The sequence below is a fragment of the Rhinichthys klamathensis genome, unplaced genomic scaffold (genome assembly GCF_029890125.1).
Source record: "Rhinichthys klamathensis goyatoka isolate OS25496 unplaced genomic scaffold, OSU_Roscu_1.1 h1tg000102l_1, whole genome shotgun sequence".
NCBI classification, from domain to species: Eukaryota; Metazoa; Chordata; class Actinopteri; order Cypriniformes; family Leuciscidae; genus Rhinichthys; species Rhinichthys klamathensis.
This window is the reverse complement of record NW_026606641.1, coordinates 487,515-559,603: the sequence shown is the minus strand read 5'-3', so window position 1 is coordinate 559,603 and position 72,089 is coordinate 487,515. Positions and strand designations below refer to the sequence as shown.

The 72,089-nt window shown below is 39.5% G+C and overlaps 2 protein-coding genes across 4 annotated transcripts; both read left to right on the top strand.

Moving 5' to 3' along the window:
* The first annotated feature begins 12,428 nt into the window (after positions 1–12,428).
* On the top strand, positions 12,429–62,459 carry mvda (mevalonate (diphospho) decarboxylase a). Of its 2 annotated transcripts, XM_056253110.1 has the most exons (10): positions 12,429–12,443; positions 19,710–19,780; positions 19,897–20,011; positions 20,102–20,248; positions 20,324–20,523; positions 22,508–22,582; positions 48,099–48,317; positions 61,695–61,810; positions 61,933–62,041; positions 62,230–62,459. In XM_056253110.1, the coding sequence occupies exons 5-10, from the start codon at positions 20,434–20,436 to the stop codon at positions 62,320–62,322; spliced, it is 702 nt and encodes a 233-aa protein (XP_056109085.1). In that variant the 5' UTR covers positions 12,429–12,443; positions 19,710–19,780; positions 19,897–20,011; positions 20,102–20,248; positions 20,324–20,433; the 3' UTR covers positions 62,323–62,459. The 2 variants fall into 2 exon arrangements, with proteins under 2 accessions (XP_056109085.1, XP_056109086.1); XM_056253111.1 differs by lacking the exon at positions 48,099–48,317.
* Positions 62,460–64,683: 2,224 nt separating this feature from the next.
* On the top strand, positions 64,684–67,258 carry LOC130086886 (cytochrome b-245 light chain). 2 transcript variants are annotated; one of them, XM_056253109.1, is made up of 6 exons: positions 64,684–64,870; positions 65,291–65,360; positions 65,543–65,617; positions 65,821–65,904; positions 66,005–66,086; positions 66,662–67,258. In XM_056253109.1, the coding sequence occupies exons 1-6, from the start codon at positions 64,813–64,815 to the stop codon at positions 66,830–66,832; spliced, it is 540 nt and encodes a 179-aa protein (XP_056109084.1). In that variant the 5' UTR covers positions 64,684–64,812; the 3' UTR covers positions 66,833–67,258. The 2 variants fall into 2 exon arrangements, with proteins under 2 accessions (XP_056109084.1, XP_056109083.1); XM_056253108.1 differs by having other exon boundaries at positions 64,686–64,870; positions 66,693–67,258.
* The last annotated feature ends 4,831 nt before the right edge of the window (positions 67,259–72,089 follow it).

Below are 72,089 nucleotides of genomic sequence, written 5' to 3'. Positions count from 1 at the left end.
TTGGCAGTCAAGCTTGCGTTGGAGGAATGGCGTCATTGGTTGGAGGGCTCGGGGGTACCTTTTATCGTCTGGACCGATCACAAGAATCTAGAGTACATCAGAACCGCCAAAAGATTGAACTCCAGGCAGGCTCGGTGGGCACTTTTTTTCGGTCGTTTTGATTTTTCCCTCTCGTACCGCCCGGGTTCTAAGAACATCAAACCCGACTCTTTATCTCGCATTTTTGATCGTTCCGAACGCCCGTCTACTCCCGAGTGCATTTTACCGGAGACCCTATTTGTTTCCACACTCGTATGGGAGGTCGAATCGAAGGTCAAGACGGCCTTAGAAGGGGTAATGCCTCCGCCCGGTTGCCCACCGAATCGTTTATTTGTGCCGGAGGGATTACGGTCTGACGTGATCCAATGGGGTCATGGCTCCAACGTGGCTTGTCATCCAGGAGTTAATCGTACTAAGTTTTTAGTAAAGCAACGATTTTGGTGGCCTCTCATGGCTCGTGACATTCACAGTTTTGTTTTGGCTTGCTCGGTTTGTGCCACTGGTAAGACTTCCAATCGACCTCCAGATGGGCTCCTTCAACCGCTGCCTGTCCCTTCGAGACCCTGGTCCCATATCGCTCTAGATTTTATCACCGCCCTCCCACCCTCCCAGGGTAACACAGTCGTTTTGACCGTGGTGGACCGGTTCTCGAAGGCGGCTCACTTTATTCCCTTACCCAAATTACCCTCAGCTAAGGAGACAGCGTTGACAGTCGTTGACCACGTGTTTCGCTTACATGGCCTCCCGATGGACGTGGTCTCCGACAGAGGACCCCAATTTGTGTCCAAATTTTGGAGAGAATTTTGTAAGTTACTGGGGGGCGACGGTTAGTCTGTCTTCAGGGTTTCATCCCCAGAGCAATGGCCAAACCGAGAGAGCCAACCAAGATCTGGAGAGAGTGTTGCGATGTTTGGTGTCCAAGAATCCTTCCTGCTGGAGCCAACAGCTGTCTATGGTGGAGTACGCCCACAACACATTGCCAGTGTCGGCTACGGGCCTATCTCCGTTTGAGTGTAGCTTAGGTTACCAGCCACCTATTTTTCCCAGTTTGGAATCCGAGGTCGCGGTCCCCTCCGCCCACGCCTTAATTCAGAGGTGTCACCGCACTTGGACTAGAGCCCGTGAGACTCTACTCCAAGTGGGGGCGCGCACCAAGGCTAAGGCCGATCGCCACCGGTCAAAGCCTCCCGTATACGTCGTTGGTCAAAAAGTGTGGCTTTCTACAAGGAACATTCCTCTCCGATCCGTCTCCAATAAACTTGCTCCCAAATTCATTGGCCCGTTCACTGTCACCAAGATCATTAGTCCGGTGGCGGTCCGCCTTAGTTTACCTCCGGCGTACAGGAGGGTTCATCCCGTGTTTCATGTTTCCAAAATTAAACCCGTGTTTCATGCTCGCATTAATCCGCCAGTCCCGGTTCCCCCACCGCCGCGTCTCGTAGATGGGGATACCACCTATTCGGTAAATCGCATTCTGGATTCTAGGCGGAGGGGGCGTGGATTTCAGTACTTGGTGGACTGGGAAGGTTACGGTCCAGAGGAGAGAAGTTGGGTACCTGCTAGAGACATCCTGGATCATTCTCTGATCGATGATTACAATCGACAGGTAAAGGAGTCTGGGAACGCCAGGAGGCGTTCCTAGGAGAGGGGGTACTGTCACGGTATACAAGACCACTGGTTCCTTCTCGTCTCGTGTTTATGTTGTTGTATGAAAGCACGTGTGTAGTGGGTGTGACTGAGTGACATTCCTTGATCCGCTCCAGCTGTTCATCATCTCATCACCAGCTGCAGCCGATCTCATCTCTCTATATATACTCACTGTTTTCTCATTCCCTTTGTCAGATCGTTGGTTGATGTCTCGTGTGTTGTTCCTGTTCCGTTCTCCTGCCGTTTGCCTCGTCGTGTTCTTGTGGATTCGTTGTCTTGGTGTTGGATCGTGGTTTCGTGTCTTCACTGCATGGACTCCTCACCTCACGGATTGCACTTCACGGATTCTTCTCTTCACGGACTTCACTTCACGGATTCACCACTCTGGCCATCAAAGTCCCTGTGTCATCCGTCCACGCCCGTGTCATCCTTCTATGTTCGTGTAATCCTGACCAATAAATTGAGTAACCTGCTTTTGCTTCCAGTTTCGTTTATCGATCATGACAGGCAGACATCAGGTCGCTGGGCAGGTAAACAAGACAAGTCACGTACCGGTGACACCATTTGTCAAAATAAAAGTCCCGGTTTATAAAAGGGGTGTAGCCCTCACGATTGGCGCAAAGTTGACTGCCCAGGACCACTCACCGCTGCAGCAAATTAAGCATCACTTAGGGAGGTATGAGCCAGACAACTGCATCCTGCTACATATGCATACTCTTAGACTTCTTTTGATGTTACTTCAACCATAGATTAGACCATATTTTACCTTATGAACACATTTGTGGACAAGGAGTCCTTAATCTTGAACTTTCTATACATACTCATAGGGTGTATTCACACCTGCCTTGTTTGGTTCGATTGAATCGAACTCTAGTTCGTTTCCCCCCTTGGTGCGGACCTTTTGGGCAGGTGTGAATACAGCAATCGAACTCGGGTGCGGACCAAACAACCTAACCGAGACCCAGCTGAAGAGGTGGTCTCGGTACGGTTCCAAACGAACTCTGGTACGGTTCGTTTACGGTGTGAACATGAACCGACCCAATTGCAAGAAAGCACTGCGCCTTTGAGTTAACAGGCTTCCGTAGTCAGAGTTGCGTTATGGGAAAGTGATCTGTTGTAGCCTACTACATTACATCTGTTGCGCGTCTTTCTGCGCGTCGTGTGTGCATCATTGGAATGGAATGAATGAATGAGTGTGTGCATCAGGACATTCACATACAGAGCGTTCTCTTTAGTCTAATCGCGCATAGATGCAAAAAAAGCATTTGCAGTTCATATAATGTAACGATAGTTACAATACAAGGATGATGCTGCGTTAATTTACGTTAAGCCTTTTTTGCACTTCCTGATTTCCCTACTTGAGAATCCTTGTCCAATGAATGGACGACCTTAGCACACGTGTGGTTTTGTTTACAAATTTTGGTTCACTTGCAAAAAGAGCAGTGTGAAAGCGAACCGTACCAAAAAAAAAAAAAAAAAAAAAAAACATTATTTGGTCCGGACCAAAGCAAGTGAACTATCAGACTTTCCTGGTGTAAATACACCCATAGACTCCAACTGATGTTCCATCAGTAGTTCAAATATGACTTTTTGTACATATATCTTGCCAGAGAATCCTTGAACTTAATCTTTCTATACATAGTCATTGACTGATGCTCTGATGTTGCATCAGCCAGACAGTGGTCCATATTTGACCTACTTAACATATTTCTGGCCAAAGAGTCTTTGAACTTGATCTTGAACTTATAAATACTCATAGACTCCTTCTGATGTTTCATTAGCCAGACAGTGGTCCATATTCGACCTACTTAACATATTTCTGGCCAAAGAATCCTTGAACTCTATCTTTCTATACAAACTCATTGACTCCTTCTGATGTTTCATCAGCCAGAGAGTGGTCCATATTTGACCTACTTAACATGTTTCTGGCCAAAGTCTTATCAAAGGCTAACTTACTATGCATACTTATAGAATTCTTTTGATGTAACTTCAACCATATATTAGACCATATTTGAACCTTATGAACACATTTCTGGACAAAGAGTCCTTAATCTTGAACTTTCTATACATACTCATTGACTCCTTCTGATGTTTAATCAGTAGTTCAAATATGACTTTTTGTACATATATCTTGCCAGAGAATCCTTGAACGATCTTTCTATACATAATCATTGACTCCTTCTGTGTTTCATTAGCCAGACGGTGGTCCATATTTGACCTACTTAACATATTTCTAGCCAAGGTCTTATCAAAGGCTTACTTACTATGCATACTTAAAGAATTATTTTGATGTTACTTCAACCATATATTAGGCCATATTTGAACCTTATGAACACATTTCTGGACAAAGAGTCCTTAATCTTGAACTTTCTATACAAACTCATAGACTCCTTCTGATGTTTCATCAGTAGTTCAAATATGACTTTTTGTACATATATCTTGCCACAATTTATCTTTCATTAGCCAGAGAGTGACATGTGTCTTTCATCAGCCAAAGTTTAACTTACTTAGACCTCTTAGACCTCTTTAGATGTTACATCAACTATACAGTATTCCATATTTGACCTAGGGAACATATTTCTGGCCAAACATTCATCAAAGGGTAAGTTACTATGCGTTCTCCTAGATTACTTTTGATGTTACATCAACCATATGTTAGTCCAAATTTTACCCATTGAACATATGTCTGGCCAGAGAGTCCTTAATCTTGAACTTTCTATACATACCCTGGTGAAAAAAATGCTATGTATACTTGCAGCCAGATTAATTATCAGAATACTTCAAGTGTGTTAATGATTAGTTAACTTGAAGTGTGCTATTTTGAAACAACTAATTTTGTACTAAGTATTTAGTTGTAATTAAATTGTAGTAAAGCATAACTTCAAGTGTATTCAGTGTACTTTTGTTTACTAAATTGGACTAACTTCAAGTATACTTAGTATACTTTAAGTATATGCCTGTGTGGGACTAATTACATGCTTGATTAGTGATATTAAAGTGTACTTTATTTGTGTTACAAGTAAAAAATTAATTACGAGTGTCTTCGAAATATACAAGCAATAGGCCTATTCCATAAGTGTATCTATATATATATTTTATTTAAAAAATATATATTTTGGGCGTTTTCGCCTTTTACTAGGATAGGACAAGCTAGACAGGAAGTGAGGTGGGAAAGAGAGAGAGAGAGAGAGAGAGAGAGAGAGAGAGAGAGAGAAAGAGAGAGAGAAAGAGAGAGAGAGAGAGAGAGAGAGAGAGAGAGAGAGAGAGAGAGAGAGAGAGAGAGAGAGAGAGAGAGAGAGAGAGAGAGAGAGAGAGAGAGAGGAGGGACGGGATCAGGAAAGGTCCTCGAACTCGGGTCTCCCGAAGCACATCGGCGGACTTGCCCACGAGGCGAGGTGGTGTGATATACTTATATACTTGAGTAAAAAGTATAGGCTATTCCATATAAGTATATTCCAAATACTACAAATTGCATGGTTTGTTTTCAATAACAAATGTACATTATTAGACACATAAAACTTATCTATACTTTGTTCAAAATACTGTTGTAGCCAATACTATTTTTGAAAGTATACTTTCAATGCATTGTTACAATGATTATTTACAGCACACAGTTAAAATACCTAAAATATATTTTTAATAAAGTGCAAATAAATACACTTTTAAAAAATAAACTGAATTTTCACTTCAAAAATATTTTTCTAAAATAGATTTTTTCTAAAATATACTAAAGTAGCCTACAATTATTTTAAAGTGTGTTAAAAGTTGTATTGGTAAAACATGATGCTAATATACTTTTAATATATTTAAAGATAGTACAATTTTTGTTAGTATATTTGCAATGCACTATTGAAAAAAGGAATATATTTAAAATACAATAAAGTATACTTTTTTTCACTAGGGTAACACGAGGCATTTTCGTTGTTTTGTTTTTCAAGATAACTTAATACATTGTGCATTAAAGATTTACATATGTACGTGTTGCATAAAATAACTAATTTATTCCGTTGAGCACTGAAGAAATAACAGCTGTTAAATTATATACAGGATCTAACTTTTTCCATTGTGCATTGAAGAATAACACATGATATGTGCTGTTTCATTGCATACAAGAACTAACTTGTTGACTTGTGCACTTTAGAATAATACTTAATTTATGTTAATGTAGTGTAGGCCTACATTGCTTTGCATGCAAGATCTAATTAATGCTACATTGTGCATTTAATGATTTACATATACGTGTTGCATTAAAAAACTAACTTATTCCGTTGAGCACTGTGGGGATTATTGCTATGCATGTAAAATCTAACTTGATCCGTTTTGCTTTGAAGAATAGCATGTAGGCCTATGTGTTGCATACAAGAACTAACTTAATCCGTTGTACATTGAAGAGAATAACATAAGCTTCATTTCATTTTATACAATAACTAACTCATTCCATGATGAGATATCACATAACATACCTCATTGCGAGACCTATTCCGTCGTGCATTAAAGAGATAATACCTAACATAAGTGCTGTTGCATTATATTGCATAAACGATCCGATTTACTGACTTGTGCATTGGAGAATGACACATGAGATACGTTCACTTGCCTTGCATACAACAATGAACTCATTCCATAGTGCATTGAAGAGATATCACTATGTGCTATATGCATTGTATGCATTGCATGCAAGACCTAACTAACATGATCACTCAAACACAATCGTGTAGTATATATTATAAACACACTGTTGTAGCGATAGTACGCACGTATAAATATAATTAATTATTATTCATAACAGATTATGATCAATAATTAATAATTGAATTATCTTCAGAATTTACTGTAGCAAAATCAATAATATGATCAGTTTATCAGTTCATCCAATGAACGGAAAGCATAAACAATCATTAATTCTAGGAAATATAATATCTTCTTGGCCAAGAAAGACTGATTCCCAGCTAACAGCTAAATTAAGAAATAAATCAAGGGTCAAAGCATAGGTAACTTAGATCGAAGTTCAAGACAATAAATCGGTAAGCACATATCACAAGTAATGCTTCTCTTTTCAAATACAAACAATACTTTATTGATTATAAGCCTATGGCTAACACACAAAACAAATATCTAACACAAACACACGCACACGCATTCATACAAGTTGAAGAAAGACAGAGAGTGAGGAAGAATGAGTTTTAGGAGTTAGATGGTGAGATTCCCAAGATTCTATGCACTTATAAGACACAACCTGAACGAAGCATCAATAATTAATTTCACCCTTTTATCGTTTCTTAGGCGGGTGATTCAATTTTATATTAAACACCAGTTAAGAGTCTGGAGGCGTTACTTGCTTGTCCTTTGCGTTGCTTTGGGGATTCTCCTTTTTGTCGTAAAGGGGGTTTCCCGGTCCGTTGGTTGGCTGGCTGTCTCGTGCCTGGATAGATGTCTTGGGGCGGCCAATCACGTGGTGTGTTGGCGCGGATGAATGAAAGTCTTTGAAGTTGAAAGCTGGTTTTGCAGTTGAAACGTTAAAACGAAACTTTGCAGCAAAACTTAACTTAGAACCGAGACTTTTAACGGAAAAGAAACAAACTAAGAAAAGAAAGGAAAGTGAGACGAGATGGCTTCAATTAAATCTGTTTTAACCCATATCTTGATTTGGGTCATTTGTCTCTGCGTCTACATGGTTACAACCATCGTCGGCTCCACCCGGCGTCGGGCATCACAAGAGCTTAGAGAGCGAGTCCAGAGAGCTTTTCCCGAGAGCGTTCAGAGCGCATCACAAGAGCGCAAGAGCGCATCACAAGAGAGAGGATCACAAGAGAGCAAGACCAGAGAGCGATTCTAAGAGAGCGATTTTGTGTTCGGGTCTAAGATTTTAAACTCAAAATGTTTGTCCCGCCTCCAGGAGGAATTTGGAATTCGGACAATAAGATACTATATGATTATTTGAGAAGGGGGTCTTTTCTACCCCCCCCCCCCCCCCCCCCCCTTCCTCTCAACGGGAATCATGTGTCATCTGTGGTCTCATTGTTCTGCAGGCCTTAGCAGAGAGAACAAGAGGCGACAGTTTAGACATTATTACAATTATAAGAACATAAACATTTTTACACAGATTTCAATCAAGCCATCTTTTGAATTAAAAACATACGAGCATAATGATAGGAAACACGCACAATTTCACTCACACACCTAATATGTATAACAATTATGAATTGTATGGCATTTAAGCATATGAGAGACACACACATAACATGATCACTCAAACACAATCGTGTATATTATATACACACTGTATATGCAAGCCAAGTCAGAAAGTCAACTTTATTTCTAAAGAGCTTTGTGTGTGTGTGTGTGTGTGTGTGTGTGTGTGTGTGTGTGTGTGTGTGTGTGTGTGTGTGTGTGTGTGTGTGTGTGTGTAATGTACTGTGTATGTATGTATGTATATATGTACATGTATATATATGCACGTAAATATACATACATAGACATACATACGTAAATATGTATACACATAAATATAGTCATGGTCAGAATTAATGGCACCCCTGGTAAATATGATCAAAACTGGCTGTAAAAAATAAATCTGCATTGTTTATTGAATTTGAATTTGCAAAATTCTAACCTTTCATTGAAGTAAAATAATTGAAAGTGGGGGGGAAATCACATTATGAAATAAATGTTTTCTCCAAAACACGTTGGCCACAATTATTGGCACCCCTAGAATATTTTACGAGTAAAATATCTCTGAAAGATATTCCCATTAATATTTACCTTTTTTAGCACACCAGGGTGACTAGGAATATGAAATTGTCCAGCCATGACTTCTTGTTTCACAGGAGTTTAAATATGAGGAAACACAAAGGCCAAATCCCCTTAATCATCCATCACAATGAGTAAAACCAAAGAATATAGATCTGATGTGCATTAAAAGATTGTTGACCATCACAAAATAGAAAGTGGCTGTAAGAAAATAGCTAAAGAATTGAAAATCCCCATTTTGACCATCAGGGCAATAATTAAGAAATTCCAATCAACTAAAGATGTTAGGAATCTGCCAGGAAGAGGACGTGTGTCTATATTGCCTTAAAGGTTGGGTAGGTCGTTTTTGGTCTAAAAAACTTTTTCCCAAATTTGTTTAAACTTTCTATATATATCAATGCATAATTAAAATGTAAGTACTCTGATAAAAAGAGTATAAAAATCGAGTGACTCTAGACCGTTTAATCTGCACTAAACACAGCTCATTATTTCCTTCCGGGACGAAACAAAGGATTGGCTTAGGCGACTGTCACTCTCTCGCAACCATGGCAACACCCCCGCTGCTACATGCGCTGCCCACATGCGCGCACTCGTTTGACTCGAGGAGGGTAAGAGACTAGTAAGAGACACAATTACATGCAAAACACGGCGTATATGTTATGAATCTTACACAAAATTCACCTTCATCACAGTGTAACTGATTGTAATGGGAAAACGTGTATCAATGCAACCTGTTTTTAGCTTTGCTTTATGTTACTAGCTCGTTAACGAATCAAACTCAATATATTTTAAACTTTAACAGTATCGATATGCTAGCTTGATAGTGAGTATTAACAGCCATGTTAGTTGTTTATATTCATAATGATAAAGTTAGGTATTTTATTACATGTGAGTCTGACATGATGTCACTACATGCACTGCTCCTCTCCGCTCGGCGCTAGTAAGCGCGTCCTCCAGCTGTGAGCTGTCGGCATCGCACGTTCATGTGTTTTGGGGGCGTGGTTTTGGAAGGAGCCCAGAATGGAGGGGGTGGAAGTGAATGGAGATAAGTAGCTGTGTTTATTACAGCCCTGAGAGGACTACAGACACTCGATTTTTATACTCTCTTTTCCAGAGTACTTACATTTTAATTATGCATTGATATATATAGAAAGTTTAAACAAATTTGGCAAAAAGTTTTTAAAAAAAATTCTACCTACAATACCTTTAATGGATGGTGAGGATGAAAGTTTGAGTGGCCAAAGACTCTTCAAGGATCACAGATGGAGAATTGCAGAGATTATTGAGTCTTGGGGGTCAGAAAGCCAAAAAAAAAAAAAAAAAAAACTACATCACCACATGTTGTTTAGGAGGGTTTCAAGCAAAATCCTCCTCGCTCATCCACGAACAAACTCCAGCAAATTCAGTTGTCAGACATAACTGGATCTTCAAATGGCACAGGCTTCTGTGGTCAGATGAAACTAAAAAAAGGGCTTTTTGGCAGCAAATACGCTAGATGGGTTTGGTGCACACAAGGATAAAAAGTAGGCTACCCCATGTGTACAATTTAATAAACCGTTGGATCTTTAATGTTGTGGGCATATTTTTCTGCTGGAGGTCCTGGACTTCTTGTTCAGATACATGGCATTGTGGATTCTATCAAATATCAACAGATAAAAAATCAATACCTGACGCCTTCTGCTAGAAATCTTATAATGCGCCGTGGTTGCATCTTCCACCAGGACAACAATCCAAAACAAACATCAAAATCAACACAAAAATTAGTTACGGAGCACAAAATGAAGCTTCTGCCATGATCGTCCCAGTCCCCTGACCTGATGAGTGGGCTGAACTGAAGAGAAGAAGCACCAACATGGATCTGGGAATCTGCAGGATCTGGAGAGATTCTGAATGGAGGAATGGTCTCTGATCTCTTGTCAGGTGTTCTCCAAACTCATCAGGCATTATAGGAGAAGACTCCGAGCTGGTATCTTGGCAAAAGGAGATTGCAAAAAGTATTTAATAAAAGGGTGCCAATAATTGTGGCCAACGTGTTTTGGAGAAAAACATTTATTTCATAATGTGATTTCCCCCCCACTTTCAATTCTTTTACTTCAATAAAAGGTTAGAATTTTGCCAATTTTTTGAATGAAAGATCAAAAGGATAAACAATGCAGATTTATTTTTTAGAGCCAGTTTTGATCATATTTACCCGGGGTGCCATCAATTCTGACCATGACTGTATATACTATATAAATACGTACATATATGTAAATGTATATACATATATATTTACTCTATAAAAAGAAATTCAAGGGGGTAAAACATTTTTCTTTCTTTCTCAAAACACTGAGTATTGATTTCTAAGTGATCAATTTATGTATAAGTTTCACACATGGTCATTGGGTGTAGGTCATCAGTAAAGGAATGTGGCATTTAAATAGCAGTGTTTTCTGAAACAAAAGAGCTGTTAGTTTTGAATGATGTGTGCAATGTAGAGAACTGTGAAACTTAGAGTTAACCATTCACAACCAAAATGAATGGATCTCTATGGGCCTCTGCTGGATAAATATCACATTTAAAAACACATTTACAATTCAGAACAAACATTTTGAAGTTAGGACACCAGTGGGGTTGTCCTAAAGTTAAAAAGAGTTCAAGAGTTAGGATCAGTATACTGATAAATCCTTATAATTTCCTTTCTCATATATGGTGATATGAAATAATCAATATGTCATAAATCATTTAGCCTAATTCATAATTCATTCCTCTACCTGAAGACCTGACCCTCCTGCTGTGGATCAACCAAATCATTTTTTGAAATGTTGTGGGGTCATTCATGCGTTAGCCTAAAGATAGCTTATCAAAACATAGGTGTATTTTTTTTTTCCAGAATGTCAGGGACATTGCGAGGTACAGGCTAATGTTTTTTTTTTCCTTCTGTGCATTAAAATGAAGGCTTTGTGAAACTGCACAGCTTTTCCAGTTTTTTAAATGACATTCTCCTTCCTACACCAACTACAAACACATTGGCTGCGTTCCAGTCCAAAATTGTCATGCCCTTCACTCGCTAACTTCCCTCCGTCTCGTTCACTCGGATGTACGTCATTGCTTACGTTGCATGAGTGCCCACTACTGGCGGAAACCACAATGAGCTGAACTGGAACGTCCTAAGCCCTTGATCAATTTGAATCAGCTATGAGTTGATTTATTATTTACTTTTTTTCCCTTTAAGAATTTGTTTAATGCAGCATCCACATGTGTATAGGTGTGTTTGGGTTATTTTAAAATAAATAAATAAATCATAATTAATATATCATAGAGTGTTTGTTGTGGTGGTGATTAGACGATCTGTGGTTACGTCACAATCTGCATTGTGGGACATTTAAATGCCTGAAGTGTTCATATGAAGTAGACTCGCTCCCTCGGTCTAAATCGAGGAAACGAGTGTCTGTCCATATAAACTTCCCTCGTTCACTTCACGAAGTGGAACGCACTTCAAAATGGCGGCAGGGATTCCCCCGAGGGGAAGTGCTTAGGGAAGTTCGCAAGTGCGTGTCTAAAAGTGGACTGGAACGCAGCCATTTTCTATCATGTATGCCTATGAAAGACCATGGAACCAATCAGGGTGACATCCCCGCCCCAGGTGCAGCCCCTCCCCGATATGCAGGCTGCAGCAAAGGTCCTTCTCGTATGTTTTGGCTGAATTTGGCTGAATTTTCGTTGTATTCACAGTTTTGACCAGCAGGCGGCACGGCACCAGCGTGTAACGCTTCGAGAACTTCGAACCAGTGAATCAATTGATTCAAAGTTTCGAAAAGCTTCGTTTCTCCCGGTTTCTCCCATAGATATCCATAATAAAGGCTACATGTCTTACGGCGGAGTCATCGTCATCACCGTCGGCCATCTTGTCACAGGCAAGCTGATGTAAGATGAGTGATTAGCACGAACACAAATACTCTTATCTCGTTGAAATCTTGACGGATTTACAAACGGTTTGGTTTGGTTTGGTTTGGTCGTCAAATACTGTAAGTGTGCATGTCTTTCAAACGTAATGTTAACCTTAATGGATTCATTTGTGATTATTATAAAATGTTCTAAAGTTTTTTCTATCCTTACTATGTTCTTCTTATTTTCATATTTGTTATACACAGTGGATGCAAAGAGCTCACAATAATAATTCAAAGCAGTTTCACAATAATATAACAGAAGATAACAGAATTAATCATGCAAACATCAAATATAAGACAAGTTCCAGTTTTTGCTGTAAAGCTAAAGCAAGATAATAGGGTCGTTATTAAGCTCAATTCAGTTTAAGTTTAGTTCTCATCCGATAGTGTCAATGCAGTCTAATTAGTAATATTGCTGGATATTAAGACCACAGACAGGGTTTAGATTAAGCCAGGATTAGGCTTTAGTTCAATCAGGATTAGGCTTTAGTTCAATCAGGTAATTTAAGTATCTTTAATAAATGTTCTTTAGAAAAATACATTACTGGTGTGCATCTTGAGACAAAACATTGGCACTGACATATTTTAAGAAATGGCAGTGCAAGTTGCTTTAATTTAAAATAGCTTAAACATGCATTTCAGTCTGGGATTAGTTTTAAGCCTTGTCTGTGAAACGTACTCGGTTACTAACGTAACCTCGGTTCTCTCTAGAGAGGGAACGAGTACTGCGTAATATCTTACGCTATGGGGAAAACCTCTTTTCCACGAGATATTGAAGCCAAAAATTATCCTTAATTTTGAATTAATGTAAAACGCTGTGCAGCAGCATGCAGACATAGGCAGGACGGCTCGCGCGCCTATTGGCTGCCCTGCTGCAACAGCAGCAGCCTATCGAGAGAGGCGCTGCGTGACACCATATCCAATGGGGGCATTTCGCGCCCATTTCGTCACGTCCCGCCAGAAAGGGCGTGGTCTCGCCCTATAAATATAGCTCGATAAGGCTGGTACACTGGTTTTCATCGCCGAAGCGAACCAGAGCTGTGTATGCACGGCAAGATACGCAGTACTCGTTCCCTCTCTAGAGAGAACCGAGGTTACGTTAGTAACCGAGTACGTTCTCTTACGAGAGTATCTCTCGTACTGCGTAATATCTTACGCTATGGGGAACACAATGCAAGACGCCGTGCGTACTGGGATCCGACACCAAAGTCCCAAGGGCAGTAGCCCGGGGCTCATGTAGTGCATAATCACCATAGACTCACAGAGAGTTGGAGAAGAGAGGCTGCAAGCATCATTCCCCATGAAATAGCATCCTACAGGAGCTAGTTATGTTAACAGTGTTTCACACAGACAGGGTGAACGCGTTCAGCCTGAACTGGGTAACAGTACGGGTTATTCAACACCCATGGAGCTGTTTTATCGCTCAGTGAGCGATGCACAAGCAAAACTCAGCATCTGGGCCGGTACAGCGGGGCAGATAGCACTGAATTCTATACCGACAGAAGCTTGGCTTGTAAGGCGGGAACCTCTAGGTTATAAAACCTTATAAATGTAGACGGCGAGGCCCAGCCCGCGGCCGTACAGATATCTTGCAAGGTAACCCCACTTTACCACGCCCACGACGAGGCCACGCCTCTCGTGGAGTGCGCTCTGACACCCAAAGGACACTGCAGGCCCTTAGAAGTGTAAGCCAGTGCTATGGCGTCGACTATCCATCTGGATAGGCTCTGTTTTGATGCGGCCAGTCCCTTGGAGCGTCCGCCAAACAAAATGAAGAGCTGCTCGGTCTGTCTGAAGACAGACGAGCGGGACACATAAGCTCTCAGTGCCCTGACAGGGCAAAGGAGACTCGCATCCTCCTCCTCATCATGAACCGAGAGAGCGCACAGGGAAATAACCTGGGCCCTGAACGGTGTGTTGAGGGATTTGGGCACGTACCCGTGCCTTGGTTTGAGTATGACTTTTGAGTCATTAGGCCCAAACTCCATACATGACGCGCTTACTGAAAGCGCTTGCAAGTCCCCTATGCGCTTCACTGAAGCGAGAGCCAAAAGAAACACCGTTTTGAAAGACAGATGCTTCATGTCTGACAAATGGATTGGCTCGTACGGGGCACCTTTCATGGCTTCCAAAACCGTAGAAAGGTCCCACACCGGGACTGAAGGAGGTCTGGGAGGGTTCAGCCTCCGAGCTCCCTTAAGGAATCGCACGACTAGGTCGTTTTTCCCCAGTGACTGGCCAGACACAGGTTTTGTAAACGTTGCTATGGCCGCCACGTGCACTTTGAGCGTGGATGGGGCCCTGCCCTTATCCAGCAGCTCTTGAAGGAAGGAGAGTACTTCCGTGACCCCGCAGTCTACGGGTGAAAAGCCCTGAGCTTGACACCAGGCAGAGAACACAGACCACTTCGAGGAGTAGAGCCGTCTAGTAGACGGGGCTCTCGCCTGCGTGATCTTGTTTAACACTCCCTCCAGGAGGTTAGCGGGTACCCGTTGATGGCCCATGCATGTAGGGACCATAGTTGCGGGCGAGGATGCCAAATCGAGCCCTTGGCCTGAGAGAGGTCTTTCCTCAACGGTATTGGCCACGGGGCAGTGCTGGTCATCCGCATCAGGACTGGGAACCAGGTCTGGTTTGTCCAGAGCGGAGCCACAAGCAGCACTGGGCATCCGTTTTCCCTGATTCGTTCCAGCACTTGAGGCAGGAGCGAGACGGGGGGGAAAGCATAGAGGGGACAGCGGGGACAGACGTGGGCCAGCGCGTCCTTGCTCTTGGAGAATATTTTCAGTGAGGACAGTGAGCGTTTTCGTGGGACGCGAACAGGTCCACCTGCGCTCTGCCGAACGTTTTCCACAGCAGTTGGATCGTCTTGCGGGTGCAGCGACCATTCCCCTGCTGGGACATTGTTTCTGGACAGTCTGTCTGGTCCCACATTCAGGTGACCAGGCACATGCGCTGCTCTCAGCGAGAGCAGGTTGTGCTGAGCCCAGACCAGAAGGCGTTCCGTCAACCTGTAAAGGTTTCGGGACCTGACGCCGCCCTGGCGATTTATGTGTGCCACCACTGACATGTTGTCCGACCGGACCAGGACGTGGTGACCTTTTATCTGGGGACAGAAGCACCGTAGCGCTTTGTCGACTGCTATCATTTCCAAGCAGTTTATGTGAAGGAGCTTTTCCCGTTCTGACCACAGGCCAGCGAACGGTCTGCCCTTGAGCAGCGCTCCCCATCCCGAGGTGGAGGCGTCCGTAGACACCACCTGCACACTCGAGGCGGTCCCCAGACTCACACCTGACTGACACCAGTCGGTTACTTTCCAAGGTTTCAGAGCTGAAAACGCACTTTAGATCGACCCTGAGACGAAACAGACCAGCGGTCCGTGCCCAGGGCGGAACTCGCGCTTTCAGCCACATCTGCAGTGGGCGCATGTGAAGCAGGCCCAGCTGTAGCACAGAGGCTGCTGAGGCCATCAGGCCCAGCATTTTCTGAAACCTTTTGAGCGGGACTATAGAGCCGTGGCGGAAGGATTTCGCGACGCGCTGAATGTCTAGTCCGCGCTCCGATGACAGGCGTGCTGTCATGGATCGCGAGTCCAGCACTGTACCCAGAAACAAATTTTCTGACTGGGGGACAGTGAGCTCTTCGCCCGACTGACTGTGAGGCCCAGATTCTCGAGGTGCTTGAGTAATGTGGCCCTGTGTTCTATGAGCTCTGAGTGAGATCGAGCTAGAATCAGCCAATCGTCCAAGTAGTTCAAAACTCGCATGCCCCGGAGTCTCAGGGGTGCGAGAACCGAGTCCATGCACTTCGTGAATGTACGGGGTGCTAGGGACAGGCCGAACGGCAGGACTGTGTATTGATATGCCTGGCCCTCAAAGGCGAATCTCAAGAATCACCTGTGATGGGACGCTATTTGTATCTGGAAATAGGCGTCTTTCAGATCTATTGACATAAACCAGTCCTCTTGGCAAACTTGGGCGAGGATTTTCCTGGTTGTAAGCATTCTGAACTGGTGCTTCACAAGCGCTCTGTTCAGCTGTCACAGATCTAAAATGGGTCTGAGACCTCCATCTTTTTTCGGTACCAGAAAATATCTGCTGTGTAGGCCCCCTTTGCTCTGAGCTTGAGATAAAGGTTCTATAGCACCTTTGCTCAGTAGTTTCGCTATCTCGGCTCGAAGTAGTTGAGATACTTCGTTTTTCACCGTCGTCTCGACGCGCGCCGTATGACGGCGGGGACGTCGAGCGAACTGTGAACTTTTTTATAGTGTTCAGCACCCATTCTGATACCCCAGGAAGCTGTGCCCACACTTTCGCGTGAATAGCTAGGGGTAGAATGAGATCTGGGCTCTGGCCGTGACATAGTGACGGCAAGGGAGCTCTGGCGTGCTGTAACGCAGACACTGTGTTTACAGTGTGTGAGGCGGGGGGCGCGCCGATCGCGGCGGGCAGCCTGGCCGCGCTCAAAACCCTTATAGCAGTTTGCTGAGGGAGAGAGAGCGGGGCGACCCCCATGGGGCTTAACATGTCTGTGAGTGAATGTGGGCGCAGGACAGCGGGCACATTTACTGCACTGAAAAACACCGTCGGCCTGAGCTGACTGAATGCGTGTTGGTTTCGTTTTTACAGAACCCGTGGGACATGTGGTGTGTAGTGTTTGTGGGCACTGAGACGTAGGCACATTCACTACATTTAGTGCACAATCGACATGAGGCGATTTTGTTTGTGCGAGCCCTCCATTTTTGCGGGCTGTGTTTGTGTGTAGAAATGAGCACTGGGTTGTGGGCATTTTTATTACACTCATAACACCATCGGCTGTGGCCGGAATACCAGAAAATACACTGTTTATGTGATTTATCTGGGTCGCCGTGGGAACAGCATTTGTGTGCATGCAAGCGGGCGTGGTACTGGCTTGCTTACTGCAAAATACACTGGAACAGTCACATTTTCTGTAACTGAACGAGCGAAAATTTCAGTGGAAGTCTGGCCGCGGCGAGACTGAAACACCGTCGATTTCCTAGGAGGCTAGGAAGACTTGTGTTGGTTTCGTTTTACAGAAACCGTGGTAGTGTTTGTGGGCACTGGATTGTGGGCACATTCACTACATTTAATGCACAATTGACATGCGTCGATTTCATTTGTGCGAGCCCTGTACCGTGGCGGGCTGTGTTTGTGTGTAGAAATTAACACTGGCCTGTGAGCATTTTATTACACTTATAACACCATCGGCTGTGGCCGGAAAACCAGAAATACAATGATTACATGATTTTTCTGGGTCGCCGTGGAAACGGCCTTTATGTGCAGGCAAGCAGGCCGTGGTACCGGCTTGTTTACTACAAAATACACTGGAACAGTCGCATTTTCTGGAACTGAACGAGCGAAAAGTTTCGGTGGAAGTCTGGCCGCGACGAGACTGAACCACCAGCATTTTCCTAGGAGGCTAGGAAGACTTGTGTTGGTTTCGTTTTACAGAAACCAGAAAATACAATGATTACATGATTTTTCTGGGTCGCCGTGGAAACGGCCTTTATGTGCAGGCAAGCGGGCCGTGGTACCGGCTTGTTTACTGCAAAATACACTGGAACAGTCGCATTTTCTGGAACTGAACGAGCGAAAAGTTTCAGTGGAAGTCTGGCCGCGGCGAGACTAAATTTTTATCTGCTGCGAGAGCCGGGATCGAACACGGGTCTCTCGCGCGAAGGCTTCGGGTTCCGCCACTGAGCCACAGGGAGAACTACAGTAGCACAAGCAGATAAGAGAGCGTCATCACAGTTTTGTGTGTGTCGGCGTTTGTATGCAGGTGTGCGTGTTATACAACAGGCTCATTGCTGCAATAATGACATTTTCAGCCGCTCAAACTAGGAGCTGAGAAATGTTTGAGAAATGGAGATTAGTCCGGCCTCGGCGGGACTAAAACACACTCTTTTCTCATTTTGCCAGTGACGCACGCCCATGGGGGGCGGGGTAGATTTCTTATAACGTAAAGAAAGCTAGCCGCGGTTTTAGGGCTCGCGGTCTTGATGCTGGCCCGTTTCCCTGACGACTCGCGGACAGAAGGGAGAGGTCCACAGAGCTCGCCCAGTCCTCACTGTCCGACGCCAGGATAGAGCAGCAGGTCTCCTCTACAGATGCAGCTATCTCGTCGTCATTAATGGCGGAAGCGGCGGCGCGCGGCGGCCGTTATCCGTCAGTGAGCGACTCGAGCGAAGCTGGTGAAGCTGGCAGGCGAACCGGCGGGCTTTCACAGGCTGGAGAAGGCTCGGGGACCCGCTGAGTACGGCGCTTTTTTTACGGCGCGGCACTGCAGCGGGTGGAAGTGCAGTCTCGCTGAAGGATGCCAGGCGAGTCCTCAGAGTCACCGTAGGCAATCGCTCGCAGTGAGGGCAGCCGCCGTCGGCGAGCGCGAGAGCTGCATGATCCTCTCACAGGCAGGAAACGCATCACATGGCGGTCCCCGTCGCTGAGTTTGGCTCGGCACGAGCCACAGGAGGATGGCATCTTTAAAAAGACGCGGCTCTTTTAGATGATAGACGTGTGAGTCGCGGGGCGAGCACACACACACACATACACACAGAGCAGAGTAAAGGATATATAGTACGCCGGAAAGCGCAGCAGGTACGGCAGTTGAAGGCGGCGAGGCCAGCGACTCCAGAAGCTCGTCCCGCTGAAAGACTTGCGTCGACGGCGCGGCTTCTCACTCCGGATCCAGCGATGCGTGCGCTTCGCTGAAGAGATGAAAATCAGTGTACCAGCCTTATCGAGCTATATTTATAGGGCGAGACCACGCCCTTTCTGGCGGGACGTGACGAAATGGGCGCGAAATGCCCCCATTGGATATGGTGTCACGCAGCGCCTCTCTCGATAGGCTGCTGCTGTTGCAGCAGGGCAGCCAATAGGCGCGCGAGCCGTCCTGCCTATGTCTGCATGCTGCTGCACAGTGTTTTACATTAATTCAAAATTAAGGATAATTTTTGGCTTTAATATCTCGTGGAAAAGAGGTTTTCCCCATAGCGTAAGATATTACGCAGTACGAGAGATACTCTCGTAAGAGAACCGGGGGTAAGTGTCCCCAACTAAGCATGCCAAAGGCGACAGTGGTGAGGAAACCATAAATCTCAAGCTCCAGCTGATTAGAAGGCATTGAGCAAAAATTAAGAAAAAAAATTTTAGTGAAGAGAAAAAATGATACATAATACTATGCAGTGACAGCCGCACATTTGTAAGTGTGAATTAAGTGACCAAATACTTTTTGGGGAAACTGTATACATCTTCTGTAAATATTTATAATATTGGACATGTTCTACTCAGAGTTTTGTTGAGTTATTACTTATTGGCATTGAATCAGGGGGGAAACGCAATGAAGATCTCATTCTGCCAATCAATTCATCCCTCAGTGTGACACTGCATCAGGAACAGGTGACTGATAGTCCCCATATTATTAGCCCTGTCAGCATTGGTCGCTTTACCACAATGCATTTTAAGAGCTCCAGATTTTTAGCTGTTGCCAATTATATACTATAATTCTTTCTCAGCTCAAAACTACTACAACAATTGCATGCAGCAGAAGTTTCCAGCAAGACCGCATCTGGCTGAATGGCAAGGAGAAGGATATCAGCTGCCCCAGGTTGCAGTCATGTCTGCAGGAAAGTACGTCCCTGACTTTCAGAACATTAACATTACTAAGCACTGTATGACAGGAGCTGTCATTGTGATATTAAACTCATTTTAATTCACCAGTTCGAAGGTTAGCTCGCAAGAGACGGAATACTGGTGATCCAACTTCTGATATCAGCGTTGTGTCCCATAAGGTCCATATCTGCTCTGTGAATAATTTCCCCACTGCTGCTGGCTTGGCATCCTCTGCAGCAGGCTACGCCTGTCTGGGTAAGTAAAAAAAGAAATTACATAAAATGAGATTCTGTGCTCCTGATGATGATGTGAAAACTCGGGTTGTTTTAGTGTACACACTGTCACAGTTGTTCAATGTGGAGGGTGAGCTGTCTACAGTGGCACGACAGGGCTCTGGCAGTGCATGCAGGAGTTAGTACGGTGGCTTTGTCCAGTGGAAGATGGGGGAACGGTCAGATGGGGAAGACAGTATCGCTGAACAAGTGGAATCTGAGTCGTACTGGCCGGAGCTCAGAGTATTGATCCTAGTGGTGAGTGTGTGGATTTAACCCTTAGAATGGCAGCAGCATACATATAATGTGGATAAAAGGTTGTTTTGTTTAAAAATTAATTGTATCTACCAGGATGCATATCAATTGGGGTTAAAAGTAAAAAAGAAAAAAAAAGAAAAAAAGATTAATATTTTATTAAAGATTTGAACCCTCTGCTCTTTAAAACATTAGTGTGTTGTCAGCAATTTTTATAATATTTAAAATGGTACCATGGTATCAATATATTTTTTATATGCTATCATCATGGTAATACTATGAATGGGCATGTGTACTTGAAAGTGGCACCAATGATCGATTCAGAAAGCAAAACACAGGATGCATTCCTTTCCAACAGTTAGACAACGCATAACCGAATGGAACAGAGCACATGGTTTTGAGAGAGATTATTTATATTATATTAAAAACCCACTAGCCGCAGTAACAGTCAAGGCAACTGGGATGAATATGGCGATGTGCTTAAGATAATTACAATAATTTGCAGAAAGAGCAGAAATATCTCTTCTGAGTTGGTCAGCAAGTCCACTGTCCTTTTGTACTTTGTAATAGGTTATCTGTCACATGTACATAGACCAAAAATTTAAACATTGCTGAGCATTAGTGTATCCTGGAAGTTTTTATACCAAGTGTCTGTGTCCTTCAGGATGCAAAAACGGGTTTAGTGACTGGAAAATCACACACTTTATGAGGAATATTAGTCTAAAATTAACATCTGTCTTAAGTAATCAGGCACAAGTAGTCAACACAAGTGGTGTGTATTTATCATCTCATGACTTCACATTCACTACATCAGTGTATCACTCCATGTTGACAAAGCACAAAAAAGTTGCCGCAGTTACTCCCAAATACTTTTCAATTTTATTCTCAACACGCACAATGTTGTGAACAAAATGTTCATGGTTATTTTAGTAGTTGTATTAAAACATCAGATGTGCTTCGCTGGATCTACTTTTCATTTAACAGAAACTTTTTTCCTGTGTACCGCTGAATTTACATGCCATGCATGTTCAAGATGTTAAACATGTATATGTTTGAACTTTTTCCATTTTTTCCCCTGACTGTACAACTTTTACTGTTAAAGTTTAAACCTTTGTATTTGTGCAATGATTTTTTTCTTTTACTTTATTTTTATATAACTTTTCAGAACAAAGACAAACAGTAACAACCAAGTCAACACAGCTTCATTGGTATTTTTATGGAAATTATTTCAAAATGTAACATAAAGAAATAAATTAAAAAAACTCTTTCCATAATCAGCTATTACAAGAGATCCTTGAGTAAACATAAGTCAACAGGTTATCATCTAAACATATATACTTATACACGCTTAATATAGACACATACATTCGTAGACATGCATACAAACACAAATACTCTCATGTCCATAGCCGTACTTTCATGCAGCTTGAAGTAATATTCTCTCACGGTGGTTACATCTTTGATAGGAATATTTATATACATACATTTATCTCCCATCTCTCTGTTTTGATATATGTGTAGTCCATTTTCCCCAGTGTTTTTCAAAAGTCTCTTCTTGTAGTCTTAACTTGAATGTCAGTCTTTCCATTTTAAACAATTCTGTGACAATTTGTTCCCATTGAGTTTGTATTTGTGCAATTCACAGTTAAGCAGGCAGTTGTGCTGTCTGGGACAAATAAAAAAAATCATTAGCATTTACACTATAAATGTGATGGAATCCCATGCATTTCTAAGTGTATTTACACTTGCTCAACTCACTTGTTTTTACTGGTCAGATCATGAAAAGACATAAATGCTCTGCAAGATACATTCGAGAGGACTCACACCAAACTCCGAATGTAGTGAAAAGCTCACCGGTGACCGGTTAAAGCTTTTTAAAACACACACTTTCCCTCAACAGATGTAAACAATTTACTCTGAGATCTTGGAAAATGTCTATTTGTCAGCTACTCATTTCTGTATCTGATATGAATATGTTTTCTCTCAGGTGAGTGCTGAGCAGAAGTCTGTTGGGAGCACGTCTGGAATGCACACTAGTGTGGAAACAAGTCAACTTCTGAAGGTACAAAATGATTCATCATTTCTGTTTGTCCTTACTGGGGGGTGTATTTTAGCAATATAACACAAGCAAGAGTGTTGTTGTTCTGAATATCTGCACAGGTAATCAGCCGTCCTGATTTTCTGACTGCAAGTTAATGTTGATTACCTTACCTTTTAGACACAAGTTGCCAGTTACATTGTGTATTTTTACTCCGTCAATGAAAAATTCCAAACAAACTCCAAAAATTACAAATAACGTTTTGTTACTGAATGAATCAGTGGGTCTGTCCCAATACCCTCACGTATTTCGTAAAACTGCTTTTTATCATTTAATTAGAAGCACCACAATTAAATTGTGCTGTCTGTTACATAAGCCCCTTTCACACAGCGCTTTGAACCCGGCAAATTGCCGGCAAATTGCCAGAGTGCCTTCTGTGTGAACGCAAACACGACCCGGGACTGATGCCGGGATCGATGCCGGGTTGGGGACCTAGTAACATTGCCGTGTTCAGACCCGGAACGCGCGCTGTGTGAACAAAAGCCGTAACCAATGCCGTGTCGTAATGATGACGCTGAAGTGAAGTGAAAGCAGGCTAGTGAAACGGTACGTAATGCGCTAGTTTATGATCGAATCAGAGAAAAAAATGCACAATCGTGGTTTCTCCAGAGAGAAATCGCAGCTCATAAGCAAACTATACACGTTGCTGAGACATTACATGTCACATCGATGTCACGTGTCTTTCCGGAACATGCACGGGTTGTGTGTGAACGCGCTCTCTGATTCCGGCAAATCACTGGCAGTGTGAATGAAGCAAAATCAAACGAACCCGGGTCAAATCCCGGGTCGCTTTACCCGTGTATTTTCCGGAATCTCTGTGTGAAAGGGGCTATACACTGTCACATTTAAACAAATTTATTTTAAAGTGCAAAGCATTGAAAAGCAAAATATGTTATATTTTATTTATTTATATAGCGCCTTTCAAGAACCCAAGGACACTTTACATAATTTTGAAAAATAACTCATATAGTAAGTAAGTAAGTAAAATTTATTTATATAGCATTTTTCACAGATAAACATCACAAAGTGCTTCACAGTAAAATGTAATACAAGAACAATTTAAATACATTCCCCAAAAATACAAACAACAAACACTACAAACAACCATAAAAAAACCCTCGACTAACCAAAAGCCTGCTTGAAGAGCAAAGTCTTCAGTTGTTTTTTAAAAGAATCAACTGAGTTCGCACAACGTAAAACAAGAGGCAAAGCATTCCACAGCCTGGGAGTGACTGCCTGGAATGACTGGTATAATACAGATATAATCAGGGAACAACAAATTTAACAGGTAGTCAGACAGAGATCATATAACATAACAATAGATAGTAGCCGAAATAAGTAAGGATCTGACAGTGAAAGAAAACAATGAGTTAACAAAACATAAATAAATGAGTTTTGAGTTCAGTCTTAAAGGTTTAGAGCAGGGTTCCTCAAATCCGGTCCTGGAGGGCCACTGTCCTGCAGAGTTTAGTTCTGATCCTGATTAAACTCACCTATCTGCAATCAGGGTTAGAACTAAACTTTGCAGGACAGTGGCCCTCCAGGACCAGATTTGAGGAACCCATGGGCCTATACCATGAAGCCGGTTTAGGTGGCTAGCCAGCTATGTTTCAGCTTAGTTTCCGCCAACTCTGGGTTTTAGGTACTATGAAAGCAGCTCGGCTTTAATCGGTGTTCGTAATCGGTGTTTAATCGGTAACCTTACGCTGCACGGCTAACCTGCTCCGGGGCAGGTTAAGTTCTGGATTCGAGATCTCAGACTGAAGTTTGACCAATCAGCTGTGAGCAAAGAAACATATAGGTGACGTAACTAATTCCCAGTGTTTGTTGCAATGGCTTTACATTTTCTTTCAAATCCTGTGGACATCTCAGCGCAAATTGTTAGACGAGCACATCGTAGAGAAAGAGTTTTTTAGCCGGACAAAATCCCCTTGCCTTTTCTGATAGTGTATGAAAGATACAGATTTTCTGCGGAAGGAATATCTTATCTTTGCGAACTTCTTGAGCCGCACATAAATAATTTAACACATCGAATTCATGCACTTACTGTACGCTAAATGGTATTGCGTTGCGTTTTTTTGCAAGTGGTAGCCTACATACTTGCACGATCGGTGATGCACAGAATCTAGGGGAAAACACGGTTTGTCGAACCATTCGCAAGGTGGTCCTCGCTCTGCAGGAGTACATTAATAGTTTAATAGTGTTCCCCAGACATTTATTGACCATGTCCATAAGAGAGGGTTTTTATAAAATTGCCGGTAAAATATATTGATAGGGTGACATCACGTTTTTTTTTCTTTCAAAAAGCAAATTTCACAAATGTACTATATAATACAGTACATGTTAAGCATTATTTTAATCTTATGATAGGATTCCCTATAGAGTCATTGGAGCAATAGCCTGCACACATGTTGCAATCTCCACTTCTCTTGGAGAACATGAGGCAGATTATGTTAATAGAAAGTCTTTTCATAGCCTTAATGTTCAGGTAGAGATTATGTGAACATGTGAAATTATTATTTTCTGTGAGATGAATCTTTAAATTAATAGTAAAATTAACAGATAACAATCTACTTTCCGTGAGTATGTTGTGTCAGCGCTTTGAGGAAAGCTAGTTAAATTTGGTACAGTACAAAACACTGTTTATTTGAATTGGGACAGCAAAACCTACACAATAACCCCCTATCATGACCCTCATGTGTCAGTAAAACCATAGTAAAAGTTAGAGATGATCTTTGGCATCCTAAAGGCACGTTTCAACTGTCTTCGGCGCTTAAGAGTCACCAGAGTGGGCATCACAGATAGTGTCTGCATGTGCCATTCTGCACAATATAGCCACCATAGAAAGGAGCCAGAACCACCACAGAAAGCTTCTCCCCGATGAAACTGACCCAAACACACTTGACCACCCAGCTGGTGCAAATGTAGTTGCAATCACCAAACAATATTACACTTAATAAAAGCACCTTGAAACTGCAGATAGGTCTCAAACTGTTTTATTGGTTTTGTGGGATGGGGGATGGGGGATGGGGGATGGGGGGGGGGGGGGGGGGGGGGATGGGGGATGGGGGGGGGGGTGTTACTTGGTTAAATAAGTTCACATGCTGAGATCAGGCTCCTTTAGTGTGCAGTCTAGCTCCATAGGCTACTTTAGTGTGCAGTCTAGCTCCATAGGCTCCTTTTGTAAAGGGCCCTGACTGAGTCTGTTTCCACCTGAAACATAATTCCACCACAAACATGATCATTACAAGTTTTTGGGAGGCTAATCAACTCACAAAAAGTTCCTTGACAAACACCTGTTATATATGTCAAGGGTTTTAAATCCTTACCTTGTTCACATTTCTTTTGAAGCCTGTTGAGGTAGAGGCTTCAGTTTCTGGGACAGGTTGTGAAAAATCCTACAATAAAAGAGATGTGTAACTTGGGCCAGTCCCTGTTTTATGCCACACATTCAAATGTTTGCCTTAATAAAAAGCCCAGTGCATTCACCTCAGCAACTGTCCCAGAACACAGACAGAGTGTCTTCATCATTTCCTCCTCCCTGATAAATAAAAGTAGGCCAATATGTTTCTGGTGTTCTGTCTGCTGCATACTGACCTCTGTGTGGGAGACTGTGTGTGTGTGTGCTGGCTTCAACAGGGACACTGCATTTCCCTCTACTGCAGAACATACAGTCAGCCATATTTAAAACTTAAAATTGTAATGTATCGCACACGTACCCAGTGTTACTTGCTTCGAGGAGCCGGCACCAGGGTCAGATTGTACAGCACCTGTCATCCCATCCATAATCGGCCGTCCCTTACTATCAGAGCCAACTCAGTGTATTCTGGAGGAGTGGCCCTCCACTGGTTTTCTGAATTTCACTCTTTTTTCGGTTTGCCTCAAACGTGTTAATAAAAAAAATAATAAAAGGTTGTGTGTAAATACTTACTTGGCTACTTTGAATTATATTTTTATATTTTGTCTTTATCAGCTGCCAAGAACGTTTGAAGTTGCATCTAAAAATCAATGAATATTAATCTTTATTAGTAAATACATGCACATTTTTTATATATATTATAAAAATATAGGCTATATTTCCCACACACATACATTCATACCCTATATATACATCATTTTACATGAATAAAGAACGTATTTATTTAGCTTACACATTAACACAATCAGCAATCTTTCTCCAACAGTTTTCTCTTGCTTTGGCAGCAGAGACCGTATTGTTTCGAGCTTGTAATACATATTTAAATTAATCGTAATTCTGAATGATTATCTCTTGCTCCTCCGCGGAAAGAAAATATCGCTCTCGCTCTATCCATATCGAACGCGATTGGTTGTTCGGTGCCAACGTCACTTTGGTATGTGCACGCGCTCGTGGAGTAATCATAGCTTAAGATCAAAGCCTGAGTTGACAGAGAAAGTTGATGAGCTGCGTCATGGTACCAATAAAGCCTGATTGCATCGGTTTGGTTTTGTCAACTCAAAACTAATCCTGTAACTCCGAGTTTGTTCAGCTACCTTCATGGTACAGGCCCCTGGTCTAGAGTAAGGAGGTACACAGAGGTTCTGCTCAGAACTTGATCTAAGAGTATGGGTAGGAACATAAGGGTGTATTAACCATGTGCTAAACCATGGCAAGCCTTAGAAACTAGGACAAGTATTTTTTTTACTTTTTGTTCAATATAAGGGCATGAGCAGCTGTTTTGAACTAGTTAAAGGCACACTATGTATTTTTTCGCCACTAGAGGTTGTTTATTCAAAACAAAGGCGTATTGATGGCCCCTTGATTTCGCGGAATCATGGAAGTTGTTGTCTTCACCTCTACAGCCGGTGAAGAATACGACGGGACTCGGGCAGAAATCATATTCATGGATGACCGGTAATGTGTTAAAGATTTATTAACGTTACGAAAGCTGTTGGAGCGGAACGAGGCCACGGGAGCGATTGCATAATGAGAGACAAGCACGACACACAGCTCGAGAACAGAGAATCTTTTATACGTATGCCTATTTTATCATATTAGATACATTTGAGTCTGATGAAAGTTGTTATACTGCTACTCAGTGCTTTTGCTCGGCGGCTACTTGTTGCACACTGCAGTGAGCTAGATCGATATTAGGCATGGTAAATATGGTACTCGCGGTAAATCAAGAAAACGAGATTTAAACAAAAAGACTACATGCATACCTAGGGCTGGGTATCGTAACAAAATGTTCGATACCGATACCGATACCTTGACTTCGATACCGGTTCCTGAATGATACTTTTTTCGATACCAATTTTATGTAACCAGTTTTAACAATATAACATTACCTAATTTTTATTTTTTCAGTTGGTTGACTTTTTTACACTCATATTTTTGAGTATGTAAAAAAGCACCAATGCTAAAGCTTTCTATGTTTCCTAATCATTTAACAACATGTATTCTTTACTTCAATGAGCTCATTGTTTCTGCCTTAACTTAATGCATTGTTTAACAATGAAACTGAATGAAAATAAATTGAAATGCATTACACTGTCACCTCTGATAACAGATCACTCTAAATTGTAATTTAGACACATGCATTTTTTTGTAAAGCTGCTTTGAAACGATATGTATTGTGAAAAATGCTAAACAAATAAATGTGAATTAAATTAAATCTATGCTACTGGGGGGCGGGATATATGCCTTGCGCTCAGCACACATGAAGCTTGCCGCAAAGCACTGGCAAAAGTAGCCTAATGATTATGGATGTGTCGGGAAACAATAGCAAGGAGATATTTTAATTGTTTATTAATGAACAAGTGTTTACTAATAGTGTGTTCACTGTTCACACCGAACGCGAATTTAATTATTTGCGCGAGTAGATTACATACAAAGTCAATGCAAAGACGCGAATGATGCGCCGGGCGTCGCGAATTACGTGAATTGGGCGACGCGTTTGCCGCGAACGTCTTCCTCGCAAGTTGAAAAATTTGAACTCGAGCGGAAGATTCCGAACTAGACGCCTATTTGACGCTCTATTCGCGTTCGGTGTGAACACACCATTACTCTCAAGTGTATTCTGTGCGCTTCTAAGTAGGGCTGTCGCGGTGAAGGAATTTACCTTGCGGTAATTTTGAGTGGCTCAATAGCGCGATATGCGGTTGTACCGCCATTTATTTATTTATTTATATTTTTATTTTTATTTATTTGTTGCAATATAAATACGTGTTATGATGTGGTCAGCATACACAAAAACAATGTAACCAATGTAACCGAAACTAAACAGCATCTCTGCGCATTGAAAGACTGTCACTCACTCAGCGCGCAGTTGTTACGCCAACGGACTGTCTTTGAGTGAGTCATTAAACCGTTCATTCAACGAAAACGTTCAAAAAAGCTGATTCCTTAAATGATAGATGTAATGAAACAAGGTGTTAATTATTTTTTAACTTTGAGCTCCACTTTTCAAGGCTCAGCTGGCTAGCAATGCTTCACTTTTGGGCAAAGCTGAAGCAATGCTTCACTTAATAGAGACCAATGGCATTGATTTAATGCGTGACTCGCTGCTTTCCCCCCATGGCTTCCTCGCGCTGTGTAATGCTGACCAGCGCTGACGCCATCCATGGTAAATACCCTTACACGTTAAAAGGATGATAGCCTACGACAAATATTTTGCTTTTCTTGGAAACGGCAACCTTTTCACGAATATACAGGACTTGACTTCAAAGACAGACGCAGGTAATCGCACGCGCTCAGTCGATCACATTCACTGTCTGTTTAGGCTTAAGTCCAAATCCACAAATCCTCTGTACAAATCACCATGATAAACAGTCTTGTTATCATTATTAACTTATTTAACATTCAATACACATGGTACGAACTACGAAGGGTGGCCTTATGAAAAAAGAAAACGCGGTTCGCGGTTGCTGCGGTTACTTGCATTCCTCTGCGGTTGGCCTGTCAGTAGCGCGGTACTGCAATATTGCGGTTATCGCGACAGCCCTACTTCTAAGTGCCTTATCAGATTTACCATGTTACCGGTCTTGGCAGCAATTATCTTGTCGAAAATATTGCATTGCGTGCTTCTGGCATCGAGTCTGGCACATAGGTACACTTTGGATCATTTCCACATATTTTCTATCTATCTGGGTTGGGACGCTTACACACAGGCCCGCCCACAGAAATGACTGGGCCCCTGAAAAGGTCCAGTGAATGGGCCCTCCCCAAATCTACAATAGGCTACTCATATCATGCGTGTGCTCTCTCTCTCTCCTACATTAACACATACATTTAACTGAGAGAGACTTACTCGGTGATGGGGTGTGTGTGTATAATTACACACACATACACACACACACACACACACACACACAGGGCTCTCAAGTGTCACGCATTGAGCATATGACAGTCACTCATTTCGGTCTTTTGTCACGCACTCCCGCCACACATTGTATTTCTCACGCGGAAAAACGATTTATATTTAATATGCCGCAGCGCCCAAAATGTCTCTGGCCGCGCCGCTCTCACTTTGGACCGGCAGGAATCAAGCGTTGTTAGTCGAGCTACACAAAAGCCAATCAGAAAATTGCAATATTATATCTGGGTATGATTTAACGCAACAACCAATGGAAAAAAAAAAGAAAATTGTCATGAAACAACCCAATTCCCGCGACCTGTCCAATAATGGTGTTCACACCGAACGCGAATTTAATTATTTGCGCGAGTAGATTACATACAAAGTCAATGCAAAGATGCGAATAGATGCATCATTCGCGCCGGGTGGCGCGAATGACGCGAATTGGGCGACGCGTTTGCCGCGAACGTCTTCCGCGCAAGTTGAAAAATTTGAACTTGAGCGAAAGATTCAAGTGTCTAACTAGACACGATAGATGCGTATTTGACGCTCTATTCGCGTTCGGTGTGAACACACCATAAGGCTGCCACTCTGCAGAAGCAAATTCCATCCTATCTTCGATATGTTGTAGTAGTTTTAGCCGGACAGTGCACATGATGACAACTGCTGTAAATGACATGAAATATTCTCTCAGTCCTCGCGCATCTGATAAGGCCTCATTGGATAATTTACAGGACGATTTTAGGCAATCGATTGCTTCAATCACACTGGGGAGATGGTGAGCAATAGGTCTTACTTTTTCTTTTACTGTCTATAGTCTTACCGCGTCAATTCGCGCACTCCATGTGTCACTCACTTGCGCTGCTGACCGTGAACTGGCGCGAAGCACTGCCATGGTGTTTTGACTTTGCGTTACGTGCAACAAAAAATAGCCTACTCAGACCATTTTCAGGAGAGGGGTGTTTTATTATGATACAGGCTACATTTTACTCAAGCAACATTAAATAAAATGCATTTTTTTCTCACTTTCAACAATAAATGGTGCTATTTTGGTTAAAAATAAAATATGGCAACCTTTGCTTATATTTAGGATGAACATAATTATTGCTGGACTGCATGGGCCCCCCCTAGCGGCTGGGCCCCAGAAAACGTTCCCCTTTATCCCCCCTTATGGACGGCCCTGCTTACACACACACACACACTACAGCCTCACGTGCGACGAGCTACGTCTCTGGGCAGCCGGGTAAACTAGTGTTTTTTCCGCCACAGCCAATCATGCTGCATGCTTATTGTTTCACTGACGTTGACGAGATTAACCACTTAGGTACCGAAATTTGGTACCGAAAAACAAGACATGTTTTGATACTCGGTAGTATCGAGGCAATTCGGTCGGTACCTAAAAAGTACCGAACTCGGTACCCAGCCCTATGCATACCGCGCCCAAGCCCAACTGAACCGAACCGTGCTCTGGCCCACCTCTTCCAAGGGGGCCAGGGACTGTTCAGCGAACCACTCCCGGGAGCGGTACGGAGCGATCACACTAGTCAAACAAACCAGACTTTGTGGGTCAAATGTGCTTGGGCACGGTTCAGATCGCCTAGTGTGAGTACACCCTAAGGGCTTTAGTGGGTGGCCACAAAACAAAGAGTTACAAAAGTCCAGATGTGAGGTTATAAAAGCATGGATAACAGTTATATTTCTCAAATAGTGTAATAAATGTCTTCATTTTAGTTTGAATGGGTCTTAAATTAAGGAAGGACAAGGTGTTCACCCTGCTTAGGGGGATGTGGTCAAAGCCTGGAGTGGAGCGAACGCTCGTTCCTCTCTGCACTCTAAGCGTTCTGTCATCACTCCCCTCCTGATCCACTCCGTGTTTTCTAGTCCCACTCATGGGAAAAACTGCTCCGTGTTCACTCAATTTTAAAAGTTATTCTAATATGTTTATTTTTTTTATATCATGAACATCTGAATTTATAACACTATATGTAACGGTTAGGAAAGTATTCTACACGTTTAATAAATGTTCCAGCTGCCCTTGCTTGCACAAGTAAACAGCAGGCCTGGCAAAGCGCACCCAGGTAAAAAGAAAAAAGGGAAAGAAAGTTACAGAAAACAACTTCTACAAACAATTTTAATTTGCCAACAGTTAATAATAATAAATAAAAGTGCATAACGTGCAAATCAGATACCAATCAAGTGCAATATAAACATGTTTTGTTAGGGCATCACTCCCGAACCGGCATCAACACACTATTTCAACATCTGCTTCCTCCTTCAGACACGTCTTTTTGCCGTCTGTGTCTGGCGTGATTGAACTTCACCCCAGTTGTTCCATGAAAACCCGCAAAACACGGAAAGATGTGAAGTGATAAATATTATTGTTTCTTCTTTGAGTTGAAACATAAAAAGGTACGCAACAGGACTGGACGCTTTTAGTCTCCGCATTTGTCCTCCGACTGCAACTGCTAGCGCTTTCACCGGAAAAGAGACAAACAGCACTCACAAATTGCAGTAAAAAAGCCAACACCACTTTAGCCAGGCCCAAGGAGGTATGCCCAGAGAGGCAAAACCACACAAAGCTCAATTTTACTCAATGAGAAAGAAGCCGTGTTTCCCTTCAAATTGCGCAAATTGAAATTGTGAATAGAAAATTATCCCAATGGAAACACGTAAATTTCGCAAAAAATCCCATTTATTGCAAAAAAGTTTCTACGCTTGCATGAGGTGGTTTTTCAGGCAATTCGAAAAAGGAATATTTTGCAAAACTGCAATGGATAACATGTCGTTTCCTTCTGTTTACTTTTGACTGTTGCTACCATCCTAAGAACCTAATTCACATTGGGACAAACCAACATAAATCAATGCCAACCATGCCTGGTTTTCTACTTTCCAATGTGCGCTCCTTATGCTACCAAGCCTATCAAGTAAATTTTTTGTAGAAAACGTACCCCTGAAACAAATAGGCATTTGGGCCTTCTCATGAATACTACTGATTTTTCTCACATTCATGAGGCTAAGGTTAGTGCCTTCACTTCCACGATCAGGTCTATCTTGGATAAAAACAATTCCATGTAAGAAAGTTTCAATCACAAATAATGATAAACCTTGGATGACCATACAAATTAAGGTTCTGGACCCGTATGTATAAAACTTCTAAGAAATGCTCTTAAGAATGGTCTTAAGCTTTGACTTAAGTGTCAAAAAATTCTTAGTAAAAAGTAGGACTTCTCTAAAAGTAGGAGACTTTTATAAAGAAGCTAAAAGCAACTTTCAGTAAAGTCTAAGACTGATTCTTAAGTGCTGACTGAAGTGGCACTTAAGTGCTGTAAACTAAGGACTACAGTGATGTCAACCCAAAATGTTTGCTAGGGCTGCACGATATTGAAGAAAAATGGGTAACACTTTATTTTAAGGTGCTTGTAATAAGCAGTAATTAACAGTTAATAAGACACTTATAAGACCTTATAAGATGCATGTAAGATGCATATAAGCATTAACTACTTCATATAACTTCTGAGGACGCTTTGTTTCACTTTTCCCGCTCTACTCAATCGTGCCGCCGACGAGCCTCACGACAGTTACAGCCAGGGTGAGTGTAGACTCCATCCCCTGGGGTCCAGCTGGGTCATGACCACTCCGGGGCCGCTCAGTTGCCTCTCCGGGTTCGTCTTGTGCTTTAATTAACCCTTATATGAAGTAGTTAATGCTTATATGCATCTTATATGCATCTTATGAGGTCTTATAAGTGTCTTATTAACTGTTAATTACTGCTTATTACAAGCACCTTAAAATAAAGTGTTACCCTTAAATGATCTATTATGTAACCTAAATACTAGCCTGGGTTTCCCCATACTGCCTTGCCGCAGCGCGATTTTATTCACGCTGCTAGGTAGTCTGGATACCATGGACCAGATTTTCGCCTCATCTAGGGAACCAATCACAGAACGGGGAGGGAGCAGCAAGACGATGGCGACGTCTATGCGACACACCGAAGCAGTTTGTTTATACCTATGGATCCAACATGGCAGCAGACACGAAGTTACCTTTCGATGCAGCCTTACGGCCGTTTCACACCGCAAGCGTGAGCGGCACTTGAGCAGCGCGTCAGTGTAACTACATCGTCACTGCAGCTGCAGATGCGCGAGAGTATTCACACTGGAAGCGTTTGTACAGTGTCACAGCAGCGGCTCCAAAGCTACATAATATAAGCGAGCAATTCTTTACAAAGACAACTATACATTTGTTTTTAGAAGTTAGTCATTTATAACATTGATAGTCTTGAAAGTTTGTAATGGGGAGGTGTACAACATTCGCATATAAATGTTAAACAACAAAACAACCCAGAAAATGGCTCCAATCTATAGGTTTCAGTCATACTTTCGATATGTTTACAAGACTGCAACTCCGTGGATAAAAAACAAAACACAAATAAACCACACACTCGAGTTTGATTTGGGTTGTGCTAGCCTATGTAGCTGTCTGTGTTACATAAACTAAAATAACGTTTATATATAATATTTTCTGGCTAGTTTAATTTAGTTTTTTTAAATATAATACACAACTTTCACCCAAACTGAATAATTAAAAACAAGTTTTTACCGGGTAGCCTAAATCTTCTATAAATATTTTTGAGTCTTTATTTTCTTTTATTTGCCTACTCAAGTTCTTGTTAAAACTCACTAGACATGCTTATTCTGTGCATTTTGGGCACTTTTTGTGTGAAATCATATTTATTTTTGTCCATCAAAAGTGTGCTTTCACTTTAATTGAGCGTGAGCAGTGCAGCAAAAACAGATTCGACGCCGAAACCCGCGCTTCACTGCTGCTCACGCGCCGCTCCTGCTCGACGCTAACGCGCTGCTCCTGCTCCCGGTGTGAATGCACTCATTGATTAACATGCACGCCGAAAAAAATACGCAGCGCTCACGCATGCGGTGTGAAACGGCCGTTAGATACACGCCATCGTGTACACAAATCTCTGACCCACCGTCTTCTTCCTCGTCTAATTTCTGTCGCTCTACATACGTCATCTGGTATAATTGAAACGATTGGCTATGAGCTTCGTACCATTTACCATTTACCATCATCGAACTTACTTAAGCTTGACAATAACACTATTTTCTTCTAGAGCTGCTGTACAGCCAAAACTAACTTTGTTGCATTTTTTTCCTGTTATCACTGTAAAGCTGCTTTGAAACAATCTGTATTGTAAAAAGCGACTTGACTTGAAATAATTTTGTCAGAAAAATATCTTCACTAAATGTATTTTTATATTTATATATTTTAAATGTTTTAAAATATGAGGGAAGAACAAAACACTATTTTCCTCATATTTTGATGGTTTAAGAAAACTTGTGGGTCATTAAAAAAATTAAAAAATAACTCCGCACATCACTTTTAGCCACTACTGTATTTGGTGTGGACAGTGCCACAATAGTGCTATTAAGACCCTGCTTTGTGGACTGATGAGCTCAAGTCGACAACAATGTAATTATTACTTTCCTTTCATTTAATTGCTATAAAATTTCTTAAAGGTCAGTTACAAAAGAATACCTTGATGATCAAAATTTTATTGTTTCATCAACTCCGTCATCATTTAACCCCAATACATCATATTTTTGTTGAAAAGTGCGCGTCCTCCTCCTCTCTGCTGCCACCTTGTTACTCCTAACTAGGTTAGGAGACCTCTTCAGCTCTCTTAAATAATTTAGGAGCTGAGACCAAGTCTTAACACTTAGGAACCTTTATGAATCACACTTATTCTTAAGTCTAGGAATAAGAGTAAAATGACATCATTCTTAGAATTTTGACAGACTTAAGACTAAAATTTTACTCTGAGTGGCTTTATACAGCCCCTGATAAAAGACAGACAGCGTGCTTTTTGTTCTGGCAATAAAACATCTTACAGTAAACTAAAAAAACAATTGCTGCCAAAAAAATTAAGAATGCAAAGAAACAATATTATAAACATGAGGTCGAGGAACTGCAAAGCACTAAGCCTAAACAATGGTTTAAGTCTGTGAAGGTATTAATGGGGATGTAAGGAGATAAGTGATGTGGTGTCTCAGGATCATAAGATCAAGCAATATGAGTGTGACAACTTGGCAAAGCACTTTGCTTCTGTGTGGGATTATGCGAGTCACATTTCACCGTCTGAGGAAGAGGTTACCTGCAAGTTATCCAGTTGTAGTATACCTCTTTTGAGTATTGGACAAGTTAAGGTTAGACTCCGCAAAGTGAAGGCTGCTGGTCCTGACGGCATTCCTCCTTGGATGTTAAAGACCTTTCACGAGGACCTGGCACCGGTGCTATGTGATATCTTTAACACGTGCATGCAAAATAATATTTTTCCAAAACAATGGAAGGAAGCTATGGTCAAGGCTGTTCCCAAAAAAACAAAGCCCAGTTTTCCAGCAGATTATTATTCATTAGCTGTGTTGGAAAAGTGTATGAAGGAATCCTCAGAGATGCCATTCTGGAGGATACAGTTGCTAAAATTCAACCATCCCTTCATGGCGAACAGATCAACTGTCACTGCACTGATTCAAATCTTGCAATACTGGCATGAAGCACTCAACAGCAATCCTAAATTTGACATCCATGCTGTTTTTGTTGATTTTACTCGAGCTTTTGACACAATTGATCATTGTCAACTGCTTTATGCTTTAGCTGACATGAATGTCAGACGACCGCTTTGGCTCAGTGTAAGGAGTTATCTGAGTAACAGAGAGCAAAAGGTGAAGTGGGCTCCTGTGTGTCTAACTCCTATCCAATTTCAGCTGGTGTTCCTCAGGGGAGACTTCTATGCCCTCTGCTTTTTGTCATCTCCATAAACAGCTTGGATTCTCGTCTGCCTCCTTCAGTAATTTCGGTGAAATATGCCGATGATTTAACAATCACTGAACTTTTGATGGGATCCTTACCAGGGTTAACTCAGAAGGCCTTGGATTCAGTGGTGGAATGGGGACAGGATTTTTCTTTGGCAATGAACGCAGGAAAGACGAAAACATTCCCTGCCCTTCCTCTCCTGTAATATCAGGACATGTAATTAGCAGAGTTTCGACCTTTAAACTGCTTGGAATTAAAATTTCTTCTGATCTGTCGTGGGACGCCCACATTAAGTACATGATTTCGAAGGTGCGTCCTAGAATCACTATCTCTGTGTTGCTAAAACGCGGGTCTCCCCTGTGATGTTTTAATGAAAGTATATTTGACATTTATACGGCCAGTTCTTGAGTACGCTAGCCCAGTATGGGGTGGACTACCTAAAGGTCTCTGATGAGTTAGAGAGGGTCCAAAAACGTTGCTGTCGGATAATAGGTGTTCCGACTTCTACTCTCCTGTTGTGGCAAAAACAATAATCAAACAAACAGCATCACAGCATAAGAGACATCAGGATTCAAATTGGACTTTAAAAGATGTTTATTCTTTTAAAGGAGGGTTGTTCACAAAAAAAAAATACCATGGCAGCTTCCCCCCCGGTAGGAACACAGACCTGAATCACACAGCAAGCATACAGCCTTTATACCCCCTTCTTCAGAGTCCCTTCTCCTGTAAATTTCCGCTCACCCCAATAAAACCAGATCTAGCCGGTTGGTTAGAAATACAATGGTATAATGGTCCCTCTAAACCCCCCTTCTCTTTGGGCTTTACTGTCCTCACACCTTGTGAGGTCAAAAGGCTGAATAACCCCTTTGTCTCACCTGATTACCCATGCTAACGAGTTCAGAGGCTCTTCCTGACCATTTGCTATGTGTGTGTGTGTCTTTGTTCCTGCCAGGTATATGCAAATATTCCAGGAGAGAAATACATGATTGAATCGAAAGAAAAACCCCAATGTCTAATGAAAACTAAAATATAAATTTTTCCACAACACTCCCATCACTGAGTAAGAGGAGCGACAAGGCCACTATACACACTTTTTCTAAACTACTCAAGGACAGTTCATCACCACTGCATTGTTTCCTGTCTGTGACTTCAACACCTACTTACCTACTACGGCAGCGTAGGGAATTTGTTGTGCCCATGAGTAAATCAAAAAGACATTAAAAGCCCTATCTTGCACCCAGCGAAAATGACTTTGTACACTGTATCATTCCTATTTTGCACCCGCGCAAAGCGGGCTTTTCCCTCCACAGACGCACGTCGGTAAACTAGGAAATGAACTTGCGCTCCCTGGGCGGGTCGGCGCAAAAAGGAGACGTGTTTCGGCGCAAACATTCCCTAGTGCTATTTTGCAGTTCCAGAAAACAATTCCGCCACTGACCAGAAAAAACCTAGTCCAAAGTGGCGCGTTGCGCGTTGTTCATAATGCTATTTTAGGCGCGCATGCTTGGCCATAATGTAGCGGGTGCACAACGCGCATACACTTTGATTCTCTCATCAACACAGATGCAGCAGTTTTTATTTTTGCAAATCATACATTATAACAAGGAAAAATATTAACACATGAGGGAAATCATTGTGGTGTTCATGAAGATGTAAAAAAAATTAGTTTTTTTCCTCCTACGGCTGTTTAACCGACGCTGATTTGGGTGGGTTTCTCCCATCCCCATACAACATCACTTCTGTCTTTCACGGTCCTGACAAGAACGTCGGTCTCCTCGGCTGTGAACCGCTCCTGGCGCGCGCCTGGTAAATCCGCCGTTATAATAGCAATCCGCCATGCAACATGCGCACCTGCTCTTAAAGGGTATGTTGGATGATGCTCTGATTGGTTTATTTCACATTACGCCCAAACCACACCTATGAATAATAAAGCTATTTCAGACCAACCCCTTTTCAGAGGTGGAAAGAGTACTAAAAATTTCTACTCAAGTAAAAGTACTATTACTTCAATAAAATTGTACTTAATTACAAGTAAAAGTACCGGTCTAAAAATGTACTCAAGTAAAAGTAAAAAGTAGCTCATTTAAAATTTACTCAGAGTAAAAGTTGCTGAGTAACTTGTTTAACAGCAGGGGTGTGGTGGGGGACTCTCTTGTGCAGGGCTGTAACGGTATGAGAGTTTCACAGTATGATAACCGTCTCAGAAAATATCACGGTTTATATAAACCGTGTATTGTTAAATTGTGTACTGTATTGTTAAATTATGGTTATTATTATCATCATCAGTTAAAATAACTGTTCAATAAAAAATGTGTTCAATAAAACATATCTAATCAACTAATTTCAATAATTGATTAGGAATTAGATGAACAACTTATTTATATCATTAATAACTTATTAATGTTTAAAAATAATTGAGTTCTATGAAATGTTTTTTATTCAGAATTTTTTTCTTTTTATGATTTAATACAAATATAGCTATTATCAAAAACGGTGGTAATCAAATAAAAGTTTAGCAAACGTTTTATCATTTTAGTTTTTGGCAAAGTGCCGCAAAACAGATTTACTCAATTAAACCATGCACAAACAATATATTCCTTAAATAATGTTTAAATAAATTGTAGTATTATTATTGTTGTTGGTAATATTATTATGAGAAGTAGCCTACATTCTATTGTAGGCCTGAAATAGTAATATATCTGTCATAATTTCTGCTAGTAAAACCGAACTTTTATTTTGACGGGTTAAGTCCTGTTTCAGAGTGTATTTGACAATGGTTTTTCTCAAATAAAATTATGAAAATGCTCATTAGGCGTTCTCTCAGAGCAGATCTGGAAATGTTCATGTATTCATGTAGGCCTACTCCTATTGTTTGTGAGATGCTGAAAACAGCATGAGCGCGTCGCGTACTTGAGTATGTAGTAAGTAGACGAAACAGCACAGCTCATTCACACAGAGACACGGAGAACAAGCAAATTATATATTTACATAGCAGTCTTTTGTGCTTTAATATTCACAGATCATGTCGCGATTTGATTTATTGTACAGCTTTACTTTCGATTTATTCATCCATACATCTACCAGTTTGCGTGTTTTGCATGACATCTGCATTATACTGTAAATTCCATTTTTTCTATATCCAAAGTATTCCTATACTGACCAGGGCTTCACGCATGTGTGCGTGTGAAGATTTCGACAGCATTTCGCGTTCAGCTGGGTCTGCATCACTGTCTGTCTTGTCCGTCACCTTCTCCATATTGTTTTGTGATTTTAGTGCGTCTGTTCTCCCGCCCTTCAATCAATCAATGCTGTAGTTTCCGGAGCGCGATGTTTTCACCCAAAGCATTTAATTTTTTTAGTATTATTTTTTTTACTCAGTAATGGATATGTTTTCAAATGTAGCGAATTACAATACTTCAAACAAAACATACTTAAGTAAAAGTAAAATGACAGATTTTAAAAACTACTTGAGTAGAAGTACACAAAAAAACTACTCAATTACAGTAACGCGAGTAAATGTAATTCGTTACTTTCCACCTCTGCCCCTTTTAAACTTGCGTCGGGCGCAAGGAGAAGGGTCTGGCTGCAGACTTGCACTCTCAGACTTGCACGCTCAGACTTGCACGCTCAGACACGAGCGCTTCCGCTGCAAGTGACGTCACTTGCAGTCGACACCTGCTCTCCGCTACCGGCTGTGGCGTCACTTGCAATCCCTTGTTCTCCGTGTTATTTCACAGAGTCGATTGATGCCAGATTTGAAGATAGCCAGCAAGTGGTGTTTGGATCAATCTAGTGCACTGTATGGTTCTGTTCATTTGCCCAAAGTAGAGTGTATGGAGGAACAAGACGTTGCGGAAGCCATTGAGAGATTAGAGAAGGCTGAGTTTCCACAGGACAGAATCGATGCTCTGGAACCCTTTTGCTTCATCTTTACTGTAATGAATGACATGCAAATGTTTCTTGAACATGTAGTCGATGTCATGAAATTAAAGGTAAACTGTCGAACTACACTAGAGCAAAGTGAATAATGTGCTAATGTGTTTTTATATATGTTGTATATTGTCTATTTCTACCTTGTATTTGTCTGTTTTGCACATTAACTGTGTGTAATAACTGTAAATTGACATTTACAATAAAAAGAAAAAAAAATGCATCATCTTGATGTTTTACATCTACAAACTGTTCCCACAAAGTTAGGAGCATGAAATTGTCCAAAATGTCTTGAAAATAATTAAATATATAATAATAGTAAAAATAATTTCTTTCTTTCTCAAAACTGAGTTTTGATTTCTAAGTGATCAATTTATGTACAAGTGTTTTCCCACATGATTGGCTGTAGGTCATCAGTAAATTAATGTGGCATTTAAATGCCAGTGTTTCCCAAATGAAACACAAGAGCTGTTAGTTTTGAATGATGTGTGTAATGTAGAGAAATGTGTTTAGAGTTTTGCAAATAGTTTGTTTTTCAAATGCAAACTGAGTGCAAAGCATATAATGTCCTTGTATTTTTGCAGGCTTGGTCTAAAGATTGGGTACATGAGTGAATGGTTTCACTGAGTGAGCCTCAAATTCCACTTGTAGTGTTTTAGCAATTTGAAAAAAACTGTCAACAAAATGACAAATGACACCTTAACACGACCAAAATGAGCGTGTCTACGCGTTCAAAAGAAACACGTAAAAAATTGCCGCGGACAAACACTTCGTGTTGACGCGGTCAAATTTCACGCGTTTCGTTTAAAGACTATTACGATCGCGTTCCGTAGAGATCAGGCGTCGATTGCAAGTGACGTCACTTGCAGAGGAAGCGCTCGTGTCTGAGAGTGCAAGTGACGTCACTTGCAGAGGAAGCGCTCGTGTATGGCAAGCCATTTTAACATTTAACAGCTAGACTGGATATGTGTTGCAGATATCTGTAATTCAGTTTTGCCTAGTCAAAAAGAACATTTCAGATATCCGCAACTACATTCTTCCTATCCATAATTGTAATTTCAGATATCCACAAAGACATTCTTCCTAGGACAAATGACATCACTTTTGCCATTCATTTGTATGGGGTTTGTCATTACAGATATCTACAATTCAGTTGGAGATATCCACTATGTGAATTACGGATATCTGCAACTGAATTGTAGATATCTGTAATTCCAGTTTAAGATATCTACAATTTGATTATGACTAGTACTAACTCCAATTCAAGATATCTTTAATTCACCTCAATTCAAGATATCTACATGTTCCTTTTCAGATATCTTAAATTAAGTTTGGACTAGGCGAAAGTATGTTGTAGATATCTGTTACTGGAATTATGACTAGTCAAAATGGCATTGTAGATATCTCAAACTGGAGTTAGGGATAGTCATAATTTAATTGTAGATATCTATTATCAATTTATAGATATCTTAAAATGAATTTTGATTAGAGATATCTGAAATTTGAGATATCTGTAACTTTCATTCTGCCTAGTCAAAATGTAATTACAGATATCTTGAATTAGAGTTTTGACTAGGCGAAATGACGTTGCAGATATCTGTATGCAAATTAGGCTCGGCCGCATCCCACTTTAGGCGGGAGCAGAGCGTGTTGTTGTTCAAATCATCAAATCACATAGCACCTGTTAACTGTTCACTTTTAATTAGCACCATGTCGAGGGTGAAGGAGTTTTTAATCGTCTTTTTAATGCTGTTAGCTCATCATGGATTTTTACGGTGGGAAAAAAAACTAATCTGAACTAAGAACTGTTTTTTCTCATCTAAGGAAGTTCAATCAATCAAATGTTATTGCACTTCCATGGCAAGAATTGCATGCATGTAAGCATCTTCATTAAAGTGAATTAGTGTGAATCTCTCTCAAGCATAAATCTTTCGTCAACAATAATCTACTAATTTTAAGCATGGTCATAAACATAGAAATGCATGGCAAACATTGCATGTTGCCAATATTTTTGAGAGACCCCCAGGCTAATGCGGGAAACATGTAAACATTTTCTGGTGTTTTTTTCTTGTTTTTTTTTTTCTCGATTAAAGCCAATGCAGCTTCTTTCTTCTTCCAAATAAGGAAATTAACCCACTTCTTTTTTGATTATGGTGGGGAGGGGAAATTACATCATGCACACTAATTTGCACTAGTTATAATGACGTTTGAGATATCTTTAACTTTCATTCTGCCTAGGCAAAACTGAATTACAGATATCTGCAATTGTCATTTAAGGTGTGTGACGAGTTGAATGTCGTTTTCAATGATGTCATTGCAGATATCTGTAATTCAGTTTTGCCTAGTCAAAACTGAATTACAGATATCTCTATCTGTCGTTTCGACTAGTCACAATTACGTTACAGATATCTTGAATGACAATTCCAACTATCCAAAATGTAATTACGACTAGTCAGAAAGAAGTTGTTGATATCTACAATGTTAATTCCGGATAGTCAAACTTAGCTTTTAAATGTTAAAAGGGCTTGCCATACTCGTGTCTGAGCGTGCAAGTCCGAGAGTGCAAGTGACGTCACTTGTCTGCAGCCAGACGCTATTGGGCGCAAGAGTCATTTATCCCGCCGGTAAAATAGCAACAGCGCCCAAGACCCGCCCACAAAGTTACTTGCGCTTCGCGCTTGATACTTGCGTTTCAGATCGTTAAAATAGGGCCCTAACTTTCTTTTATCCATGTGCTCTTTAAATTGTTTTCTAAATAAATTACAGGTTTTTTGTATGAAGCCTGATGTATTTCAGCTTTTTCTGTGCATCTGTTTTACTTCACCTGTTAGTTTGTTTTATTTTTTATTATATATTTTTAAAATTAGGTACATAAGTTTGTCTTGAGTATGTGTTTTGTTTGATAAATTTCAGGGTTTTGTCCTTCAATATCCTGCCTTGTCAAACTCTAAATAAAACTAAACTAAAACTAAACTTATAATCCTGAGTTTATCCTGATTCACTGGATTCACACAACACAAACAGCACTTCAGCTCAATTTGATCGAAGCGCCTATTAGGGCTGCACGGTATTTGAAAAAACTGACATTGCGATATTTTGCAATATGAAAACAATTTCACCAGATAATTTGAATAGCTCTATTTGTAAAGAATGAATCATTCTAGGATGATTTTGTAGGGTAGTGCATCTTCATAGAAAATAATAAACAAATTACAAGCATGGATAAATACAATAGAACAAAGATACAAATGAAATAAGCAGTGCTTTATGTTTTTCCGGTAAATCTACTGTATTCGGTACAGACATTGAATAATCAAATGTAAGATAACACTGTATAGACCAATTTCGAGCCGACGTCACAGTTACGTCACGGCGCTAGCTGGAGGCAAAACAAATGGGAAACTGGAGGCGGCCAATAGAAACCAGCACAGATTCGGCTACATAATAAGGAGCTTAAATTATTATTATTATTATTATTATTAAATGTCATCTTGTTGTGTTGTTGGGTGCAAGAATCGATGAAAAATGAAAATGCTTTCATTTTTTCAATTTTTATTTCTAGAAAATATTCACATCATTAAAATTGCACCGTAATGTCACTCTTTACATTGTCGTCATCTTGGCGCTGGCTAGGCAGAACTGCGGATCGTACCACACAAGTCTTGTAGGCTACATGACCATTCAGCACATAGTTATAGGCATCTAAAGATTAATATGCCCTCAGTTTCTTTTTCCGCTCTGTTTCTCTATCAGGTAACGTAACATTAAGATAAAATCGGATTTTCTCCAGTCATTGTAAAAAACAAGCTAACAAAACTTGCAAACTAACGTTAGGGAAGCGGCCAGAGGGATCGTTCTGCCACCACCTATGCTCCGCCCACAAAAAAAGTCACCATGTTTACCAACTGAAAATTGGTCTATAGTCTTCAATTTTTTATTGTTAAAGCTACAAAAGTGATTTTGTCTTTTGTTGTTTGATTAACATTGGTGTTAATCACAAGCTTTGGGTACATTAGGCTGCTGTCACTTTAAGATGAATGCCAGGTCCAATATAATGAAGGTGCGTTCAAGCCATGTCCTAATTACTGTAACGATTCTGTAAAAAGCCTTCACGTGCTTGTCGAACTTGTAATTACAACGTGTAAACTCATATTTTTCTGAGAGCTACAACTTGTACCACCTGACCACTGCAGATTTAAAGTGTGTTCGACACGGTGTATGACATCAAAGTACCATGAGAGTGATTCGAAAGCATACAGAGATTTATTTATAGTAATTACGACATGGTGTGAACGCAGCATGATACGCATCCATTTTCTTTTTCAATTGTTTACAACACATAACCGACTGTGTTTTACAAGGAAACTCGCAGAGACAGACATTTTGAATTGTTGCGTGCACGTGTCCATTAATTTGCAAATCTCATTTTATTTCTAATTTGTTTATTTGTATTATTAATTTGATAAATTTTTGTGAATTTCTTTTCATTTATTTGTGAATCTGTCTATTTATTTTGAATAAAAATAACCCCATAGTTCACAGGGGTTTGAGGTGCTTGAACATCGCGAACAGCCGCCGTCACAGGTGAGAGCAAAAGTTAATAAATAATAGGTTAGTAACAGTCCAAAAATGTCTTTGACGATTATTTGAAAATTATTGATCAAAAAAGAGGAAAACACAGATGATGACGTTGAAGGTGGTGGTGGTTATGATAATGATGATGATCTATTTAATCCAAACATATAATCTAAACATCGCCTTACACGAGTCAAGACAACAGCACTTTAAATAGCAGGAAACACTCATCCAAACATCCAGCGAGGCAGACCAGTGGAAGATAAACGATTAACCATAAAACAAACTGACAAGTGACTTGCAAGCAATTAACAAATAATCAACAAAACAACAATAGCTATGTTTCCATCCAAAGTTGCAAATTTAACGCATGCGCAAAATTGGAATATCGCATAAAACATTTGCGAATTAAGCACTATTTCCATCCAGTGAGCCGAAGAGAACAAAATCGTCACTTCCTGATAAACTGCCGCTAAGAAATATCACAGTAAGAAATAAGTTGCTGCAGAAAGAGAAGCCACTGTAAATAATAATTTCATATATAATAAATGACTTGCACCCCAGAGCATGCAGACAGAACACAGTAAAGTTACGAGATTGATCTGCTAGTTGGTCCAGTTATGCCGTCCCATCGCATCTATGATGTGCATCAAGGAATTTATTCAGTAAATGTGTTTCTATCGTAGTTTATGCACGTTTTCTTATTGGTTAAAAAAATGATCCGACTCAATTGAGCGCATACATTTTTTTATGCACATTTTTAGAATTTATGTGTATTTTGGTGTTTTTTTATGCAATATTCCAAAATGTGCATAAAAATAGGTGGATGGAAATAGCTAATGACAAGCAACACATTGTGCACAGCGTAATCTCACCATAAGTCCTTAAAAGAAAAATGTGTAAATAAAGCTATGTAAAATCTTTACTTAAAGGTAGGGTAAGCAATTTCGGAACGTCTAGCAATAGCAAGCTAGCTTTGAAAGCATGAGATCCCATCCTCCCTTCAGAGTGCTTTCCAAAGCCACGCCTCCTTCAAAACACATAAACGCACATAGAAGAGTTTGCAAAGCGTCACAAAACGAGAGACGGCGTTAAATTACCTCATGTCTCAAAGCACATAACTAATTGTAATTCGGACCCACTTGAACACTTGGGCCAGATACAGGGAATAAGTCATGTATGTAGGCAAGTGGTCAAGTGCAAAGACCGCACGTGTGGGTATTGGGACAATTATTGAATGGATAATTCAGTGACTCACTTAAAAAGACTGGTGTAATGATGTTAACCTGCAGAAAGAATCACTGAAAAATCACCACCAATAATGTACAAATGGTCCGTCTGTCTAGAACAAACAGAAAAGCAGAGTGATGCAAACAAGTAAGTAAGTAAGTAAAAGTAAGTAAAATTTATTTATACAGCGCCTTTCACAGACTAAGTCACAAAGCGCTTTACAATAGACAAAAATGGATAAAATAAAATAAAACAGATAAAATTAACAATATATAAAGTACAGAGATTACCCAAAAGCTAACCTGAACAAATGAGTCTTCACTTGTCCCCTAAAACTGTCCACATTCTCAGCAAACCTAATACTGGTTGGCAAAGCATTCCATAATCTGGGTGCCACAGCGGCGAAGGCTCTATCCTCACATGTCTTTAAACGAGTGCGTGGCGTAGATAGCAGATTTTGATTATTAGACCTGAGAGACCGGAGAGGGGTATGAAAATGAATTATGTCAACAAGATAAGCAGGGGCCTGGCCATGTAAAGCCCTATAGGTTATGGTTAGTATTTTGAATTGGATCCTGTAAGTTACAGGAAGCCAGTGAAGGGAGCAGAGTATCGGGGTGATATGGGTGCGCCTATTTGAACGAGTAAGTAACCTAGCAGCTGAATTTTGAATGGATTGCAGTCGATGAAGAACAGATTTGTTAAGTGAAGAGAAAAGTGAGTTACAATAATCAATACGGGAGGAAATGAAGGCATGAATGAGCATCTCCAGTTCTGCGTGAGAGACCACAGACCTCAATTTACTTAAATTACGTAAGTGGAAAAAACAGGATTTGGTCAGCGATTTGATGTGGGTTTCAAAGGATAGGGATTTATCAAATGTTACCCCAAGGTTCCTTAAACTAGTCCGGACCGCAGATGACAAAGGTCCAATGTTCTGCTTAATCAGAGGGATAGCGCTGTCTGGCGCTACAATTAAAACCTCCGTCTTATCTGGATTCAGCTGCAGAAAACTTTCAGCCATCCAGCTGTTTATGGCGTCTATACAGTTTAAGAGCATTGTAAGTTTGGATGACTCATTTTGCTGGAAAGTAAAATGCAGCTGAATGTCATCTGCGTAGAAGTGATAAGAAATGTTAAAATCACTAATGATCTGACCCAGAGGCAACAAGTATAAAATAAACAATATTGGGCCCAACACTGAACCCTGTGGAACACCACAAAACAGGGGTGATGATACAGAGTGGGAATCATCAATATAGACATTAAAACTTCTATCAGAAAGATATGAGGTAAACCAATCTAAGGCCACTCCCGATATGCCCACACATTCACGTAATCTCCTAATCATGATATGGTGGTCCACAGTATCGAAGGCAGAACTAAGGTCTAGAAGTACCAACACTGAACATAGACCTGCGTCCGAGGCCATATGAAGGTCATTACAAACAAGATCAAATTTAGTACTGTAACCAGCTGCTACAGTATATAACTTAAATTAGTTTGCAATCTATATTTACTTCTGTTTTAATTTACAAGTTATTTAGGTTTGTTTTATTTGAATAGGTTAGGTATATAAGTTCACCTACTATACTCTTCCACAGTACCGAGCAGATGTTGTGGTCCCCTGTCGTATGGTGGAGATGATCAGGGTTATTCGCCAACGAGACTTCCCAGCATTTGGTGAGCTGACCATGAAAGACAGTAATCAGTTGCATGCCACCTGCCTGGATAGCTACCCACCAATATTCTACCTGAACAACGTATCCCACCGAATTATCAGCCTTGTGCACCGCTACAACCAGTTCTATGGAGAGACCAGGGTAAGCACATTACAACTCAATATTCAGATATTTAATCTTAACCTTGCCAAACTTGCAAACTTGGATAAATCCAGTGATTATTTAATTCTTGAAAGAGCCCATGATGTCAACCTAGTACCATGTAAACACAACTTTTGATTCCAGGCGGATGATGAAACCAATGTTCCCTTTACTTTTGAAAGTTGAGTTAAATCAGCCAAACAGATCAACGCTCACGAGAAAGTATTTCTGTGTGCAATATGCATCAGAAGGTCAGTGAATGGACTGTGGACATGACATCTGCAACCTCTAGTCAAGACATCAAATGACAAAACACAGCTGATGTTCATCTAGTTCTAAAACTAATTGTAAGGAGGTCATAGTATAGTGTTAGATGCTGTCATCATACTGTCATAATGGATCCCGTTTCTTTACCAAATCTCATTAAAAGATATCTGTTTTTGTCTGATACCTAAATCCAGTTAACACTGATTTTGTCTGATATCCAAACTATCCAAATACAGATTGTTTCGAAGCAGCTTTACAGTGATAACAGGAAAATAATGCAACAAAGTTTGTTTCTAGAAGAAAATAGCATCATAGTCCAGCTTAAGTCAGTGATGGTTAAATTTTGTTGTAAAAAAGTTATTAATTTAGTTCATTTATGTATTTAAGAGGCTGCAACGTCAAGTTAGCAATGTGAGAAGAACTAATATTGTTGTGTGAGCGTGAGATGCCAGCGCGATCACTTGGATTCCTTATATCAGTGGAAACAACTTAAAATAGATAAAAGTAAGACATTCAAAATGGTAAAGGGTCTATTTTCATTTGTGAACCTTCAAAATAACAGTAAAACGTTGTACTTTTGTAAAAAATAAATAAAACAAACACACTGCAAAATTTCGGAAATGATATCTTCATATGCGGGATGCACTCTCGAAATTGCAATGATTGACAGAGTGATAACCATAGCACGGGACAAAAATATAACATGTCAGAATACTGTAGATGCGCATTAAGCCATGTAAATGCAGACATAAGATTAACAGAAAAATATAGGTATCAAAATATTTTTAAGGGTGTATTCACACCTGCCTTGTTTGGTTCGATTGAATCGAACTCTAGTTCGTTTCCCCCCTTGGTGCGGACCTTTTGGGCAGGTTTGAATACATCAATCGAACTCGGGTGCGGACCAAACAACCGAACCGAGACCCAGCTGAAGAGGTGGTCTCGGTACGGTTCCAAACGAACTCTGGTACGGTTCGTTTACGGTGTGAACATGAACCGACCCAATTGCAAGAAAGCACTGCGCCTTGGAGTTAACAGGCTTTCGTAGTCGGAGTTGCGTTATTGGAAAGTGATCTGTTGTAGCCTACTACATTTGATAAAATAAGTCGTGGTTTGACGTGGAGCTTCGAAGAGACAAGCTGCCTTATTAACATTTGGGCAGATGCCCATGTAGCACAGCTGCTGGAGAGGACACATAAAAATACTGATGTGTTCAACATGTTTACTGAACGGATGAAGGAGAGGGGATATGAGAAGTGGGACATTGTATCATATGATACTCATTAGTTTCTTCATATTGCGTTTGTACAGAATAACAAAATTAGTAAAAGAACAAATATTGCAGTACGAAATATCTCCATGCTGAGCCTTTTTTGCACTTCCTGATTTCCCTACTTGAGAATCCTTGTCCAATGAATGGACGACCTTAGCACACGTGTGGTTTTGTTTACAAATTTTGGTTCACTTGCAAAAAGAGCAGTGTAAAAGCGAACCGTACCAAAAAAGAATTTTTTATTTATTTATTTGGTCCGGACCAAAGCAAGTGAACTATCGGACTTTCCTGGTGTGAATACACCCTAAGATTCTATTCTATTCTGTTCTATACTAGAATACTAAAATAATGACTTTACAGACTCTCTCTGTACATATTCTTGTTATGGTGGGCCTGTTAGTTACACATTACATCTGCACTTTACTAGAGCACCCTCACTCACTAATTTCAGAAGCACCCTCATTGATTTGATCTCACAGTAAAATTAAAATGTTTATACACCTAAAGCTAAAGTTCAGGTATTTGTTTAATTGTCCATCTGACAGTAAAATTAAAATGTATGATTGCAAACCCATTAAAATAATTGTGATTAAAACAAGTGTGAACAACTAATGAATTTTGATTTTTACTGCAACTTGTATGTTGTTATGATACATAAGTCTCAATTTTAACAATGAAAAGTAACATACAGACAATTAATCATGTGCAACAATAATGTGCATAGTTCTAATCAACTGTTGGTTGTGGCTGTATGGTTGGTTTCTATTAATATTGAAGGCTATATGCTTAAAGTCGGCATGAAATCAAATTTGACAAATCTTCTTTTTATATGTAATATTGTAGTGTTTATAATAAATGATTTATCTGTTCACTTCATTATTTTTTTAAAATTCATGTAGCCTTATAATCTTTAATCAAATACATTACCCTTCCCTCCCCCCTCGAAACGACCTCTCTTCTCTTTCGGTCACGTGCCATGGCGAAAGGGTGCGGCCAGAGCCGATGAGGGTGCGGCTATCGGTGCACCGCCTCTCAGAGAACCTGTCAGTGTCAGTCGCGGGAGGCTCGTATAAATATGGGCTGATTCCTGCATGAAAATTTAGCTGCTCGTCCTCGTTCTCGTCGCCGGGCTCCTCAATAAAAAATCCTTCATGGGAGGGTAACGGTGGGGAGTCCGGTGGAGAGAAATCCTCCACAACGGAATGTAAACTGGCATTCAAATCTGCCTCCATTTTGTTTACAACGCCCAACCTCCAACGATCCAATCAATTCCCGAAGGACGAAATCAAGCCCCGCCATACATTTTTTTCTAATTTCAGAAGCCGTTTCACTCGGATATACACTCACCGGCCACTTTATTTGGTACCCCATGCTAGTAACGGGTTGGACCCCCTTTTGCCTTCAGAACTGCCTCAATTCTTCGTGGCATAGATTCAACAAGGTGCTGGAAGCATTCCTCAGGGAGTTTGGTCCATATTGACATGATGGCATCACACAGTTGCCGCAGATTTGTCGGCTGCACATCCATGATGCGAATCTCCCGTTCCACCACATCCCAAAGATGCTCTATTGGGTTGAGATCTGGTGACTGTGGAGGCCATTTTAGTACAGTGAACTCATTTTCATGTTCAAGAAACCAATTTGAAATGATTAGAGCTTTGTGACATGGTGGAAGTAGCCATCAGAGGATGAGTACATGGTGGCCATAAAGGGATGGACATGGTCAGAAACAATGCTCAGGTAGGCCGTGGCATTTAAACGATGCCCAATTGGCACTAAGGGGCCTAAAGTGTGCCAGGAAAACATCCCCCACACCATTACACCACCACCACCAGCCTGTACAGTGGTAACAAGGCATGATGGTCCCATGTTCTCATTCTGTTTACGCCAAATTCTGACTCTACCATCTGAATGTCTCAACAGAAATCGAGACTCATCAGACCAGGCAACATTTTTCCAGTCTTCAACTGTTCAATTTTGGTGAGCTCTTGCAAATTGTAGCCTCTTTTTCCTATTTGTAGTGGAGATGAGTGGTACCCGGTGGAGTCTTCTGCTGATGTAGCCCATCCGCCTCAAGGTTGTGCGTGTTGTGGCTTCACAAATGCTTTGCTGCATACCTCGGTTGTAACGAGTGGTTATTTCAGTCACTGTTGCCCTTCTATCAGCTCGAACCAGTCTGGCCATTCTTCTCTGACCTCTGGCATCAACAAGGCATTTCCGCCCACAGAACTGCCGCTCACTGGATGTTTTTTCTTTTTCGGACCATTCTCTGTAAACCCTAGAGATGGTTGTGCGTGAAAATCCCAGTAGATTAGCAGTTTCTAAAATACTCAGACCAGCCCTTCTGGCACCAACAATCATGCCACGTTCAAAGTCACTCAAATCAACTTTCTTCCCCATACTGATGCTCGGTTTGAACTGCAGGAGATTGTCTTGACCATGTCTACATGCCTAAATGCACTGAGTTGCCGCCATGTGATTGGCTGCTTAGAAATTAAGTGTTAACGAGCAGTTGGACAGGTGTACCTAATAAAGTGGCCGGTGAGTGTACGTCACAACAAGGAAAAAATGACAATCTCAACTTCCGTTTCATGCCGACTTTAATATATAGCTCTGTTTGACACATTTTGTATCGGGGGTCCCTGCTCCATGTCTCTATCGCCAGCTAATCGTTAAATTGGTATATACCGGTATATACAGGTATAGGAAGTAATTTGAAGGAAACAAAGTAACAACACGAATAAAGTACAACAGATGTATGTTAGCTCTCTTGAAGCTGCACAAACAGGTTGATTATTAAGAATCCTTAGATCCTTCAATAGTATAGTATGGAATGGTATGATATGATTTAGTGTAGTATATAGTCATTAACCTGTTGACTCTGATAGTGTGTGGAATGTTTGTATGGTTTTAAGATGAACCTTGGTGGTGCACTTTAAATACTGTATTATACTGTATATACTATATAAAACACTAAGGGCCAGATTTACTAACAGCTTGCGCCAGGTCAAAAATTTTGCCGTTAAAAATACTGTCAGGATTTATTAAAGACATGCAGTGCAAAAATAGCTCTAAAAAAGGCGTGGACAGGGTTATTTTTGCGGCTGATCTTATTGTATATGTATTTATAGGAGATTCCCTTTCAGACGCAAAATTTATGGGAGGAGAGTATTTAAATGAATCATGCAAGGTCATTGACTAAGGGTTTTGCCTAGGAAATTTACTCGTATTTGCACCATTATTTAACGGCCAACATTTTTTCATTTTTTTCTTAAACCAGATGCTAATTTGCGCTGCTTTTGGTAGATTGCGTTGGTCATTATGGAAATGATCCTATGATCCTTATTTTTGGTGCAAAACAACTGAACGCCTGTGGCAGTGGAATTTGGATGAAACAAAATTGTATGGACAAAAGTGGATAAATTACATTTGATACAACTAGGTTACTGTAAATGAGAAAGAAAAAAAACACTTAACATTATTTTATGGAATATAATAAGCCATTAATTTGATGTTCTAAAAAATATATTTACAATCATACATACTGGCTGTCACAGTCTTCGTCTGCACTGTTCTGTCTTGTTTGCACTACATCTCCCAGAATCCCTCTTGTCTCCACACCTGATCTCACTCCCTCATTTCCTCGTCATCATCTGTCTCACCTGTTTGCACATCATTAGTGTTCATTGGTTTGTGTATTTAGTTCCCTCTGTTCAGTCATTCCTTGTCGGTGGACGCGACAGTCGCGTGTTTAGCAGGTCGGCTATCTGAAGTAGCCTCAGCAGCGCGAGCAGGACTAGAAATTGTGGCAGCAGCGCTTTCTCCCCGAGCTGCTGGTGGCTGTGGGAACGGAGAGCGACCGAACTGAGAGTCGTTGGTTAGCAGGTTGGCTATCCGATCTAGCCTCCTAGTACGGACGGAGTCGGAAGTGAAGCCACACTGGAACTTAGCGAGCTCGGTTGAATGGTTCAAACGTTTAAACAAAAACTGACGGATGATCCGGGGAGAAAGGAGCGTCTGGAAGTGGGAGTTTGGAAAAAGGTCAACTTAAAATGGAGAAGATGAAGAAGGCAGCGGGTAGGCACAACTATGTTGAGAATGGGTCAGAGTGGAGGGACACTGATATGGGTAATAGTGAGGGAGGTATGGATATAAGTCAAGAAGGTGGAAAAAAGAGGGACAAAAGAGGAGATACTTTTGCGGGGATCAGTACAAAGAGGGTGAGGAGTAATGAGGATTATGGGAAAGTAATAAAAGATAAAGGTACGGAAGGACTAGAGTTTAAAATCATATTGAGATTTGGTGAGGAGAGGGGAGTTTCGTCAATAAGTCCGGTGAAATTAACAACTGTATTGAGAAACCAGATTGGGGATATAGTAGTAGCCAAGGTGTTGAGGGATGGTAATCTAATGATCGGATGTAAAAATGAAGAACAGAGAGAGCGGGCTGGAAGGATTAAAGAAATTGGGAGGTTTAAAGTAATAAGTACAAGTCAAATTGAAAAAGGAAACATGTGGAGTAAGGGAGTGATATGGGGGGTACCAGTTGGGGTTACAATAGAGGAAATTAAAGCAAATATTAAAGGAGGATGTCTAAAAGGTGCTCGAAGGATGCAGATAACTCGTGTTGTGGTTCTGGAGTTTGAGGAGGAAGTGCTCCCAAAGAATGTAACACTAGGTTTTATGAGTTATAGTGTAAGGGAGTATGTTCCAAAACCAATGAGGTGTTATAACTGTCAAAGGTTTGGGCACACAGCAATAACATGTAAAGGCAGAAGAAGGTGTGCAAGATGTGGAGAAGATCATGAGTATGGTCATTGTAATCACGAGCAACCAAAGTGTTGTAATTGTGGGGGTAGTCATAGTGTGGCTTACGGTGGATGTGAGGTGATGAGAAGGGAAATGGAAGTACAACGAACTAAAATTCAAAATAAGATCTCATATGCAGAAGCAGTGAAAATGGTTAGTAAGAGTGATGAAAGAAACAGAGTTGAAACACAAAAAACAAAAGTACCAGACCAGGCAAAGGAGGGGATAGTAATGGTTGATCTAAAGAAGTTAGTCACTTTCATAGCAGGGGTGATAAATGCAACTATGGAGGTTAAATCTAAAACGGAGAGAATACAAATAATTGTAAAAGCAGCAGTTCATCACCTAGATATTAGGGAGTTGACATGGGAGGAAGTGAGGAATGAGCTAAGCAGTCAAGCAAGCCAGGAGCAAGTAGGGACTGGATAGTATTAATAATGGTCTTCTTGCTACAATGGAATGCTAGGAGCTTGATGGCCAATGGACAGGAATTTAAAAAGTATATTGATGATCTTCCTAATAAACCAGACATTATTTGTGTACAGGAAACTTGGTTGAGACCAAATTTAGAATTCAGGTTAGATGGATATGCCTCTGTAAGGTGTGATAGGGAAGAGGGAGTAGGGGGAGGATGTGCTACATTTATTGGAAACGATATTTCATTCAGAGAAGTGAGTGTAGGGGGGAAAGAACAAGAATCTGTGAGTGTAGCGATATGGACGAATGAGGGAGAGTGTGTAATTATAAATTATTATAATCCTTGTAGGAAATTAGAGTTGGGGCAGATAACACAAATAGTAGGGTTGGATGGTAACAAGGTGGTAGTATGTGGTGACTTTAATGCACATAGTACTTTATGGGGAGGAATAAGAACAGATGCAAATGGTGAGGTGATAGAAGAATTGCTGGAAGAGAGAAACATGGTTTGTTTAAATGATGGGAGAGGGACTAGAATAGATGTGCATACAGGGAACATCTCAGCATTAGATTTAACTTTAGTTTCTAGGAATTTAGCGGGAATATGTGAGTGGGATCTATCTGAAGATTCATCGGTAGGTAGTGATCATTTTCCAGTATGGTGTAGTGTTTTATTGGAAACAAATAAGGAGCAAAGGGAATTAGTGGGGAAGTGGATATTTAGTAGTGCAAAATGGGAAAGATTTAAATATATGTGTGAGATAGAAATGGATAAAATAGATCTAAATGAGGAAATCGAAGAGATTGATAAAAGTATTAGAACAACAAGTACCCAAAGAATCGATCCCTAAAAGCAAAGGGAAAATGAAAAGAAAGGCAGTTCCCTGGTGGACAGATGAATGTGGGAAAATAGTGAAAGAAAGGAATAAAGCACTTAGAGTATTAAGAAGAACCCATAATTTTCATAATTTGATTAAATATAAAGAAACGCAAGCAATGGTTAGGAAAATTATACGAAAAGCAAAAAAGCAAAGCTGGCAGACTTTCTGTAACAAAATTGGTAGAGCAACACCTGTTGGAGATGTGTGGAACATGATTAAGAGTATGCGAGGAATTAGAAGGGAATGGAAGTATCCAATATTGAAGATGGGGGAGGAAGCAGCAGTGTCTGACCAGGAGAAGGCAGAGATGATAGCGAAGGCATTTACTCTTATTCATAGTTCTGATAACTTAACGGAGGAGGGCAAGAGAGGACGGACAATGACAAGAATAGAATATGGAGACTTACTTGAAAGAAGGGAGGATTGTAACAGTATAATGGATGCGCCAATTACAATGGAAGAAATGATAAGAGCAATAAAAGGATCTGGATTAACATCTCCGGGTAAAGATGATATCTGTTATGTAATGTTAGAACATCTAGGTGTTTTAGCATCTACAAAGTTGCTGGGGTTTTATAATAAAGTATGGGATTTAGGGAATTTACCAGTTGGGTGGAAAGAAGCAATAATTATTCCTATCAGGAAACCAGGGAAAGATTTGTCAAGCCCAACGAATTATAGACCAATAGCACTTACGTCACATGTAGGAAAGATAATGGAAAGGATCATTACAGATAGATTATCCTTTTAAATGGAAAAAAGAGGAATTTTATCACCTCATCAGAGTGGATTTAGGAGGGGTAGAGGAACAATGGATTCGGTTATGTGTTTGGAAACCGAGATAAGGAAAGCTCAAGTTAATAAAGAATCCGTAATGGCAGTGTTCTTTGATGTAGAAAAAGCCTACGATATGGTTTGGAAGGAGGGAGTAATGATAAAATTAAAAATGATAGGAATAGCAGGTAGGACATACAATTGGATTAAGGGATTTTTGGATGAGAGAAGTATACAAGTAAGAATTGGGACAGCTGTTTCAAGAAGGTACATGGTAGAGAATGGTACTCCTCAGGGCAGTGTTATTAGCCCTATACTCTTTTCCATAATGATTAATGACGTTTTTTCACAAGTGCAGGGGGATATCGGACAGTCACTGTTTGCTGATGATGGAGCCTTATGGAAAAGGGGAAGGAACATCAATCATATTAAAGGTAAAATACAAGAGGCAATTAATGTGGTGGAGAGATGGTCAATTGCATGGGGATTTAAGTTTGCAATTGGGAAGACCAAGACTGTAATTTTCACTAGAAAGAGAGGGGTTGAGGCTCAGGTAAAGATGTATGGACAAGATATAGAGAGAGTAAAAGTTTTTAGGTTTTTGGGTATGTGGTTTGATGATAAGCTAACATGGAATGAACATATTAGAAGGATAAATACCAAGTGTAAAAAGATACTAAATGTGATGAGATGCATAACAGGGTCAGAATGGGGGGCAAGTAGGGCGGCTAGTAAAAATGTGTATATAGCATTGATAAGATCAGTATTAGATTATGGGAGCATTGCTTATGGATCGGCAGCTAAAACATCATTAAAGAAGTTGGATGTGGTGCAAGCTCAAGCTCTAAGAATATGCTGTGGGGCTGTGAAAACAACTCCTGTGGCTGCTCTTCAGGTTGAGATGGGGGAAATGCCGTTGCACATTAGACGTAAGCAATTAATGATGCACTACTGGATAAATTTACAAGGGCATTCTGGGATCGACATCCTACAACTAAGATACTTCTCCCATGTTGGGAGAGTGAAAGAGCTAAACAGGGATGCTTTGCATGGAGATGTGAGGAAATAGCTGAAGACATGACATTAAATCAAGGAGGATATATCCCGACAGTGCCATTATCAGTGACACCACCTTGGTTGTTTCCTCCAGTGTCAGTAGATTTATATTTCCTGGAAAAAATCCAGGGTCAAAAAGGATTTGGAAATATGGCAGTACTGGTGGAAGATAGACTACAAACACTATATCAAACATATGTTCAAATATATACAGATGGATCCAAGCATCCTAATACAGGGAAAGCAGGTTTTGGTTTTAGTATTCCTGCATTGCATGTTTCTGGTAAAAGAAGGACTTCAGATCATCTATCAGTCTATACAGTAGAGATGTTGGCAATTGTAATAGCATTACAGAAGGTAGAAGAATTACAAATTAAAAAAGTTATTTTATGTACAGACTCATGCTCTGCATTAATGTCACTGCAGTCATTTACATCTAACAGTAGGCAAGATATAGTAAATGAGATCTATGAAACATTGTACAGAATTAAAAATATGAATATGCAGGTAACATTTATGTGGATTCCAGCACACAGAGGGATTAAGGGAAATGAAGATGTGGATGCATTAGCAAAACAGGCTCTGATGCAGGAGGAGGTAATGTGCGTTTCCCTCAGTAAGTCTGAAGCCAAAGGAATAATTAAACGAAACATCATTAAGGAGTGGCAGAACAGTTGGGATACAGGAAACACGGGCGACATCTCTATTTATTACAGCAAGATGTGGGTAAAGGAAGGATAACCAGAAGAAACAATAAAGAGGAGAATATCTTGACAAGGCTAAGGGTAGGACATACTAGGCTTAATAAAACTCTGTACTTAATAAATAAACACCCTTCAGGAGTGTGTGATCATTGCCAAATAGAGGAGTCAGTTGAGCATGTAATTCTTCACTGTCAAAAATTCTCTCGAGAGCGGGAAGTATTAAGGGAGGAAAGTAGAAAGTTGGAACAGGAAGAATTAAGTTTAAAAAATGTTTTTGATATTGAAGTAGGGAAGTTTTTCTGTTATTTGAGAGAAACTGGATTGATAAATAGAATTTAGGGGCAGGTAAAATTAATAGTATTATTACTGTTATTAGGTGGGTTTTTTATTTTTTTATTTTTTATTTAAGGGAAGGAAAGCTCTGGCTCACACTCCAACATAGTAGGTGGCGGTAATGCACCATAATGCTGGTTGCCACCCGCCATTAAACATTACGAAGAAGAAGATTCCTTGTCGGTCTTTGTTTATACGTCACCTTTGTGTGTATGCTTTGTGTATGCCTTGTGTATGCCTTAACCTGATCCTGGAAATGGAATAAATCTATGTTTGAATTGGAACCTGTCGACCATCGTCTTCTTCAACCCGCACACAGCCGTGACACTGGCAAAATGATGTAACAATATTTTTTTTAATATTTTGATTGCAAGGTGTGTACTACTGTTCAAAAGTTTGGTATTAGTAAGGTTCTAAGGTAAGGTACCAAGACTACATTTATCTAAAAACAGTAATATTGTGAAATATTTTTATCAACTGTTTTCTATTTTAATGTTTAAAACAAATTATTGTGATGGCAAAGCTCATTTTACTCTAGATTTCAGTGTCACACGACCCTTCAGAAATCATTCTGCTGCTCAAGAAACATTTCTGATTATCACAGTTGAAAATGGTTGTGCTGCTTAATGAAGTGTGGAAATTGACCTTGCCTGCTATAAAAGTATAACATTTCTTAAATCATAGTGATTCAAACTTTTGTCATGCAAATCTTAATTGATGAAAATGCCAGAATATTTTAACATCGATTCAACAACATTTAAAGGTTTCATTTTTCAAGAGTTCAAGTCAGAAGTGCCTCTAATTGAAGCCCAATTAAGAACATACATGTTTATGGAACTTTATGACTTTTAAAAAATGTTGAATGAGTGTTTGGTTGTGCAACAAAATAGATCATGCATTTGTATCAATGATCATCATTGTGTATCATCCAGGCACACAGTGCAACACATAAGGTGCAAAATGTTTATTTGGACACTGATATGGTTGTGGAGTTATTTCCCAGAGATCATTGCCAAGAGATGACACAGTTGCAAAGCTTAAAGGGATACTCCACTTTTTTTGGAAATAGGCTCAATTTACAACTCCCCCAGAGTTAAACTGTTGAGTTTTACCGTTTTTGAATCCATTCAACCGATCTCCGGTTCTGACGGTATCACTTTTAGCATAGCTTAGCATACATCATTGAAGTGGACAAGACCATTAGCATTTCTCAATAAAAAATGACCAAAGTGTTTCGATATTTTTCCTATTTAAAACTTGACTCTTCTGTAGTTACATCGTGCACTAAGACCGACGGAAAATGTAAAGTTGCGATTTTCGCAACTTTAAAAAAATATTTAAAAAAATATCGGAAAAATATCGAAACACTTTGGTCATTTTTTTAATGAGAAATGCTAATGGTCTTGTCCACTTCAATGATGTATGCTAAGCTATGCTAAAAGTGGTACCGTCAGAACCGGAGATCGGCTGAATGGATTCAAAAACGGTAAAACTCAACAGTTTAACTCTGGGGGAGTTGTAAAATGAGCCTATTTCCAAAAAAAGTGGAGTATCCCTTTAAGGAAAGGTATCAGAAGAGCTTAGCAATAAATAAAATGGTAATAGTGCATGTATTTAGGAATATTCTAATATTCTTCTGTTGGAAATAAGTGTTGCTATAATCATTCAGGTGTTCTGGAATTTTTGGTTTTACGGTAAAAGTGGAACCTTAAACCTTGTGATATTTTTTTTGTAAATTTATATTTTTTTTGTAAAAATAATAATATTTTTTTATTGCAGTGACATTCAACAAATGATAACAAAAGACAGTTTAAAGCATTGCAATGTACAAAGGAAAAGCACAACGAAATGAAGGAGTTGAAGTTTGCAGTGCTTTATATAGGCCTACACGAAGTGAATGCCAGCAATCATTTAGTCATTAATGAATGCACAAAACGTGCAAACTAATAAAAACATTATGAACTTTATGAAATGATACACAATTGTAGTTTAAGTTCGCGCTTAAAACTATATTTACCTTTTTTTGAAATAATCCATTAAGAGGAGCGTGAACTAGAATGAGCAGTTCCACGCGCATGCCCGGGAAACTCATGAATATTAATGTGGGCTCCGCCCACTGCCTCTACAGATGCACAACTCACTTTTGCCCCACATTTCATGGTACACTTGGTGCAAAAGGGATAGCGCGCGAAACTTGTCACTTGAAAGCGAAAAACAGAGCTTGAGATTCGTCGCAGCAGATTCAAGCAGCTGTAGTTGCACTTGTGTTTGTGCTAGAAAAATATACAAGACGTTTGTGAGAAAATATTCTACAAGTGTCCAACTCTCATTGGATGAATTCACATACTGATTTGCGGATGAGTGAAATTTCTCTGTGACTTCACATGTTTTTATGCAGGTGTGTAAATGCGTTTTGCACCATATTCACTGAAACAACTGTAGCAAAAATGTGAGCGTACGAGTTTCTTAATTGGTGATTTGTAGAATAGGATTTGTGCACCTGCAATGAAGAATTTGAGAAGGTGTAACTGTTGTGTTGTGTTTGTGGAAGAGAAAAAAAAGTCTACAAGTTTGCAACTCTTAAAACATTTCTCTCTGTGACTTCAAATTTACTTGTGGCTATTCTCTACAACTACAAATTCCACTGTCACAGGCATTCAGTTGTTTTGCACTAAAAATACCTTCATATGATCCGGCTGTGTCTGTCTTTTTTCATTTGCACATCATCAGTAGGTAACACTAATTTGCCCTGTTTAGTAAATCTGGCCCTATGTCTTATCTACGTCTCTTTCTCTAAATCTCAGCATACTCCTTTGTTTTGATGTAAGTGGATTGATGTATTTGCACCTTTTGTCTTGTTTCAGGTGGCATATACCTTTGATGCTGGTCCTAATGCTGTTATTTACACCTTGCAAGAGCACGTACCAGAGTTTGTACAGGTGGTTCGTCATTTCTTTCCCTCAGAAGCCAATGGATCAGAGTAAGTTGCTAAAATCATGCATGCTGTTAATATTGATACTTTGACATTAAAACATACACTGCAGCTCTTCACAAAACAAAGCACATCAAGTTATAACTCAACGCAGTAACTTTAATTTGCAGCTTTGGCAGAGGTCTTCCTGTATGTTCAGCTGACCTCTCTGAGGAGCTGAAGAGAGACCTTAATATGGAGCCAACTCCAAAGGGCATACACTACATAATCAGCACTAAGGTAAGTGTCTGGAAACTGCATTAACTGTAAGGCACATTCATCTATTATCTAATAGTTCTTTAAAAATAAATAAAATACCTTGTTTGTCTCACTATATTTATGTAACCCTTATTGAATTCTGTGTCAGTGCAAAATGGTGTTGCATGCATGACCTGATTTATCATAATTGCTGCATAACCTGTTTTAAGGCTGGTCCTGGACCATGTGTGGTGGAGGATGATCCAAACCATCATTTGTTGGGTGTTGACGGGCTGCCCAAGAAGAGTGCAGTTTCAGATTAACCTTAAAGATCCTTTTAGATCTAAAAAAATAAAAGATTTTGCATAAATATATACTTTACTTTGTAAATATGTTTTAATATTAATTGTTGTCTAAAGAGTACATTTACTCTAAATAAAGTAATGGTTTTTAATGATGACATGAGTTGTCTTTTTGTATGGTCTGCAAAAAGGGATTTTTGTCTTTGTTTCTATTTAGAAGCATCCATAAATACATGTCTATGGTTTCACTTGAATATATGCCAAAAAAAAAAAAAAAAAATCAACTTTCATTTCATGCTGATGGGTGTGCTTTTCAATCGGAAGGCTGCTTCCTAGTAAGGCTGCATATCTCAGCTGCCAAGTCACCACAATTCTTTGCACACATTCGGATCTCGAAAAAGAATCAGCATAAAGGCCTCCTTTATCTGAGCCTATGCACCTACATTTTTGACCAAAACAAAAAGGATTATTTGTGGGTAATTTTGGCAATATTGAATAAAATTTAAAAATGTATCACACTAGTGTGCTTTATTGTTTAGGAAGTTTGTTTTTTGAAATGCTTTTATCTTGTACAAAATGGTACAAAGTCACACCTGTGGTGTTCCCAGTCAAAAATGTCCAGCCTAGAAAATAGCATGGCTTATAATAAATATTTAATCAAGATTCAATCTTTTTGTCAACTTGTTTTCTTTCAATTAGGACAGGTTTTGTATTTATTTTTTAAACTGACTGACTGTAGGCCTCATTGATCTGAGTCAAAAATGACCATCCATTTAAAATGAATGGGGGAGATCGAAAATAAGAGAAACATATGGGCCTGGTGAAACCTGGTTTAGATTAAGATTTAGATTAGATTTCTTTAGTTCAATTAGGACATTTAAGTAGCTTTTATAAAAATGCCTTAAAAAAACATTACTAGTGTGCATCTTGAGACAAAACAACGGCACTGACATATTTTAAGATATGGCAGAGCAAGTTGCTTTCATTTAAAACAGCTCAAACATGCATTTTAGTCTGTGAAACTGGGGGTTAGTTTTCAGGAGCATGTTCATCATATTCAAATTAACATATTTACATGGGTGCTTGCCAAGATAAGGCCTTGGACCTGTGCATGCGTGGATACACACACACACACACACTACTGTAGTCCAGACGAGGGACACATACACACACACATACACACTACTGCAGTCCAGACGAGGTTTGGCCTGGGAATATACAAATTATGTCCCACTTCAGACCTCGGTAAATTCCTGGCAATCAGACGTCACGTTCACATGTTGTCCACATGATGTCGCCACGACACAACGAGAGCATATCAGAACAGAACAAAAACAACATAACATCGCTTTGAAAGCAGCTGACGAAAAGCACAAACAAAGGTATTGTAACATAAACTTAATATCTAATTAGACCCTTCTCATTTTAAATTTGTAATTAATTGACTACTTTTTCTTGCCAAATTTTATATTCACAAATGTACATTTTCAAAGAATATAAATTAAAAGAATAAAAATTCTTTTTATTTTTAAGAAAGAATTTGATATGTATCTAAACTCCTTGAAGAAATCTAAAAACTCTATTGCATGTACTCTTTCATGGTGTAAAACACTTAAGCTAATTTTATATTCTTTATTGTTTTGTCTTGTAACCCTCATTATTGTCTATTATTGAATATTACTTTTTTGTCTTGTTTTTTTTGTATTTGTTACTGTTGCATAATAAAATAATAAAAAAAAAAACTTAATGTTAGATTTACCAAATCCCGAGCTGTCTGGAATGCAACATTACTAGAACGTCTCATTCCAGCGTTTAATGCTGAGGCCGAGGGAGCTCTAGCCTAAAGGCCTCTAAAGGAGTGGAATAAAGGACGCATTCTCACTAGGATGCAGCTTTCAGTTTGAGAAGCACCCTTAATTTTATTGAAACACATACAAAAGCTGCAAGAGAGCAATTCGATTTTAGACTCGACCTCAGCTCGTCTGACCAATAAGGAGATTTATTTTTGCTGTCGTCCCGCCTCCTGTGGTCTGCTTTTTATTGACATGTCCACTCTGGCGCTTTAATTTCCCTTAACGAATTTACTGAATAATTAGATTAAATTCAATTCACATTTATTTGTATCAGCGCTTTTCACATATCGTTTCAAAGCAGCTTTACAGAAAATGCATGTCTATAAATTACAATTAGTGATCTGTTATCAGAGGTGACTGTGTCCAAGTAATGTACACAAACCACGCAGTTAGCTAATAAAGTATTAATTTACGGCAGAAACAATGAGCTCAGTTATTATTATAAGTTGTGAACAATGATTACAATATATGGAAAATTCAGCATAGGTGGAGCATGTTGATTCAGACTTATGTCTGATGAAACGTAGCGCAAAGTAAAAGCGGAAGTGATGAAATGAAAGGGTTGGGGTTATGAAACACTGGCCACTACCCACTTGTATTATAGAATTAAGTTGAAAATATACTTCATTTATCAGTGTCAGCACGCACTCAAGTGGCCATGGGGAAGATTGAGTGGGCTATGTGGGCTAACGAGCAAGCTCTGGCTGCTGGACTCAGTAAGAACACATAGGCTACTCTAATTATTTATCTCATTCTGTTTTGTGTGTGTGGCTGTCTAAAGCATTTAAGCGAGGAAGTTACACTTACATTAATATTTGAATACTACACAACTAAAGGTTTTAACGTATAAAACTGTAAGCGATCGTTCATTCCGTGATGTTTTTTATTTTATTTAATTATTGTAGGACCTATAGCCTATTATTTATTTATATTAAAACCAAGAAGTTGATTTTCAGGCTATCTTGCTAATGGTTAAATGTGAAAGAACAATGTTTAAATTCTTATCGGCTATAGGTTTACTATTTTTATCTTAAAAAATATATGTCAGTTAATGCAGGCTTGTGTGAATATATATATATATATATATATATGTATATTAAAAAACATAATGACATTAAACTTTTTTCCTGTTGCAGTTTATGCGACTGGTGGAATCGTCGGAGTGGCCGGTCAGTTCAGAGGCTGGCAGTTTGCAGCGTTCGGCATGTATCCTTACAACCTCTGCAGGGATCTTTCCTATAAATTGCTTTGATTTGCCCTCATTTTTCATTTTCTTTTCCTCATTTGTTCTTTTAGTCTTTCGGCTGTTAAAGTAGCCTACCATTTTTTTGTGGTAAATTTCCCAAGTGTATTTCTAGTGTCTACATTTATATCCTTTACTGTGATAGTGCTGCTGGTGTGTTTGTGTGTTTGCTTGAATATCCGCGCAGCAAACGGGGCAAAGGCACCAGCGTTGAGAGAACGTAAGTGTTCTTTATGTATCAATCTGACCTCATTTGAGACTGTAAGTAATTACAGGAAGTACAGCCTGGTGATTTCACCACACCATAAATACATTTTGGACTGAGTCATTTGTATAATGAAAACTTCCTTGTGTGCTTTGAATCATACACTTTTCTTGGAAGGCTTTTTTGTTTTAATATATATATATATATATATATTTTAGTGGTCAGTACTGCTTCACAGTGTGTGTAAAGGCTTTTGGACCCCTGACCAGAAACTATTACATCCGAGCGTTCTTGCATGCTGCGTAAGTCTGTCATTCTTCTGCAGGTGTTGTCATGTGTCCATTAACTTTTATTGTTGCAGGATAGCATCTTACCTGTGTTTCTGTGTGTGTTACCCTGCAGGCTGTGTGTTCCTGGAGGGTTCATGTTAGCCACAGTTCTGGGAAGTGTGTGTCTAGCAATTGCCAGTTTAATCTACCTTTCGGTAAGTTCCTCCAAATAAATCCAAAATAATTCAGTGACTGAATGAATGTGAATGCAACCACAACTAAATGAAGATAGGAAACTAAAAGATCTTATTGCGTCATGCTCAGATGCTTCCTCTTGTAAAATCCCCCTTTTCACTTTCAAACTGTTACAGTGAACAGTTCAACCAAAATGAAAATTCTGTCATTTGTTCACCCTCATGTGGTTTCAAACTCATATGACGTTATATGTAGTCCATATGCACATTCTGTGAAACATTCACATTCTCGTTTTAAGTTCTACTGAATAAAGAAAATGTGAATGATGTAAATTATAAAAGAATTTTGAACTCAAGCTTTAAAAACATATATGTTTTTTTGTCTTTGTGCTGACAAGTGATGCTGAGAGATGTAAGTGTATTGTAAGTGTATTATGATCCATCCCACAGTATTTTAGTACAGTGTACAGTATTTCACTTCATTAGACTCATATGAACTGTCATTTAAAGAAGTTTTGGGACAACATCTATGTTTGGATGTATTTGGTTGTGTGGCCATATGGCCTTAGTTTAAAGATTATTCTCATTAAATTCAGCCTTTTGTACATGATTGTACTGGCATCACAGGCAGCTATTCATGGAGAGCATTGGGAGCCAATACTGCCCCGGACAGAGCCACCAAAGCGTGTTGGGGAGAGCATCAAAGAACCTCCTCGAAACCCTCCACCTCGACCTCCTCCCGAACTTCGCCGAAAGAAAATGGATAACTTAGAGTCTGCAGCGTATGACAATCCCATGTCTTTGACCATCAACGAATAAAGATTCCAGTGTGAAAACAGTTTACCTATAATTCAAGGAGGCTTCAGCAACAAGTAATTGTAATATGAAGCATTTATATTCTATAAAAGCACAGTATTGTGTTTATTTTATAATATCTTGGGTATGATCTTGATCAATTTTATACATCCCTGTTACTTGCATACATTTTCATACATTTTCATTTTTATTGTCACTGATAAGAGGAGCGATTTTTATGTGAGATCAGTTTTTATCATCTAATATAATAATAGAAGGAAAAATGTGTTTACTTGGATGCTGTCAAAATGTTAACAGTGATTTTGTTTATTTACCTCAAGAGAGTGTGTTATGTCTTCATTTGTACTTACAATAAACTCAGGATTTGCTTCATTCAATTATTTGTCATTTATAGAGTTAAAATATTGCTAAGTTTCATTTCCTCTTTTTTGTCTTGTGCGTATAACCTAATGTTGAGTGACGTGTAAACAATTTCAAAATGTAGGGAATTTTTTACTTTGTGAATGCACCATTCATAACCAAAGAAAAGAAATACACAATGGTCATTATGTGATGACAGAGGGTAAATCAGATAAACCGCATCTTCATGTTTTCACAATCACTGTTACACCACAAGGAACAAGGAAGTTAATCTTGCTCGAAAAATTATGTGTTCATTTGATGGTGGCTTGTTTGATTGAATGTTTAACGAAGATTAAATGCTTCTTTGGATGTCTAATGTGAATTTCAATCAGTGTCGAATTTCAATCGGCTGCTGGTATTTCAAAGAGGGGAAGCTCATTTTCATTATTTCATTTATAAATAATATACATCATTATTTATTTTTTATATGTACACCCATACATGTTAGTAATAGTATATATATATATATATATATATATATATATATAATGTGTGTGTGTGTGTGTGTGTGCATAAACCGTTTTCTTAATTCATTTATAAATAATATATTTTATTTTTGTTTTTGTTTATTTTTTTGGTTGCTGATAGATAAATAAATTTAAATCAGGTCGACAATATTAGCACTGTCTGTCGTGCAGTTTGCTAGCTGGCTAGTTCCCTATGAATGAATGAACAAACGATCTAAAAAAAAAGGTATTAAACTCGACGGAGGAAATGTGGGTATAAGGTTAAACTGAAACAAGGAACGTTGGGTGTATAATGGACCACTTGCACTGAACTTCGTGACGCACTTCCGTTTGGAAACAATACATATCACTTATTTCCGGTTATGTTTACTTTCAATGTACTGTGGTCAAAGAGTTGAACAAACGCCAACTAAAAAAAGTGTCTATAATAATATTTTATATTTTGGACTTTTTTATTGACAGAAGAAGGGATGATCTGGGGCCTCATTTATAAACGTTGCGTACGCACAAGGCGTACGCCGCTCTCTACGCAATAATTGGTATTTATAAAAAGCAAACTTGACGGTAAAATGTGCGGTCCTTCACGCAAGCTCTGACCCAGGCGTACGCACAAAAACGGGTGAAATGAGAAATGGCGAAACCGTCGGCAGATGGAAGAAACACGTGAAAGTGTGTGAAACTGTAGACCGTTGTGTAAAATAAATGGCAATACTGCCTCTCATAAATAACACGAAGACTTCACAAAGCAAGTATTACAATTAACAGCCTACACGAACATCCGTTTGATCGATCTGCAACAGAAATGCAAATTAACACATATTTGCAAAAAGAAAAGTGAAATGTTCTGCAATAATATTGGCATGTTATACAATTCATCCTCATAAATAAGATGGTAAACAGAACGAAATAATGTACAAAACTGATATTCTCGCCAATGTGTCCGTCTGGCGGAGCAGATATAGCTAGATATAGCTAGATAGTCAGTCAGATAGATAGATAATTAGGGAGAGATAGATAGATAAATAGATAGATGTATTATTTGTCCACTGGGGAAAGTTGTTTTCATAGTAAAATGTCTTTATCAGCTACGGAATCATGGTATTCATGCAGGTATTTCATGCATATGCCTTTAGTTTGTTTTATTTTTGATAAAATAACGTATGTCTCAACCATTCAGAAAGCTGCAAGAAATTACATTTGCGCTGAACTATTTCCCATTTCCAAGTAGATTATAACCGACATCTGTAGCTTGTCATTTCTTTTTTATTTCGGCCACAGTCCGAGGTTGTGAGGATACAGCATTTACGGCGTCTGCAACCTTTTGCCACTCAAGTGCCTTTTTGGCATTAGTAGCTAATGCCCACACTGTGCCCTCCAAACAACATTTTTTCTCCTCTTTTCCACCTCGCCAACGATAACTTCTACTTCACATTGAATGAAGTTACGTTTTTTTGATATCCTCTCTATGTTTGCCATGATTTCGCAATCGATGAATATTAACTTGTGGGCGTTTCACGGACTATTTATGGGCAACTATGGGCGTGACATGAAGCTGCAAAAGCTGCGCTACATTTAGAATTGATTGTGATTTATTAAGGGAAAAATGCGTAGGATGTGCGTGCGCACGGTTTTATAAATCCGAATATTTCTGTGCGTACGCACGTCCTATGTTTCATCCGTACGCCACTTCTGACTCAAATCCTAGGCGCACGTCCTGATTCTGCCGAGTTAGACGCGTTCCTGGGTCAACAAGGGAGGTGCTTATGTAAAATTGATCAACCAATCAGATTCATCACGTGACATCATCCAGATTGAGCGCTATTTTTTGAATTTGCCAGCCATCAACGTCTCTACTTCATTTCACAGAGGTAAGTACAATTTCTATAAAATGTATAATTTCAAATGCGTGTCTGTATCTACTCAGTGTAATGTATTCTTTTTAATTTCACGATGAATTCATTACTAACGCTAACACTAACTAAACTGCTATAAGGTGCAAATCTCCTATCGGACCGAGATCGTTTCGTCATCCGACCCGGTATGGTGTTTTGCCCGTGATCGTATCGTCGGATCTTTTCTCCCGTTGATGTATCACTTTTCCCCTGCATTCGTTTAGCAGACCCTCATAATCCTTTTGCAAAAGAAAACCAAAACACTTTAGCGGATGGGACCAAATAGGCTACCAATAATGCGGGTTATTCAATCAAAATAATATCAATACAATATCTAATATAAGACAAACTGTAATCTATCACTGTATTTAAACAATCATAATAATAATAATGCAATATCTAGTAGGCCCATAAGGCAAACTGTAGCCTTATATAAAATGTAATAATAATGAAATATATTTTGTTGACCCAGGAACATCATATTTTTATGTTGACTCAGGGACATCATTCTTTATTACTCATCTAATATAAGACAGACAGTAATCAATCACTGTATTTAAATAATCATAATAATAATATAATATCTAATACTAAATAAACTGTAATATTTCTCTGTATAGGCTAATATTAATAATATAAATAATAATAATAATTAAATATATTTTGTTGACCCAGGAACATCATATTTTTTTGTTGACCCAGAGACATCATTCCTTATTACTCATCTAATATAAGACAGACAGTAATCAATCACTGTATTTAAATAATCATAATAATAATAATCTAATATCTAGTATAAGACAAACTGTAATCTATGTAATACTAATAATTAAATATCTTGTGTTGACCCAGGGACATCATTCCTTATTTAAATAATCATAATAATATAATATCTAATATTAGACAAACTGTAATATTTCACTATATAATATTAATAATAGTAATAATACTAATAATTAAATATCTTGTGTTGACCCAGGGACATCATTCTTTATTACTCATCTAATATAAGACAGACGGTAATCAATCACTGTATTTAAATAATCATAATAATTATAATAATATAATATATAATATTAGACAAACTTTAATTTTCACTAATAATCGTAATAATAATAATAATGAAATGCCTTGTGTTGACCCAGGGACATCATATTTTTATGTTGACTCAGGGACATCATTCCTTATTTAAATAATCATAATAATAATAATATCTAATATTAGACAAACTGTAATATTTCACTATATAATATTAATAATAGTAATAATACTAATAATTAAATATATTTTGTTGACCCAGGAACATCATATTTTTATGTTGACCCAGAGACATCATTCCTTATTACTCATCTAATATAAGACAGACAGTAATCAATCACTGTATTTAAATAATCATAATAATAATATCTAATATTAGAAAAACTGTAATATTTCACTATATAATAATAATAAAAATTATTATTATTATTAAATATATTTTGTTGACCCATGAACATAATATTTTTTTGTTGACTCAGGGACATCATTTTTTATTACTCATCTAATATAAGACAGACAGTATTCAATCACTGTATTAAAATAATCATAATAATAATCTAATATCTAGTATAAGACAAACTGTAATATTTCACTATATAATATTAATAATAGTAATAATACTAATAATTAAATATATTTTGTTGACCCAGGAACATCATATTTTTATGTTGACTCAGGGACATCATTCTTTATTACTCATCTAATATAAGACAGACAGTAATCAATCACTGTATTTAAATAATCATAATAATAATCTAATATCTAATATTAGACAAACTGTAATATTTCACTAATATTAATAATAGTAATAATACTAATAATTAAATATATTTTGTTGACCCAGGAACATCATATTTTTATGTTGACTCAGGGACATCATTCCTTATTACTCATCTAATATAAGACAGACAGTAATCAATCACTGTATTTAAATAATCATAATAATACAATATATTTTGTTGACCCAGGCGCATCATACCTCATAGCTCATTCAATAAGTTGTATCTCATTTGAAGATGATCACAATATGAAACCAATTTCAAATTTCTTAATTAACATAATTTTTTTTCTTTGTACAGATCATCTATGGAGAAAGATAAAGGGTAAATATTATTAAAATATTGTCTGTCTGTATATAAACCAGAAATTTGCCTTATTGCAACATTTGTACAAAAATGTGTTGTTTTTTTCTTCCTTTTTTTCCTTTGAGGTCCTTCCGTGTGCCCTTATTGACGAAAGAGTCACTTGCGACACTAGATGATGGAATGTGGCTGAATGATATTGTCATAGACATTGCATTGAGGTAATTCTTTTGAAGCATCATAAAACTGCAAATCATAATATTCTTAGCAATAATTTTCAACTAAATCTTTCTAGGTCTGTTCATGAAGAATTAGGACGTCATATAA

Coding starts and splice junctions, on each gene's coding strand:
- mvda (XM_056253110.1), top strand. CDS start 20,434: ATGGGGGAACGGTCAGATGGGGAAGACAGTATCGCTGAACAAGTGGAA. Junction 20,524..22,507: donor TCAGAGTATTGATCCTAGTG/GTGAGTGTGTGG, acceptor GTTTTCTCTCAG/GTGAGTGCTGAGCAGAAGTC. Junction 62,042..62,229: donor ACTACATAATCAGCACTAAG/GTAAGTGTCTGG, acceptor ACCTGTTTTAAG/GCTGGTCCTGGACCATGTGT.
- LOC130086886 (XM_056253108.1), top strand. CDS start 64,813: ATGGGGAAGATTGAGTGGGCTATGTGGGCTAACGAGCAAGCTCTGGCT. Junction 64,871..65,290: donor AGCTCTGGCTGCTGGACTCA/GTAAGAACACAT, acceptor TTCCTGTTGCAG/TTTATGCGACTGGTGGAATC. Junction 66,087..66,692: donor CCAGTTTAATCTACCTTTCG/GTAAGTTCCTCC, acceptor CTGGCATCACAG/GCAGCTATTCATGGAGAGCA.